General features: G+C 47.9%; 2 protein-coding genes across 2 annotated transcripts; both read left to right on the top strand.

The window, feature by feature from the left end:
• Window positions 1–7,169: 7,169 nt before the first annotated feature.
• On the top strand, window positions 7,170–19,567 carry LOC134994563 (dicarboxylate carrier SLC25A8-like). Its single transcript, XM_063950989.1, has 7 exons — window positions 7,170–7,257; window positions 13,597–13,773; window positions 14,034–14,241; window positions 14,478–14,675; window positions 15,177–15,278; window positions 16,694–16,874; window positions 18,268–19,567. The coding sequence occupies exons 2-7, from the start codon at window positions 13,648–13,650 to the stop codon at window positions 18,380–18,382; spliced, it is 930 nt and encodes a 309-aa protein (XP_063807059.1). The 5' UTR covers window positions 7,170–7,257; window positions 13,597–13,647; the 3' UTR covers window positions 18,383–19,567.
• Window positions 19,568–62,567: 43,000 nt separating this feature from the next.
• LOC134994579 (mitochondrial uncoupling protein 2) lies at window positions 62,568–70,873 on the top strand. The gene is made up of 8 exons (XM_063950990.1): window positions 62,568–62,713; window positions 64,351–64,507; window positions 66,502–66,728; window positions 67,221–67,428; window positions 68,491–68,685; window positions 69,070–69,171; window positions 69,288–69,468; window positions 69,627–70,873. Exons 3-8 carry the CDS (start codon window positions 66,603–66,605, stop codon window positions 69,739–69,741), a joined length of 927 nt encoding a protein of 308 aa, XP_063807060.1. The 5' UTR covers window positions 62,568–62,713; window positions 64,351–64,507; window positions 66,502–66,602; the 3' UTR covers window positions 69,742–70,873.
• Window positions 70,874–72,089: the final 1,216 nt, after the last annotated feature.

The raw sequence follows: 72,089 nt of genomic DNA on the forward strand, positions 1-72,089 counted from the left end.
TTTGCTTACACACATAAATCAGGCCGTTAGTGCAGCGCTAGTTATTGGTGCGGGGAATCGGATAATCGGGGTGTGAAATGCTCCTCTATGCGGAACAAACTTCATACAAACAACTTGTTCAGTCACTTTCATGGAAAACTGTAAGAGCTCAAGTGAAAATCCCACTGCGGTCACATGTGTCAGTCCTGCTACTTGTAGTACGTGGCGTAAAACAGTTATTTATGGAGCATTTCATTAGAATTGGGGGAAGAAATGTTATGGTGTAAATTACAATAATACATTATATCCACAAAGTAATGATGTGAGCAAACAGCGGATTATATGGCCAGGAGTTTCCGGTATTACACAGCGCCATTGTCCTAGTGTTGTCACACAAGAGATGCTCAGTGCTTAGGAAAGCTTGTGTATAGTAAGGAATAATGGGGGTCATTCAGAGTTGATCGCAGCAGCAAATTTGTTAGCAGTTGGGCAAAACCATGTGCACTGCAGTGGGGGGGCAGATGTAACATGTGCAGAGAGAGATTTGGGTGGGGTGTGTTCAAACTGAAATCTAAATTGCAGTGTAAAAATAAAGCAGCCAGTATTTACCCTGCACAGAAACAATATAACCCACCCAAATCGAACTCTCTCTGCACATGTTACATCTGCCACACCTGCAGTGCACATGGTTTTGCCCAACTGCTAACACATTTGCTGCTGCGATCAACTCAGAATTACCCCCAATGTGTCCTTTACCGGGCGTTATTATGTAGGCGCCTCAGAGATCCAAGACTGGTTATTTAGTCCCTGGTGACTTCTAATACCCAGAGAATTTGGCTCTGTTCTGTAAGATAATGTGCAATCCTCGCCCAGGACCAGGACTACACTACCGCTCAAAGATTTAGAACACCCCAATTTGACAGTTTCTTTAATAAAATTTAAGCAATTCAAATCCAGGGATTAAGCTGGAAAGGTACAAACGGAAATTGTAAAGAAAAAAAAAAGAAAAAAACTTTACGTTAGCAAAAACAAAAAGCATATTTTAGAGTTATAAAATAAAAGTAATGGGCTAAAAACGTACAGCTGCTCTGCAGCAATGGGAGTCGATGAAGCCTTGAAAGTTGATGCAAATAATTCCTGCAGGTGCCCCAACTTCCATAATCACTTACACCCCCCTGTCTGTATACGAGAAGCCGTGTTGGGACAGACTGTTACTATAACACCCTCCGGAACGCCACTGGGACAGGATCACACTGGCCATTATAAGACCACCATCCGTGGGTCTGTCCTGTAGAGAAAATGCAGAGAAAGCCGACGTGTGTCAGTGAGCGCAGAGGGTGCAGGGGAGAAGCGGCCGGACACTAGTGCACACGCGGGGGCAAACTTGGGGTCTGTAAGGGGGGGTCACTGGCGTATTTATAATGGGTGCAGTGCACACGGGCCCCCGGGGGGCCCACACCGCACACCCTGAACCATTATTTGTAATACTCACCCTTCGGAGTCCCGCGGCGCAGCAGCACACTGCAGAAATCACTGGGAAAATGGCCGCCACGCATGAGCTCAAAACTCTGGGACAACGTTAGGCCCAGAGTCACAGCACTGTCGGTTAGAGAAGAGGGGGCCCAGACAATGCCTGCACACTAGTGTGTTCAAACTGAAATCTAAATTGCAGTGTAAAAATAAAGCAGCCAGTATTTACCCTGCACAGAAACAAAATAACCCACCCAAATCTAACTCTCTCTGCACATGTTACATCTGCCCCCCCCCCCCCTGCAGTGCACGTGGTTTTGCCCAGTCACTTACTTATTTGGTTTACTGACAAACCTGAATCACCCCTTTTTATGTACGTACAGAGACTCTGTACGATTTTGTACGTGCGGTCCTTCACGCTGACTGGTAGGTAGCAGGGGGGGCAGCTACAAATAACGCACAGGGATGTTGCGTCTTATGGGAGTGTCAGAGGAGTGTCGCGGGTGCATCACTGACTGCGGTTACGTATGAAGACGCCAAAACCACTCACATGGGGCAGGTGCAAGTTTTCATGGTGCGACTGATGGTATAAAGTCTCACCAGGCGGTATTGCAGGTTGTACGGATGCTGAAATACAGGCGTGACCTCTGGATTCATTTTCTGGCGGCGTCCTACTCAGTCCTGTATTATAAAGGATCATCCGTTAGGCTGCAGGGTGTAGAAATTCCTATCTGCCTGTCAGCGTTGCAAGAAACAGACCATTTATCACCTATACACCAGTAACATGATGCTTATATATACTGTAGATATAAATAGTATTAGTAAATAGGATAAGTAGCTGTTTAGTGACAAATAAGGGGCAGTAAGAAGCTGCGGCCGGATGTATATATAGCAGGTCACCGCGGTCTGGTTATCAGTGTAATGCCACGTCAGCAGCCAGCTATCTGCGCATTGTGTACCAGCACCATCTGATGTCCCAGTAACGTGCTGTTTGTTGGGAGTGATACGCAGGACACCGCGCTGGGGAATATTGTGTTCTTCCTGAAGGAAGGGAAAAGTAGAATCAATTCCCGGGATCAGGTTCCCTCCCAGTAAACAACTTATATCTGGACACTGTGTTACCAGCACCAAGCCCAACACCAGCCTCCGCATCCCATTGGCTGAGATCCATGCCCGCTGACCAATCCTAATAACTAGTACTGTATGACGTGATATTCTAGGAATGAAGCATCCATGACGCAGCATTGCCATTAACCCCTGCAGTGCTGGAAGGACACGTTCCCCTGTTCAGCAGCTGAAAGGAACATGAATCTTAATTACAATTTGTTTCCAAAATGGAAATGTATCTTGTAGGTGACACTGTACGGGTATAACGTTGCAGAAGCCGGGATCATCATTTAGCATGTTAAGTACATTTACAATGTAGCAGCCTTCTAGCTGCTGGGAGGCTGGTGCTTGTAGTTCTACCCAGGGCCACCCATATCATCTATGGGCCCCCCTTCCTCACTGTAGTCTTTCTCGCTGTAGCATTATCCTACCTACCCCCAACTCTGTGTCCATAGGTCTCCTTTGTAGCATTAAACCTGACAAGCCAGACAGGGACCCCCAACCTGCTGGGCCCCCCCGATATGTGTCCTACCTGCCCCCCTATGGGCGGCCCTGGTTCTATGGAAGGAGTTAATTCCTGGGGCCTAGTTGTGCCCCACATTATAGAGCTATTTTTTATTATTATTTAATTATTGCCCCAATCTCCAAGTGACACTAGAGAGATTATAAAGAACCCTAAGGCGATATAATAAGGGGCAGACAAACAGTGGCAGTTGGTTTATCATTCCTGGAGATAATGATATATCAGGTGCTAGAAAGGGGGAGGGGTCACAGACAAACAGCAGACAGAGAGGGGGGATGCTTCCCCCCCGTATCCCCCCAGCACACTAAAAAATGACCTGTAACCATACCTGAACCTATCTGGTAATAGAATTTCAGAGAATTGGTCGCATGCAAAGACATGTTTAGATGCTGAGCCGCGTCAAGGCTTCTCCGATATCAGCAGTCCTAACACTACATAATAGCAGTGCCCACATAGGGCCATGTAATTTGTCTACAGTAAGGCCTCATGATAAAGGTTCATACTAAAACGCATCCAGACAGAGAGCTAACTTACACGGGAGCCACCCCCAGGATCTCCCATTAGCACTACAAGGAACAGCATGCCTTCCAAAACTACTCCCATTCAATGCCTTTCTCACACATACAGACAAACAGTGGCAGTTGCTCTATCATTCCTGGAGATAATTATATATCAGGTGCTAGAAAGGGGGCAGGGGTCACAGACAAACAGCAGACAGAGGGGGTGCTTCCTTCCCCTGGTATCCCCCCAGCACACTAAAAAATTACCTGTAACCATACCTGAACCTATCTGGTAATAGAATTTCAGAGAATTGGTCGCATGCAAAGACATGTTTAGATGCTGAGTCGCGTCAAGGCTTCGCCGATATCAGCAGACCCAACACTACATAATAGCAGTGCCCACATAGGGCCATGTAATTTGTCTACAGTAAGGCCTCATGATAAAGGCTCATGCTAAAACGCATCCAGACAGAGAGCTAACTTACCCGGGAGCCACCCCCAGGATCTCCCATTAGCACTACAAGGAACAGCATGCCTTCCAGATACTGCTCCCATTCAATGCCTTTTTCACATATGCAAACAGTGGCAGTTGCTCTATAATTCCTGGAGATAATTATATATCAGGTGCTAGAAAGGGGGAGGGGTCACAGAAAAACAGCAGACAGAGGGGGGGGGTGCTTCCCCCCCCCCCCCCCCCCCCCCCCCGTATCCCCCTCAGCACACTAAAAACTTACCTGTAACCATACCTAAACCTCTCTGGTAATAAAATTTCAGAGAATTGGTCGCATGCGTTTGCAAAGACATGTTTAACTGCTGAGCCACGTTAAGGCTTCTCCAATATCAGCAGTCCTAACACTACATAATAGCAATGCCCACATAGGGCCATGTGATTTGTATACAGTAAGGCCTCATGATAAAGGCTCATGCTAAAACGCATCTAGACAGAGAGCTAACTTACCCGGGAGCCACCCCCAGGATCTCCCATTAGCACTACACGGAACAGCATGCCTTCCAAATACTGCACCCATTCAATGCCTTTCTCACACATGCAGACAAACAGTGGCAGTTGCTCTATCATTCCTGGAGATAATTATATATCAGGTGCTAGAAAGGGGGCGGGGTCACAGATAAACAGCAGAGAGGGGTGAGTGCTCCTTTCCCCCCAGTATCCCCCCACCACACTAACAAATTACTTGTAACCATACCTGGAATTTCAGAGAATTGGTCCCATGCATTTGCAAAGACATGTTTAGCTGCTAAGCCGCATCAAGGCTTCTCCGATATCAGCAGTCCTAACACTACATAATAGCAGTGCCCACATAGGGCCATGTGATTTGTCTACAGTAAGGCCTTATGATAAAGGCTCATACTAAAACGCATCCAGACAGACAGCTAACTTACCGGGATCCACCCCCAGGATCTCCCAATAGCACTGCAAGGAACAGCATGCCTTCCAAATACTGCTCCCATTCAATGCCTTTCTCACACATACAGACAAACAGTGGCAGTTGCTCTTTTTTTTTGTTCCTTGAAAAAGCCCCATTAAAAGGGGAGAAACGCGTTGGATAGATCAGACAGGAGGATTCATATACATTTCTCCTCTTGAGGCTGGAATTGTGTTTTTCCATCTAGCTTGCAGTTGCCGTTTTCGGCCGACGGTCTTCCAGTTGTTACACATTCCACCCCTGAGTTGCATGTGGGGTCCCCTGTATGTATTTTAAATAAAGTGCTTTTATTTTAATTCATCACCACCAGTATATTCATTTGTGGAGCAGCGTGAAAAGAAACCGTTATATGAGGATCAGCGCCCTCTTTTGAGTGAGTAATGGTACGCATATATCGTCACGGCTCTTTTGTATGATAGAGGCAAAGATACCTTTACGTGCGGAGATAAACTATATCTTTTGTGAGTTGGGTACGCCATTTATCTCACAGTGGACCCATTGTTACTAGAAATGACATCACCTTTTATTATATAAGGACATACTGCACCATGATGTTTTATTTGTGTTTTCATTGTATAATGGTGGTCATTCCGAGTTGTTCGCTCGCAAGCTGCTTTTAGCAGATTTACTCACGCTAAGCTGCCGCCTACTGGGAGTGAATCTTAGATTCTTAAAATTGCGAACGACGTATTCGCAATATTGCGATTACACCTCTCTTAGCAGTTTCTGAGTAGCTCCAGACTTACTCGGCATCTGCGATCAGTTCAGAGCTTGTCGTTCCTGGTTTGACGTCACAAACTCTCCCAGCGTTCGCCCAGACACTCCTCCGTTTCTCCGGCCACTCCTGCGTTTTTCCCGGAAACGGTAGCGTTTTTTCCCACACACCCATAAAACGTCCAGTTTCCGCCCAGTAACACCCATTTCCTGTCAATCACATTACGATCACCAGAACGATGAAAAAGCCGTGAGTAAAAATACTAACTACAGAGCAAATTTACTTGGCGCAGTCGCACTGCAGACATTGCACATGCGCACTAAGCGGAAAATCGCTGCGATGCGAAAAAATTTACCGAGCGAACAACTCGGAATGACCCCCATTATCCTGAGTCAATTTGCGGAGCAGAAGTTTCCATTTGGATCCACAGTACAGAAGCAGGACCCATCTGTGAAGTTGAACTCAATCTACAGCCTTATATGGACATTAAGTATATAATTTGTATGGAACTACACTGAGCGCTTGCACTCGATCATTCTCTTGTCTACCTGTTTTTATATGAGGGTGAAGTGGCCCTCACATTTTCGTGTAGCTGCATAAGTGTTTTGCGCCTTGGGTCTCTGATTATTTTTTGTTTGACCCCTGCAGATGTTCCCCTCTCGCTGACACCGCTTCTCCATTGATGCTGAGCTTCGTCTTTGGCCGCCTACAACAGTGACAAAGCGGTGGCAGTACTCTGGCGCTGTCACATGGAAACTCAGGTGTCCAGTGCGGATGATGTAAGATTGTCTGTCAAAGTCGACAGTGCTTAAGGTCGACATGAAAATGGCCGACATATGATTTAAATGGTTTACACATGTTTTTTTTCAACATCTGCTTGATTTACTATCCACGTGAATATCTATTGGGAATAGTATGTGGCGACATTTTGTACCTGTCAACCTGCTGCCAGGACCATGTGACTGCTGGGACATTATGTTGACCTATCATATCGATATATCATCCGAGCATGTAAACAGTTCAACCATGTTGCATTCTCATGTCGACCTTATGTTGACCTAACAGACCACACCCATTTGCATATATAATGATCTCATCAGAACTGTAGATATTGCAGATAATCGGATACGTAGCGGTGGTTTTGTGTTAGGGCTCCCATGAGCTACATATATTGCATGGCTGCATTGCTCAGAAACATGCATGGTGGTACTAGCTGCAATGCCACCATGCCGCTGTGTAAACAACAGTGTAACTCCCCATGTGCCGGGAATGGGGTGTGTATCTTATATTAGGGTGACAGGGCCTGTGCCTGGTGATTTACACCACCTCTGAGTCTGACCTATACAGAGACATCATCGCTGCTCAGTGATCCCTGGGCTCTGTCCCTGTTCCAGGAGACTGGTAACCTGATGAGGGTCCTGTGACCAAGGTATAAATACAGAGGGTCCTGCACCATTCACTAACACTGCTCTCTGCTGCTGGATTCATAGAGACTCCCGGAGGATTACTGGGTATCAGGTAGGAGGCACGCTGCCTACAATTCCTCTTCTCTATACTCATTCCCTTGGCACAGAATGATCCGCTGCCGAAATGGTTATTTTGCAGTTTCTTTATCCAGTTTACATCAGTAATTCGCAGATAGTTGGCTTTTTGACAGTTAAATTATTTCTATGTCTCGCTAAATATGTTTTACGCTGGCTGTCCTGTGCGGTTCCACCTATCCCACCTGCACTGTTCTACCTATTCCACCTGCACTGTTCTACCTATCCCACCTGCACTGTTCTACCTATCCCACCTGCACTGTTCTACCTATCCCACCTGCACTGTTCTACCTATCCCACCTGCATGGTTCCACCTATCCCACCTGCACTGTTCTACCTATCCCACCTGCACTGTTCTACCTATCCCACCTGCACTGTTCTACCTATCCCACCTGCATGGTTCCACCTATCCCACCTGCACTGTTCTACCTATCCCACCTACACTGTTCTACCTATCCCACCTGCACTGTTCTACCTATCCCACCTGCATGGTTCCACCTATCCCACCTGCACTGTTCTACCTATCCCACCTGCACTGTTCTACCTATCCCACCTGCACTGTTCTACCTATCCCACCTGCATGGTTCCACCTATCCCACCTGCACTGTTCTACCTATCCCACCTGCACTGTTCTACCTATCTCACCTGCACTGTTCTACCTATCCCACCTGCACTGTTCTACCTATCCCACCTGCACTGTTCTACCTATCCCACCTGCATGGTTCCACCTATCCCACCTGCACTGTTCTACCTATCCCACCTGCACTGTTCTACCTATCCCACCTGCACTGTTCTACCTATCCCACCTGCACTGTTCTACCTATCCCACCTGCATGGTTCCACCTATCCCACCTGCACTGTTTTACCTATTCCACCTGCACTGTTCTACCTATCCCACCTGCACTGTTCTACCTATCTCACCTGCATGGTTCCATCTATCCCACCTACACTGTTCTACTTATCCCACCTGCACTGTTCTACCTTTCCCACCTGCACTGTTCTACCTATCCCACCTGCACTGTTCTACCTATCCCACCTGCACTGTTCTACCTTTCCCACCTGCACTGTTCTACCTATCCCACCTGCACTGTTCTACCTATCCCACCTGCATGGTTCCACCTATCCCACCTGCACGGTTCCACCTATCCCACCTGCACTGTTCTACCTATCCCACCTGCACTGTCTACCTATCCCACCTGCACTGTTCTACCTTTCCCACCTGCAGTTCTACCTATCCCACCTGCACTGTTCTACCTATCCCACCTGCATGGTTCCACCTATCCCACCTGCACTGTTCTACCTATCCCACCTGCACTGTTCTACCTATTCCACCTGCACTGTTTTACCTTTCCCACCTGCACTGTTCTACCTATCCCACCTGCACTGTTCTACCTATCCCACCTGCGTGGTTCCACCTATCCCACCTGCACTGTTCTACCTATCCCACCTGCACTGTTCTACCTATTCCACCTGCACGGTTCCACCTATCTAACCTGCATGGTTCCACCTATCCCACCTGCATGGTTCCACCTGTCCCACTAGCATGGTTCCACCTATCCCACCTGCATGGTTCCACCTATCCCACCTGCATGGTTCCACCAATCTGACCTGTATGTTTCCACCTATCCCACCTGTATGGTTCCATCTATCCCACCTGCATGGTTCCATCTATTCTGTCTGCGCAATTTTACCTATCCCACCTGCACGATTCCAACTATTCCGCCTGTGCAATTTCACCTATCCCGCCTGCGCTGTTCCACCAATCCCGCCTATGCAGTTCCAACTATCTTGCCTGCGTAGTGCCACGTATTCTGCCTGTACTGTTCCACCTATCCCACCTGCACGGTTCCACCCCCACAGCACATCCAAGTTCTCCAAACGTTTCTGTTTATCTCATTTCGCCAGACTCTCCGTTATTGTCTTTTCTTAACCCCATTGCTCTGGTGTGTAATTTGGATTTACTGTCGGATAAATTACAATCCTACTAATATTCTCTCCGCACAACTGTAAACTGATACTACATTCAGATCGCAAATGCCGGATCCTACCCGGTAAGACAAACGTGTACTTACCGGGTGGGATCTGGCATTTGCGCTCCATTGCTGGCTTTCCGACCCGGCAATATACCGGGTCGGTTGCCATAGCAGCGGAGGGCGCAGCAGGGGCGGGGGTGGAGGCGGCGCCGGGAGATGAGCTCATCTCCTGCGCCGCCTCTGCCTATGCTGTGAATGGGAGCCGATTCGCATCGGAACGGCTCCCGTTCACACTGCGCCTGACCCGGTAATCAACCCGGTAAGAACTAAGAACCCTTCTTTTTTACCGGGTTGAATTACCGGGTCAGGCGACCCGCTAATTCAGAATTGGACCTTTCACATCGCACACGGACCCGTTGCCGTGTCGGTACCCGGGTTTTCAGTGCGATGTGAAAGGGGTGTGAACCAGGGAATGTATGTGCGATATACAGTGTGTCATAAGTAAATGGGGTGTTTACAGCAAAGCTTAATAGAATTGTGAATGTTTGTCTATATGAGAAATATGAATCCGTGTGAATTGTGAGCTGTACGTCTGTCCTGTAATACGTTATGGTTTATTACGTGCTGACAGGATATATTTAGCATGAAGTTTCAGTCACACCCGGAGGGGGATTAGGAATTAAATGGAGGAGATGACTGCGATGTTTTATATGTTTTGTCCTCTCAGAAATGAATGAAAGAGATTCCTATGGAAGAATAGAATAGTGCGTGTGACTGTCTATAACACAGCATATGTGCACCAGCAGTGTCACTATGGGGGAGGTGTATCAAACCTTGGAGAGAGATAAAGTACCAGACAGTCGGCTCCTGTCATTTTTCAAACACAGCCTGTAACATGGCAGTTAGGAGCTGGTTGGACGGAACTTTATCTCTCTCCACTCGACATCTCTCTAAGGCTTAGTACATAGGCCCCTCAGTGCCGTTCCAGTCACCAACAACGTTGCCAGTCTTATTCCTCACAGCCTTTAGAGGTGCATAGCAACATAAGTAATGCTGAGCTGCCGCAATAGGCGGTAACATGCGCAGACATCGCCGCGATGGGTGGCGGCACATCGCCTACAACTGAATTGCTCCCTTAATCTAGAAGAAACTCACATTGTGCTAGAGAGTAAATAATAACATTTCCTCAGATGTCGGGATAAGAGCCCAAGAGGGAGATGTACTAAGCCTTAGGGGTACATTTACTAAAGGTTCTAAAAATTAAACGTGGTGAGGTTGCCCATAGCAACCAGTCAAATGCTATCATTTTCTAGGATGTAATAGAGAACTGATACACAGAGTCTGATTGGTTGCTAGGGGCAACATCACTTTTCATTTTTAGAACCTCTTTACCCCTTACAGAGAGATAAAGTAACAGCCAATCAGCTCCTGTCATGTTATAAGCTGTGATTGAAAAATGACAGTTAGGAGCTGATTGGTTGGTACTTTATCTCTCTCCACGTTATTACCCTCCAGGGCTTAGTACATCTGCCCCCAAATGAGGAATTGTGTGTATTGGGTATTAGTACCAAACATCTATATAATACTCAGCAGTGAACTGTCCCCTCTCCGTCATACGCAGTGGGAGTAGGGACAGGTGCCGCAGGCTCCCACCGCAGAGGCGTGATAGACCAGCAGGAGAGAAGTGCCGACACAGTATAGCGGGCGGTGTCGGTGTTAGGGCTGGGATGACATGGCGTATGCTGGTTACTAATTACCAGTAATAATAAGTAGATGATGACAGTAATGATGATGAATTATGAATGTTGGTCATAATTAATGAGTAGAAATATAACGTGTATGGCAGTATTAGTGTCACATATCAGTATAAGTGTCACATATCAGTATAAGTGTCACATATCAGTATAAGTGTCACATATCAGTATTAGTGTCACATATCAGTATTAGTGTTACGGTGGCCTCCAGGGACACAGGGTCAGCGCAGGACGTGACTCACACCTCACTTGGCAGGGCGGCAGGCGACGTATCCCGTTACTGGCTCGTGGGCCTTGTGATATGTACGTCTCCTCACAGCGTTCCTCGGTGGTCAGCATACCTGGGCGAGGTCACGTTTAATAGCACATCAACAAGTCTCACCCTTGCCCCATATCCCTGTCTGCGTGTACTCGGGGCACCTCCCAGCTGGCTGCGGGCACAGGCCATATAACCATATACAGGATTACGCGGCCCAATAAAGAAAAAACTTTGTTTAGTTGCCAAGGAGATTTGAACAGTATTTCAAGGTTGCGGAATTAAAAAATTCAAGTGATAATGGATTAATAGGAAACTTAGACATGACGCGTGCGTATGGGAATCTACCGGGACATTCTAGAACAGGCCTGGCCAACCTGTGGCTCTCCAGCTGTTGGGAAACTACAAATCCCAGCATGCCCTGCTACAGTATTACTTTTAGGTAATGCTAGAACTAGGGCAGGGAATGCTGGGATGTGTAGTTTCACAACAGCTGGAGAGCCACAGGTTGGCCAGGCCTGTTCTAGAAGGTGAGACATGCGGATATTCTCGGTGCTCACTCCGCGATCATTCTACAATATTCCCCTCCATATATATAAGTGATCGCCCGCTGTCAGGTGACAGGTTAGTGGTTCTTATTGTCCATTATGTGGCTACTAGATCAGAAGAGTCTTGCAGTCTCATAGGTAACATAACCGAAAGCTGCAGTTTGGTTGATTCAAACACAGGGTCAGTGCATATGATATTACAAGGAGGATAATGGTTGTGATTTACTGTCTTAAATTTGTCCAGCATCAGGATCACGACGAGCTGTGTCCACGTTACGGTGGTTTGTGATGCAGGAGGGAAGAAATGCTTCAATAAGGAGGTTTCTGTGCTGGGTAGATACTGTATATATTATTTTATATTACCACATAGCGATTGCTGGTCAGTAAGTGTACAGAGGAGAAACATTAAACTTTTCATAGTTGGAAACATTAAGTAATTTAAAGACACGTGATAGAGTTTAGTCAGCAGCAAGTTGCACAATGCAGAGATACATATGTGACCTGAATTATATATATTCCCCCAAGCTGTCACTTTTATTATATATGTTACAATGAAAACATCACATGACTTTCCAAGCTGAAACGAATCAAACCCTACAAGAAAAACAAATTGTGGGTGTGAGTTGTTTAATGCTTGTTGCCATATTTGCAGTAAATCTTTTTTGGGCTGTGTACATTACTTGCAGTATATTCAGCACTCTGAGCGAGGTCACTGTGTCAGGAAGGAGATGGTGGAACTGTGCTGTGTCTAAGACAGGATCAGAGTATATTACCCAGGTGACAGAGATGTCCGTATTACGCTGACGTAAGGTGTCCAATCCCACCGCTTGGCTTTGAGTGCAGGGCAGCAGGATAGTGGCGGCAGCTGGATGAGATCCGAATATTCAGCTCTTGTGTTCAACTTTGGAATCAGGACCATTACTGTTTATCTTTCAACCACATTTACCAATATTGCTGATAATAATGTTAGACTCCTAGTCTCCCGGATTAGGGTGACGTCACCCGGACTCCTGGGACAGCGAGTAATACTCCTGGGAGAGAGTTATTTATTTATTACCAGTTATTTATATAGCACACACATATTCTGCAGCGCTTTACAGAGAATACTTAGCCATTCACATGAGTCCCTGCCCCAGTGGAGCTTACAATCTATTCCCTACCACATGTACACACATTCACGCTAGGGTTAATTTTTGTTGGGATCCAATTAACCTAACAGTATATTTTTGGATTGTGGGAGGAAACCGGAGTACCCGGAGGAAACCCACGCAAGTACGGGGAGAATATACAAACTCCACACAGTTACAGCCATGGTGGGAATCGAACCCATGACCTCAGTGCTGTGAGGCAGTAATGCTAACCATTACACCATCCGTACTGCCCCAATTTATCTCCCTTGCAGGGTTATCAGGGATTTAAAGCAACGGTGCAGCTCGTTTCATCATGCCCAGCCCACTTTAGAAGGAAGGGGCACAATTATGCAATTAGTATCATCATATAATTGCCCCATACACTGGATGATGCCAATGGCCTCATCAAATCACACTCATCTCTTCTTTTCATGCATAAGCACCACCTCTCCCAGACACGAGGTCTAAAGTCTAGGCAAGTATCTCGAAAATTAGTCAAATGATTTTGGTGGGATTATGTTGGAGTATTATGCCCACACTGGGACCACATCAATGGTGGTGTCGGGGGAACTGAACATTCATGGAGAAGATAGTGCTTAATCAGGGCAGACAGGTTTGGTGAAGATTAATCTGGTATAATGTGCCATCTTTCTAGGTAACCAGCAACTCCTCGCTGACCCACGGCCTTGTCTGTCATTGAAGGAAGATGGTTGGACTGAAGCCCTCAGACGTTCCTCCTACATTCATGGTGAAATTTGTGGGAGCTGGAACAGCGGCTTGTATAGCTGACTTAGTCACCTTCCCACTGGACACCGCGAAAGTCCGATTGCAGGTACATTTAATGGAAACATCTACATATCAGATCATTTGGGGTCTACGTACTAAGCCTTGGAGAGAGATAAAGTGGATGGAGATAAAGTACCATCCAATCACCAGGAGCTGATTAGCTGGTACTTTACCTCCGTCCACTCTATCTCTTTCCAAGTTTAGTACATAGACCCCAAAGTCATCTAGGCCACAATCTAGGAAATAGGAATGAAACCTACATAGTCCAAGTTTTGTATTTATCTTTGGCCTTCGTCCCATCCGTAGATCCAAGGGGAGTGTTTGGCCGAGCCGAACATCAGAATTGTCCACTACAAGGGGGTGATGGGGACAATTTCCACCATGGTGAGGATGGAGGGAGCAGCCAGCCTCTACAATGGACTGGTGGCCGGTCTGCAGAGACAGATGACTTTTGCGTCTATCCGAATCGGCCTCTACGACTCAGTCAAGCAGTTCTACTGTCGCCATTCAGAGAGTGAGTAGAATCTTTGCTTCGTATTTCAAAAATTTTGGGCTTCAGCTTGTCCTAGATTATATCAACAGAGAACTTCAATAACAAGAGGTTACAAGCCTGGTGCTTTTCCATTGTTACTTCATGTCACGTGTGTGGTCTATGCACTGCAACGTCTATATATCATGTAGGGCACATATGAATTTTGTCTTGGTGCCAAGATGCAATATATTTTATTTTAAAGTGTTCTGTTCTCGCAGATTCCGGAGTCACCTGCCGGCTGCTGGCCGGTTCCACAACGGGGGCCCTGGCTGTGGCCTTTGCTCAGCCAACGGACGTGGTGAAAGTGAGATTCCAGGCCCATGTTAAATTCATTGATGGTAACCGGAGGTATAACGGGACGGTAGATGCCTATAAGACCATCGCCAGGGAGGAAGGAGTCCGGGGACTGTGGAAAGGTAGCAAAACGCCCAATAATTTCATGTAGAGTATGGGTCATGTATTGTGGCGGAACGAGGGCTTGTGACGGTACCTGTTCCTTTGCCTCAGGATGGCGTTAACTGAACAATTATTTAAAAACATGCTTGATTGAAACAGGATTTTTTTTAATCTCCATTATCTCCAAAATGGTTGCTTATAATGAACAGGGACAGTTTCCACCTTTTTTATATTCATTTGGGCACTGGCCCGCTGTATCCGTCATATGTTGGCAAATCGGATGTTTTCCACAGAAAGAGATCGTGGTTAAAAACTGCCGCACTATTCACGGCAAATTATAAGAATTCCATACTCGTAAAGCCAGTTCAGGTTAATTTATCTCCAATAAAATTGATAATGTCCACTTTAGCCACACTCAAGCCCAAATTAAATCATATTGTATATATACATGTTGATCATTTTTTATTGGTTTTGGCAAGCAAAATATTTAGTGACTGACCGATTCCTTCTCTCCTCCATAGGGACCCTGCCCAACATCACCCGCAATGCCATCGTAAACTGCGCAGAACTGGTCACCTATGACCTCATCAAGGAAGCCATACTAAACCATCAGCTACTGACAGGTAACTGTCATAGTGCAGGCAGGAAAACGTTCCAAGCCACGAGTCAGATTATAGGCAGATTATAGGAATTTATGTTATATAATGATGAAAGGTCTCAATAATGTCTCACCCAAACTTATAGCTTTTCTGTAAACCAGGAGAAACCATTGAGATAACAGAGTGAATACACCAGACACATTCCTCCCAAACTTTTTGCTTTTGGAAGGGCAGTCATAATTTTTTAGGACTGTCCCACCATCCCAAGCGTGGCCTCATCTACTAGGGGTATGGACACCTCCCCCTGTGTGTCTCAAGCACACGTTCATTCCGCTTTGGAGTCCTCCAGTGTTGGGAGGTATGACACAGGTCATCATGAATAGCCATTGAAAGTTTAACCACTGATGGTCCATCGGTGCTTAGCATCTGCAAACCGACCGTTGATGGATAGCTCTGCTTTGTGACAAGCCATGAAGCTGGGCCAATCAGGAGGATGATGGGTAGTTAGTGGTGCATGAGTTGGTGGGCTTTCTGTTTCCCCTGTCTCGGGGCAAGTAGAAAAATCATTGCTACACCTCTGCCATTGATGGCAGAGAACCATTGGATCTCCAATCACTATCGGTGGTAAATAATTAATGGCTGTTAACTATTGATGGTTGGTGGCCATCCCTAGAGGTCACTTATAAATCACAAATGGTCTGGTCCACAATGCAAAGTAACTTCCAATCTGATGTGACCCTTAATTTGCTCAAATGCACCTTTTCCTCCCTCATGGCACATAGGTTCAAGGAGCGAGACAGCATTTCTATAGAGGCAGCAGGAGCAGAGGGATATTGGGGTGGGGGAGTTGGGCGAAGTAAAGGGTTCCCGGGTCTGCCATTGGAAATTTTGGCCCAGCCTTGACCATAGACAGTAAATGTGCTTCATAAAGGACCTCTGGTGGGTCAATGGGTAATAGTGAAAGTGGCTGGATGAAATCATCAGATCCTCAGGGGCCCTCACCAGTTCCATGCTGGCCATTATAATTTTGAGACATCTTCAGATCATAGGGCAGAGAGAGTTTCCCCTCCCAAAGTGATGGTAGTTGTGAAACATATTGTTCTATTAAATTGATGGAAGGTGCAAATATATTTTGTTTTAACTATTATTTTAAGGTGAATATTTGCTGTCTACCTTGTAAACATAGAACAGTATCATCAGTCTAGATGTTACATACTGTATACCATTAATTTGTAGAAAACTGTATACAGCAAAGACTAACATATACTGTATATATTATTAACAGATGTGATTATTATAGTTATTGTGGCACTTAGCGCGCTGCAGCTGGTGTATTCACCACGGTATAACATTTATTAATACGTAAGGCTCTGATTTCCAATGAGCCACTTGCAGTAGGGACACAAGCGGGCTAACCCCAATGGTATTGGCTATTCCAGATAATCTGCCGTGTCATTTCGTGGCTGCATTTGGCGCTGGATTCTGTACCACAGTGGTGGCGTCTCCGGTGGACGTGGTGAAGACTCGGTACATGAACTCTACCGCTGGCCAGTACAAGAACGCATTAAACTGCGCCGTTACCATGGTGATAAACGAAGGCAACACGGCATTCTACAAAGGGTACGCCCTCAACCACAACCGGAAGCGTAAACTTGTGATAATACAGCAGCGCCTGATTCAGAATTGCATGCGACTCTGCCGGTATTACGTAACAGGCCATAAACACAGTTGACCTTTTGTACCTTTGACCTTGCCGACCTATTGCATGTCAGCCATATGGGTCTGACCTATGGACTGTCTTATTAGACACTGTCTATCAATACATTGGAACCCCTTGGAATCATAGTGATTAGAACTAAACAACACAGGGTTACAGTATATTATAATGGGAATGTGCTACCAACCGTAAAAAGGAGTCTATTCATGAAGCAATGAAAAGTGTGGAGAAGTGAGCCAGTGGATAATTTGCCCATGGCGACCAATCAGCATTGAAGTAACATATATAATTTGCATACTATACAATTGTACAGAGCAGCTGATTGGTTGCCATGGGCAACTTCTCCACAGGCTCACTTCTCCACACTTTTCACTGCTTTATGAATAGACCCCAAAAACGGTAAATGTTATCGGTGTTTCTGTGGCCTACAGGGGATCCGGTCTGAAGATCGACAGTGTCTAGGTCAACAATGTTTAGGTCGACCACTATAGGTCGACAGTCACTAGGTCGACATGGATGGAAGGTCGACAGGGTTTCTAGGTCGACATGTGCTAGGTCGACAGGTCTAAAGGTCGACATTAGTTTTTTTTTTTTAAATCTTTTTTTGAATTTTTTCATACTTAACGATCCATGTGGACTACGATTGGAACGGTAAAGTGTGCCGAGCGAAGCGGTAGCGGAGCGAAGGCACCATGCCGGAAGCATGGCAAGCGAAGCGAGCCATGCGAGGGGACACGGTGCGCTAATTTGGGATCCCGGTCACTTTACGAAGAAAACGACACCCAAAAAAAAAAAAAACTCATGTCGACCTTTAGACCTGTCGACCTAGCACATGTCGACCTAGAAACCATGTCGACCTTCCATCCATGTCGACCTAGTGACTGTCGACCTATAGTGGTCGACCTAGACACTGTCATAAAACGAACCACACCCGGCCTGCAGGCCTCATATCTTTATACGGGCCACAAATCTCCTCTACAATTATTCTCTCTTTTTTATTTGACAGAATCAGTTACATTATTCCTTTTAATACAATATAATGGAGCATAATAAGATAACTGTATGGGAGGACCTTCATGTCCTGGCTGACCTGGACTTACACCCTCTTCTCCCAGGACTGTTGGTCCTCCAGTACCCTGGGGTGAGTTTGCCTAAGAGTAGGTAACCCAACTGAATCATCTACCCTTGTGTACTGCTTGTCTTCATGGCTTGCTCGCTGTATAAAACTCTCACATTATGTATACTGCATAGTAACAAGGGTAATAAGTAGTAATCCATGGACTCTTTCCCCCACAGGTTCATGCCGGCGTTCCTGAGGCTGGGCTCCTGGAACATTGTCATGTTTGTCAGCTATGAGCAGCTGAAGAGAGCGATGATGATGGCTCATGGATCCTGGGAGAGTCCCCACTAGAGAGGACCTCATGCGCCAAGGTTTCGCTAACCCAGGGATCATAAGATGCCGACCTTTGGTGAGATACCCCTACTTCCAGGGGGAGAAGCCTCAGCACCGTGGGCTGTTGCTATCTAATTTCATGTTGGACACAAAGCATAAAGATGCCTACTGAAAAGTCCTCAAGACACAAAGAGAGGAGAGTGGAGACTGTTAGTCGTTCCTTGAGGACTGATAGAGAGCATGGAGGCATGACGTAACAGATGAATGATGAAACTTTTGTTTACACTGAGAAGTCTCAGACTCTACATCCTACAGTGCCATATGGAACAGCCATAATCAGCACCTTGCCCATGGGCACTTCTCCTGCCAGGACTCAGCCCAGGAGCACTACCTCCTACTGCCAGTGCTCAGCCCAAGGGCACTACCTCCTCCTGCCAGTGCTCAGCCCAAGGGCACTACCTCCTCCTGCCAGTGCTCAGCCCAAGGGCACTACCTCCTACTGCCAGTGCTCAGCCCAAGGGCACTACCTCCTCCTGCCAGTGCTCAACCCAAGGGCACTACCTCCTCCTGCCAGTGCTCAGCCCAAGGGCACTACCTCCTCCTGCCAGTGCTCAGCCCAAGGGCACTACCTCCTCCTGCCAGTGCTCAGCCCAAGGGCACTACCTCCTCCTGACAGTGCTCAGACCAAGGGTGCTACCTCCTGCTTCCATTGCCCAGCCCAAGGGCACTACCTTTCCTTCCAGGGCTCAGCCCAAGAGCACTACCTCCTCCTGCCAGTGCTCATCCCAGGGGCACTACATCCTCCTTCCAGTGCTCAGGCCAAGGGCACTACGTTCTCCTCCCGGGGCTCAGCCAAAGGGCCCTTCAATTGCCAGTGCTTAGCCAAACGGCACTATCTTCTCCTGACAGTCAGTGCTCAGCCCAAGAGCACTACCTCCTCCTAGCAGTGCTCAGCCCAATGGTACTAACTCCTTCTTGCAGTGCTCAGGCCAAGGCCACTGCCTCCTCCTGACAGTGCAAAGCTCAAGAACACTAGCTCCTCCTGACAGTGCTCAGTCCAAAGGCACTACCTTCTCCTGCCAGTGCTCAGCCCAAGGGCACTACCTCCTCCTTCCAGTGCTCAGCCTAAGGGCACTACCTCCTCTGGGTGTAGTATGGTATGCCGGCGGCCGGGCTCCCGGCGACCAGCATACCGGCGCCGGGAGCCCGACCGTCGGCATACCGACACTGTGGCGAGCGCAAAGGAGCCCCTTGCGGACTCGCTGCGCTCGCCAGGCTACGGGCACGGTGCGCTATTTTATTCTCCCTCCACGGGGGTCGTGGACCCCCACGAGGGAGAATAGATGTCGGTATGCCGGGTGTCGGGATTCCGGCGCTGGTATACTGTGCGCCGGGATCCCGACATTCGGCTTACTGAAGACCACCCCCTGATCCTTGCAGTGCTCAGCCCAAGGGCACAACCTCTTTTTGCCAGTGCTAAACCCGTGGGCACTACCTCCTCCTGCCAGTGCCCAGCCCAAAGGCACAACCTCTTCCTGCCAGTGCTAAACCCGTGGGCACTACCTCCTCCTGCCAGTGCCCAGCCTGAGTGCACTACCTTCTCCTGCCAAACTAACTAAAGATCTGGCTATGGGCCTAATTCAGATCTGATCGCAGCAGCAAAATAGTTTTCCAATGGACAAAACCATGTACACTGCAGGGGAGGGGGGGCAGATGTAACATGTGCAGAGAGAGTTAGATTTGGGTGGGGTGTGTTCAAACTGAAATCTAAATTGCAGTGTAAAAATAAAGCAGCCAGTATTTACCCTGCACAGAAACAAAATAACCCCCCCCCCCCAAATCTACATCTCTCTGCACATGTTACGTCTGCCCCCCCTGCAGTGCACATGGGGGGTCATTCCGAGATGTTTGCTAGCTGCATTCGTTCGCTGTGCAGCGATGAGGCAAAAAAATGGCACTTCTGCACATGCGTATGCGGCGCAATGCGCACGCGCGACGTATTATTACAACGAATTATGTAGTTTCACACAGGGTCTAGCGAAGCTTTTCAGTCGCACTGCTGACCGCAGAGTGATTGACATGAAGTGGGCATTTCTGGGTGTCAACTGACCGTTTTCAGGGAGTGTTTGAAAAAACACAGGCGTGCCAGGAAAAACGCAGGCGTGGCTGGGAGAACGCAGGGCGTGTTTGTGACGTCAAAACAGGAACTGAATAGTCTGAAGTGATCGGAAGCGCTGAGTAGGTTTTGAGCTACTCTAAAACTGCACAAAAAATTGTTGTAGCCGCTCTGCGATCCTTCCGTTCGCACTTCTGCTAAGCTAAAATACACTCCCAGTGGGAGGCGGCATAGCGTTTCACGGCTGCTAAAACTGCTAGCGAGCGAACAACTCAGAATGACCCCATGGTTTTGCCCATTAGCTAACAAATGTGCTGCTGCGATTAGATCTGAATTACCCCCTATGTTTTATGCCCAACATTAACTTTTCAGGTGCTAAATCTCATTTGCTGTGTGTACGAGAAAGGAAAAGAACCGTTATCAATGCAAGAGTAATATAGAATATCAGGGCAGAGAACAGCTTCCAGACACTTGGCAAAGAGAAGGATCTTTTTATAAATGAATGCAGAGTACACGCAGCCTTCCCAGCTCCTGACAGCGATAACAGAATAAAGTGCATGTGAGCATTATATCAGATATACCGTTATCACTAATACCCCTTTTACACTCGCAGAAAAATCCCGGGATATTGCACGTGAACGCGCATCATCCTGGGATTTTTGTGAGTGTGAAAGGGTACGGGGACAATTTCCTGGGACGAGTATCCCGGGATTTCAACCCAGGTCTCGACCTGGGTTGAATTCGGGACCGTCCCGGGAAGCTGGCAGTGTAAACGGGTATACCGGGTCAAAGCGACTCTGCGTAGGAGGAGGCGGTGCTCGGAGAAGATTATCTCCAAGCACCGCCTTCGGGAGACTCAGCGGTGATGTCACCGACCCGGCAATATGCCGGGTCAGCCCGCTAATGTGAAAGGGTCATTCCCGGGAATGTGTCCCGGCAAATATACCGGGACACATTCCCGGGAATGACTTTTCCTGCGAGTGTAAAAGGGGCTTAACAGATATTGGACAAATAGAGTTAAAAACAGAATTTCTTAATTAAAAAAAAAAATTTTTTTTTTTTACAGAGTTATACCGAACAGCGGATTTTAAATGCAGTGAGAGTTATTAGCTTCAGCTTTTAGCTTTTCTGGACTACGTCTTGTACGTGTAAAATTGGCTTAATATGTCAGTGAGAAGGCTGGCCTCAGAGGCGTGACTCTGGATGAACGCTTGAATCTGGTCATTTGGGAACTGAGTTCCTCCAAGAAATTTTCCGTAGGAACGGCGTTGCTTTAGGGGTCCATTATATGAGTATAGTCTGGGGAGTATCTGACTGCTGTGAGATTGGCGTCGCTGCTGGCGGTACCTGCACACATCATTGCTGCTCAGATGAGTAACAGCCGAGACCTCAGATGACGGCACTTGCTGGGAGGGTTGCACTGCTCGTCGGAGTGACAAAGGGGGCAGGCCCAGAGATCAGCAGAGTATCACCTGATGGAGGATTAGCGTCACAGTAATGAGCAGCACCCAGCGTGGGGGAGCCGTTACTATGTGTACGATGTGTGGTGCTCAGTGTACATTCCGTGCTGTGACTTAAATACTGTCACTTGTTTCTTCATTTAAGCTGAAGTATTAAACTTGAAATCTCATTCGCGTTTACAAATAAACCAATAAAAGTATTATATTACTCCTGCTGTTACAGCCAGCATCATTGTCTGTGTACCGCACACTATTTATACGTTACCAGTAATTTTTATAGCGCACACATATTCCACTGCGCTGTACAGAGAATATATATGGTCACCAATATCAGTCCCTGCACCAGTGGAGCTTACAATCTCTATTCCCTATCAAATGGACATCTACACAGTATGTTTGTGGACTGGATGAGGAAACCGGAGCACCTGGAGGAAATCCACACAATCACCTGAGAACATACAAACTCCACACAGATAAGGCCATGGTGGGAATCTAACGCAAGACCTTAGTGCTGTGCTGTATAGAGAATATTTGTTCATCCATATCTGTCCCTGCACCAGTGGAGCCTACAATTTCTATTCCCTCTCAAATGAAATCAGGGCAGAGGGGGGAAATCCACGCAAGCATGTGAGAACATACAAACTCCACACATATAGGGTAATTGTGGGAATCTAACCCAAGGCCTCAGTGCTTGGAAGCAGCATGCTAACCTTTGTGCTACTGTGCTGTCCCACTATTATTCACAATACATCACTATGTGAGAGTGGTGTGGCTTTGTACCTCTGGTTCTGCTGCAGCTGCCCCATTCCTCACTTCCCCTCTCCCAGGCTTTATGTGGGGTTTAGCATTCTCCCACTGACTCTCACCCTCTCTCCCTGTAACCTGCTCTCTCTCTGGGGTACATTTACTAAGGTGGGAGATTTTTAGAACTGGTGATGTTGCCCATAGCAACCAATCAGATTATATCTATTATCTGCTAGAAGCAGCTAGAAAAATGGTAAGTAGAATCTGATTGGTTGCCATGGGCAACATCACCAGTTCTAACAATCTCCCACCTTAGTAAATTTACCCCTCTGTGTCCACGAGGCAACACAATCCACAGCTACCTCAGTGACCGGCCAACCAAGTGGCTCTTCCCAGGCATCGGAGCAGCTGTTTCCATCAGCCAGTCCATGTGTACACGTGTGCCCTCCTGTGTGTGTCTGGTGTATGTCTCTTTCCTCTCTGTTTCATTTCTGTATGACTTACCGGTGCCTGGGCATATGCAGAGCTGGTTGGAAATGCCGCTGCTTACTTGGAGGCAGCAGCGATTACTGATGCGCTGACTCCCGTGCTTTGGTTCTAATTTCATCCTCATGTTTTCATTTTGCAAACAGGTGTTTTTGGGTCGGATGCAGTTTTTGGTTCAGTAAAAACAAAATTGATAAATTATTGTTAATAATAATAATAATAATCATAATAATACAAAAAGTCGATAATCATTATAATAATCGGTAAAACAGCTACAATCGTGTCATTTTTGCAATCCAAAACCCCAAATTAGGTTTTAAAATCTGAATTCGGAAGATGCGAACCAGGACTCGCTTTGGACCGGATCTCCTCAATCACTTGACGTCTGCAGCCGCAGTGCGTCTGACAATGCAGGACCCGTATTGAACATGCGCAGTGCGGGTCTGACGCACGCGCAAGGTACCAAACACTGGTACATTGCGCCTGCTGACACAACAGCGCCGGGTCCTGAATCAGGGCCTATAACTGTATATTCGCCTGTATGCAGAATTCATGCGGTGTGCCTATCCGCGTGCCTGTATTGTTACCGGTCACCATTTTGCATCATGTGAAACTGTAAGCCTGCCCCCTGTCTGTCGGGTTCTGTACTGCAGTCCCTGCGACAGTCGACAATTGCAGCCAGTGTGATAATAGTGTTACAGAGAACATGACTGGATGAGGCCGGTCCCTGATACCAGACACCTCATGCAGCGGCCACACTTCTGAGGCGTCCCATGGGTAAGCATAGCTACTTGAACTTGAGAAGCAGCTCGGGACATCTACAGTACCACAGCTAAATATACCGGCCCTTCCAGGAAATATAAAGGCGTTGTTCTACGTCACACATGCTTCTCGTGTGCTGGGACCTCACGTACACTGTGGAGGCGGCCATTTTGTTGGCCAAGATCCACATGGCCTATCAGCTCATTAGGATATAGCTGTTTCCTATTAGTATGTATTATTATTATTATTATTATTATTATCAGTATTATTATAGTTTATTGAACATATGTGCGTATTTGGACTTTACTGACCATATGGGTGGTCATTCCGAGTTGTTCGCTCGTTGCCGTTTTTCGCAACGCAGCGATTAGGTGGAAATTGCGCGTGCACATGGTACGCAGCGCGCATGCGCTTAGTTATTTAACACAAAACTTAGTAGATTTGCTGCGGCTCGAGCGGCGCTTTTCAGTCGCTCTGCTGATCGGTGAGTGATTGACAGGAAAGGGGCGTTTCTGGGCGGCAACTCAGCGTTTTCCGGGAGTGTGCTAAAAAACGCAGGCGTGCCAGGTAAAAACGCGGGAATGTATGGAGAAACGGGGGAGTGGCTGGCCGAACGCAGGGCGTGTTTGTGACGTCAAACCAGGAACTAAACGGACTGAGCTGATAGCAGTGTAGGAGTAGGTCTGGAGCTACTCAGAAACTGCAAGGAATTATTTAGTAGCAGTTCTGCTAATCTTTCGTTCGCTATTCTGCTAAACTAAGATACACTCCCAGAGGGCGGCGGCCTAGCGTGTGCAATGCTGCTAAAAGCAGCTAGCGAGCGAACACCATTGTACAAGCAACAGGCAAACAGCATGCAAGATGGTGTGTAGTATATACAAAGCATACTTGCCTAGTCCTCCAGAACAGCCAGGATGCTCCCGAAAATAGCGTGGCACTCCCGGCCGCCCCAGAAGAGTAGGCAAGCATCAGATCACTGGCGACACCGTCGGCCGGCTGAGTGACCCAAGATGTTAAGCAGAACGGCCGTCGCAGCTCCATCACTAAAGCCGCGAGATCTCTGTTGGAAGATGGGGACCCTGGCCTCGCCACTCCCACAAAATGGAGGCGGCACACTTCTGTATTGGGAAATGGAGGCCATCGCCGCCCCCTCCCCACCGCCAAATGGCTGCAGACTGTCAACTAATTGATGTCCGCAGCTGTACTATGTCCAACAACGCACAACATGTACTACACATGAGCAGTACGGGTCTGGTGCATGTGCAATGTACAGAACATCGGTACATGGCGTCCAATTGTACCTTCAACTCTAGAAGTTAGGCCGACCCCTGATCCAGAGACCACCCCCGTTACAAGGACGCCTGCACTTCCCAATAAACCACATACGCTGCTGACCACCTCTGTGCTGGTCCCATAACAACCTGGATCCGTTTATCCTGGAAAACGTTGCAATGCATGCTTTTCTTTCAACTATGGCTCTCCAGCAGTTGTGGAACTACAAGTGCCAACATGACCATTCGGTTTAATAGACTAAGTAGCCTCTGCCACTGGTGAATAAAGTTATATTTATTACCTATAAGAGGCATAGGAGAATATTTACTAAAGTGAGGGTTTATAGAAGTGGAGATGTTGCCTATAGCAACCAATCAGATTCTTCTTATCATTTATCTAGAATGCAGAAGGTAATAGCTAGAATCCGTTGGTTGCTACGGGCAACATCTCCACTTTTATAAACCCACACTTTAGTCCAGCTGAGTATTGCAGTTCAAGAGGCTGTCATGGCCTGCTGAGACTTGTAGTTCCACAAGTGGTGGTAGCCAGCCGTGGCAAGGTCTGAGCACTGTTGCTGAAGAGGCTGTCTGTCAGGGCATGCTTGGACTTGTAGTTACACAGCAGCTGGAAAGCCACATCTCTTAGTGAATAACCAAATGCAACCAGTACAGTAATTGTTCCCAGCAGCAGAACGAAGTTGCTTGGAATTTACAAAGCCCAGATTGAGCGTGTTAATTAAAACCTGAATGTAATCACATTTATTATGGCTGGTGGAAGTTCTCTATAACGTTACATGTAGTTGTTTCACAGAGCACAGACATTGTTACGCCATACTTGCCTACCTGACCCTCTCCATGAGGGAGAAAATGCTCTGTTCCTGGACTTTCCTGGTAATGTATGATTGCCATCACCTGTGGTGAGCTATTTAATTGATAAGAAAGGTGTTTCACCACAGGTGATGGCAATCATACATTACCAGGAAAGTCCAGGAACAGAGCATTTTCTCCCTCATGGAGAGGGTCAGGTAGGCAAGTATGTGTTACGCTAATAGTCCTGTTACAGGTCCTGCTGTGTTCAATCATAGATGCTGATGGGTGTTTATCTGTTTACATCAGCCCCCAGGGGAGTGAGACCTCTAAGAACAGCCATTCTCACAGTGATTACTGTAGTGGATGCAGGGAATAGACTCCCTGCGGAGATGGTGATGCAGAGAGGAAAAGACTTTGCAATTAAGTCTTTTTTTGTAAGTATGACATAAAGTAATAGCCTAAAGGTGTCAGGACAAGTCGCTCACCTCACGTATAGCATGCTGGGGCTGCAGGTGTGCTCGTATACTGTGCACCGAAATAGATGCATATATTCCCCCATATACATAGTTACTGCAATAACGTTGCACAAGGTGTGATACACTAACACTGCAATAACGCTGCACAAGGGGGGTCATTCCGAGTTGTTCGCTCGTTGCCGATTTTCGCTAAGCTGCGATTTTCTGCTAACTGCGCATGCGCATGGTACGCACAGCGCATGTGCTTAGTAATTTAACTAAGAACTTAGTAGATTTACACAAGCTCGAGCAAAGTTTTTTCAATGCTCCAGTGATCGTAGTGTGATTGACAGGAAGTAGGTGTTTCTGGGCGGCAACTCAGCGTTTTCACGGCGTTTGCAAAAAAACGCAGGCGTGCCAGGGAAAAACGCGGGAGTGGCAGGATGAAACGGGGGAGTGGCTGGCCGAACGCAGGGCGTGTTTGTGACGTCAAACCAGGAACTAAACGGACTGAGCTGATCGCAATCTGTGAGTAGGTCTGGAGCTACTCAGAAACTGCTAAGAAATACAGTATGTAATATATGTACGTAATGTACGTAAATACGGAATGAGGGCCTAGGTGTGATACACTAACACTGCAATAACACAGTACAAGGGCCCTCATTCCGAGTTGTTCGCTCGCTAGCCGCTTTTCGCAGCAGTGCACACGCTAAGCCGCCGCCCTCTGGGAGTGAATCTTAGCTTAGCAGAATTGCGAACGAAGTATTCGCAATATTGCGAAAAGATTTTTCTTTGCAGTTTCTGAGTAGCTCCAGACTTACTCTGCCACTGCGATCAGTTCAGAGCTTGTCGTTCCTGGTTTGACGTCACAAACACACCCAGCGTTCGCCCAGACACTCCCCCGTTTCTCCAGCCACTCCCGCGTTTTTCCCAGAAACGGCAGCGTTTTTTCACACACTCCCATAAAACGGCCAGTTTCCGCCCAGAAACACCCACTTCCTGTCAATCACACTTCGATCACCAGAACGAAGAAAAAACCTCGTAATGCCGTGAGTAAAATACCAAACTTCTTAGCAAATTTACTTGGCGCAGCCGCAGTGCGAACATTGCGCATGCGCAGTTAGCGGAAAATCGCACCGATGCGAAGGAAAAGAACGAGCGAACAACTCGGAGGGCCAAGGTGTGATACACTAACACTGCAATAACGCTGCACAAGTTGTGATACACTAACGCTGCAATAACTGCACAAGGGGGGTGATTCCGAGTTGTTCGCTCGTTATTTTTTTTCGCTACGGAGCGATTAGTCGCAAACTGCGCATGCGCAATGTACACAGCGCGCCTGTGCCAAGTAAATTAGCACAAAAGTTTGGTATTTTACTCACGGCGTAACAAAGTTTTTTCATCGTTCTGCTGATCGTAGTGTGATTGACAGGAAGTGGGTGTTTCTGGGCGGAAACTGGCCGTTTTATGGGAGTGTGCGGAAAAACGCAGGCGTTTCAGGGAAAAACGCGGGAGTGGCTGGAGAAACGGGGGAGTGTCTGGGCGAACGCTGGGTGTGTTTGTGACGTCAAACCAGGAATGAAAAGGACTGAGCTGGTCGCAATGACAGAGTAAGTCTGGAGCTACTCAGAAACTGCGGGGTAATTGTTACGAGAAAATTAGCGAATCTTTCGTTCGCAATTCTGCTATGCTAAGATACACTCCCATAGGGGCGGCGGCTTAGCGTGTGCAATGCTGCTAAAAGCAGCTAACGAGCGAACAACTCGGAATCACCCCCAAGGTGTGATACACTAACGCTTCAATAACGCTGCACAAGATGTGATACACTAACGCTGCAATAACGCTGCACAAGGAGTGATACACTAAAGCTGCAATAATGTTGCACAAGGTGTGATACACTAACGCTGCAATAACGCTGCACAAGATGTGATACACTAACGCTGCAATAACGCTGCACAAGGAGTGATACACTAAAGCTGCAATAATGTTGCACAAGGTGTGATACACTAAAGCTGCAATAATGTTGCACAAGGTGTGATACACTAAAGCTGCAATAATGTTGCACAAGGTGTGATACACTAAAGCTGCAATAACGCTGCACAAGGTGTGATACACTAACGCTACAATAACACTGCACAAGGTGTGATACACTAACGCTACAATAACACTGCACAAGGTGTGATACACTAACGCTACAATAACACTGCACAAGGAGTGATACACTAAAGCTGCAATAATGTTGCACAAGGTGTGATACACTAAAGCTGCAATAATGTTGCACAAGGAGTGATACACTAAAGCTGCAATAATGTTGCACAAGGTGTGATACACTAAAGCTGCAATAATGTTGCACAATGTGTGATACACTAAAGCTGCAATAATGTTGCACAAGGTGTGATACACTAAAGCTGCTATAATGTTGCACAAGGTGTGATACACTAAAGCTGCAATAATGTTGCACAAGGTGTGATACACTAAAGCTGCAATAACGCTGCACAAGGTGTGATACACTAACGCTACAATAACACTGCACAAGGCGTGATACACTAACACTGCACAAAGTGTGACATTCTAATCAGGGCCGGCAACAAGGGGGTCAAAGGGGACACCTGTACCTGGCCCCAAGGATCTTAGGGGCCCCAAGGATGTCACGTAGTTCCTGGCAGGGATGTGAGTCGTTTTGTCCAAATAGGGCAGCGAGCTGCATCCGGTGTGGGCGCAGCCTCAGAGTGACAGGAGCCTCTCACACACAGTGACTGTGCGGCAAGGGTGTTCACCCACTCTTCCGGGTCCAGCTCTGTTGCAGGCAGTTACAGGACATGGCAGCAGCTCCACTGGCTGGGATTCCCATGTCCTGCGCCAGCCTCTTCTGGTGGGGTGTGAGGGCCACATGGTGCCTGCTGTGCGGTGTTCAGTCAGGATACTGGGAAGTGCAGCGTTGGTGAGTCTTTCCCTTGGGTAAGAGTAGCTTGGTGAGGGGATTCAGGGCTCTGAGATGGGCTGGGGGAGCTGGGAATTCAGCATGGAGTCATTGGGGAGAGTCAGACTATGGTGTGTGTTTGGGAGGAAGGAGAGATATACTTATTTATTACCTGCCACTCCCCCCCCCCCGTGTCAACCCCGCTTCTCCCCCACCCGCTCCGCCTCCCGACCCCCTACCCCACTCGCAGCACCTCCGCACCCACCCCTTCCCCACCCCCAATGACTCCGTAACTCCTCCCCCATCTGCAACAGCCACACCCCCTGCCCCTCCACCACCCGCTGTGCCTCCGGAACCCATAGACCCCACTTCTCCGTTCCTCCCCCACCACCTCCCGACTACCTCCCAGATCCGCAGTATCCCCTCAGCAACCCCCACTCCTCCACCCGCCCCTCCCCCACCCACAGCACCTCCTGCCCCCATCCGCGGTCCACCCGCAGCCACCCTCCCCCACCCGCAGCATCTACAGACCCCATCCGCGGCACCACGCAACCACCCCTCCCCCACCCGCAGCACCTCTGGAACCTCTCCACCAAACCCATCCCACCCTGCCTCTCCCCAAACGCACCCACCGCTCCCCCACGGACAGCACCTCCAGATCACCTCTGTCAAAGTCGAAAAATATTGCAGTACACACATCACGTACAAACTACACACAGATGGCCTCCGTGTGCGTACTTGCTCTGCCGTGCGTGCGCATATCCGCAATTTGCGTATGGTCGCTCCCACGGTCCTGCGCATTAGCGCGTGGTATGAGTATTTACGGTAGAGTTTGTGAACGCATGGAAAAGCCATCAAAACACATTACATATTTAATCCAAATAGTGCACAATGTACACATAGTCTCCCGGCACCACATCAGTAAGTTACAGCAGTTTAAATGGTATCAGAACAAAGGGATTCACCTTTACAGGATAGGAGGGGACAGAACAATGTTATAAGGTGGTCTTTGGTATCCAGCTGTAGGGTATTTTAAGGGTAATATTCCGGTGTTGGTTTGAAGAAGATCGCATGTTCCTGCGAATAGTTATGTGCAGTAGCAGAATATAGAGATAAACTGTATTTACTGTACATTAAGTATGCGGCGGGAACCCAGAGGAGACCACCCACAAGTGCATCTTGAACAGACATCGCCCACCTATTCAAACTGACCTATGACCTCTCCTGTATTGTAAATCACCATCCCTGTGTCCAATGGACAAAGAGATTACAGTGTCCATTGTGTTAAGTTTTGGAAGATTGTATAAAGAGAGCCTACTGCAGGCCTGGTCAGACACAAGACTCACAAAGTTATCTATCAGATGACCGAGGACCAGACTGGGTAGCGCGGCAAAAACCAATCACGTATGTACCATTGACTGTAGCCATTATTCTGTTATATTGTATTGTATTGTAATATATATATATATTGTAACCCCCTTTTAGTAATAATATGCTGTGGTGTCGGAACCCAGCATTTTAAATAGCAAACCGGTGTCGTGTTTTCCTTTCCCTGCTAAGGTTTAGAGTGTAATACTATCGCTTGCATTTGCTGTTTAGGGTTAGCGGTGTATCTCTGGGTGTGTACGCGCTGTGTGTACTTTGTACCGTCAGTGCGGTGTTTGTACGCAAAGCCCGTACACTGTACGGGACTCTGTACGCAAACGGTGTAAAAAGTACGTAGGTGGTGTACTAAGTATAGCGGGCGCAGCGGCTCCATGTTAAAGTGCATTTAAGGTGTGTTTAAGGTATAGCTCTTCATTCCTGTATATAAATCAGCATTATCAATTGGGGGCTCCGTCAGGGATTCCACATACCCACAGCCTAACAGGTCACAGCAGACTTAATATATCAGCAAAAGGGAGGTCAGAAAGTATCCTACGTAACCTTTTCCTGGTCGATGGATGCACTGAAAACCCTACTTGTTTGCTGATTAGATGACGTCTGCTCTGTATGGTTTGTGGGGATGCTGGTAGAACCCGTAAAGTAAACAGGGAAAAGGCTATTTAAAAAATCTGTGAATTTTTTGGGCGCCAAAAGCGTACACAAAAGGCACCCATACTCTTTGTATACCCTCTCACATTGTTGCCATAACACTCAGATTGCTAGATTCATTTAGATCTGTGTGAAACCGGATACATTTGTTGCTATAGTTAAAACTAAAATAAATGTTTAAGGAAGTAAGTGTAAAGCCCAAACGCAGTCTGGCCTGGTTGTAAAGGTTTATACAGAAAGAAACTGTGTGTTGTGTTAAGTGAGCGATTATAGTTAATATTGCTCACATTTATAGAAGTTGTGGGATTTGTTTAATTGCGGACGTACGGTTTTGTACACGTGTCTCGGACAAAGTACAGGACTGCGCACGCAGCGTAAAAGACACGCACGGTCGCGTGTTTACACAAAGTGCGTAAGAGTACGGGCGCTAAGTACAAATTACACAATAGTATCGTTTAGTTAAAAGATGGGACAGTAGCAACGCTACAATAGCACAAAACTGCCCGGTTTCTAAAGCAGATTAGTATAAAACTTTTTGTTTAAACTGTATTGCCTCTGGGGGTAAAGCTGCTTATCTGAATGAATCAAAATTTTCTGTACAGAAAAGACAAAGTGTACTTGAGCGTGTGAACGTAGGAGTGAGTGGAACTGAACCCCGGAAGTCGGGTCCCGTGGTACACCAAGTAAGCGGAGGCTTGGTGGCGTGAAGTGGCTGGTTCACGTTAATATAGATTGAAATACGCAAATCGTGGGGAGATTTGCAGATGAGCGTAATAGGGAATTGTGAAAAGGGTTTTTTGTTACGCTCCGGCTGAGGTTTCGCAGCTTGTGATTCGATTCCAGTGGTTGTACGGCAGATAAGTAACAAGTACCTATATGCTGTGCGATTGGAACGCGCGTTTGTGGGGGCGATAGATAGCGCAACGTGATATCGTTTTTACAAGCTTTTGCGTAAAATCGCGGTATCAATAGCGCTGTATAGAGCATACGCAAGCGTGATTTGTCTATAATAAAGTGCATAGGGAGTTTTCGCTGGTCTCTCTCTGGAAAATCTCCAACGACCGATACTTTACTGGAAAGGGTAAGTCATTCCTAAAAACTTCCAGTAAATATAGGTCAGATAGGGCCCTAGGTTGGGTACATTGCCTTTGCTATCGACAGTGTATGGTAGTACTGGCCAACGTGGGTGTGAGCGAGTGAAAGCGCTAGGTGTCTTTCACCGTCTATCTGCGGTGTGCATTGGGGATTGCGTTTATTGGCAAAAAGTCCGCGATGGGATCCAATTGCACAAGCAGTGGGCGTTTGGTAACTGGGGTTCAGGTTGAGGTGCCGCAGCCCAGGGAGTCAGCGAGGTTTATTATGTGTGAAAAATATGGGTCACACATGGAGGCTTTTTGCAATGAATGGGTATGTATGACTGACAAAGATATGGTACCATTCCCTAAAGTGGGCAGCTTTGAACCAGAGGTACTGCAGAATGTAAGCACTAAAATATGTCCCAGAGGTACTGCAGAATGTAAGCACTAAAATATGTCTTCTTAAATCCAGAAAACAAAGGATTAGACATAACGATTGTTTAAATTTATGGCAACAAGAGGGGGATATGCAAAGGGAACAAATTCGCAAAGCAGGTTCAAAACCTAGCAGGAATGAGAACACAAACACACCATTGTCGACTCAGGTCGAAAGGGAAGAGATGGCTACAGTCAATGGTATATCTGTAAATGATAGTAGTATACAAAAACATTGTATTAACCATAATTTTTGCAAGATGTATCCTGTTTTGAAGTCTTTTCAAGGTTATAGGTCACAAGAAGATGAAGGATCCAGCCAAATCGCAGCTGTCCTCCAAACAGTCACCTTGCAGGAAACTCAGGTGGGGCCTGTCCAACCAGGCACGGATACAGAGGGGGGCGGTGGGGGCGATCGCCCCCCCTAGCACACTTCTGCCTACAGACAATCTGTCTGTGAAGTCCTGCTCCTTAACCCCTTCCTATCTCAGCTGGCCGTCAGCTATAGTCAGTCAGCTATAGTCAGTGGTGTGAGTCGCAGCAGCTCACAGCGGGTGCCCCTTCCTCCTCACTCACCCTTTTGGCCTGCACGGCAGTTAATCAATCAACATAGTTTGTTGATTGAGACTGCTTTCATCTCCCCAGCGTCTCCTTGCTGATAACAGATCCAGGAAGTGTGGCTGTGTGTTGGGGGCGTGGCTTCACTTATAAGACAGGCTAGTGGGCTAATACAAACAGTATACTATAGTGTGTTTACTTTTTTCCACACTGAGAGCATGCTGCATTCCTGCACCCAGAGACCAGCCAGAGGGACTTTCCTGCCAATCTGTGCCATTGACCAGCCTGTGGAAAAGGGACCATCTTACCAGCCTGTTGCAGAGGAACCAGCCAGTAAGAGATCTTCTTGCCATATTCCCTAGGCAGGGTATTACAGGTTGAGTCTCACATATGTGCGATACAGTAGAACAGAGGATGTCTGTAGTAGATGCACTTATAGGTTTTAAAATATTCCTTGTATTTCATAATATTAAACATTACATATCATGTCCTGTCAGTGAAATACTAAAATAATAGAGAGATGCGTGTAAAAGTACAGAAAATGTGTATAAAAATGCTATACAAGAAATATGGTGTATGCTAATCTGTCCTCTATTTGGTTACTTTCTCATAACACCATACTCCTTCTACAAGGTATCAACTCGGAATTGTCCTCACCGTGTAATTCCCCTACAAGGTGCCCTCACTATAGCCTCACAAATGAGTATTAAGTTTAACGTCTTCAAGTTCCTGTATAGCATTGGTCCTATAATGTGCATCAGTTTATATATCAGTGGGAGAGATCCCTTGATTATAAATGGCACCCTAATAGCTGGTAGGGATATATTGCAAGATAAGCAGGTAAAGGATTTGTTAGTGGGTGTTTGGTATAATAATCACTTCTACAACACATCAAATCAAAGTCCCCCAATATAACATCTATCCAAATCCCTAGAAATATTTCAATTGCTTGATATGGTGCGTCCTCGGGAGCCTCACTCTCTTATAACTGATGTCATTACAGACAAGGGGCCTAATTCACACCTGATCACTGCTGTGCATTTTCTCACAGCAGCCGTTCAGGTTTGAACTGCACATATACGCTGGTGCATGCCAGACAGCCGACGGCCATCTCAGCCCTGCCAGGCAGAGGCGGACGCTGGGCAGGAGGGTGCGGGCCGGTGGCGTTTTGCTGCCTTTTTAGGGGTGCGGTCCAGGCAACGCAGGTGTGCCCGGACCGTGCGGGGGGCAGGCTGCTGCGTGACGTCACACGCAGCTGCTGTGACCCGGTCAGTGACTAGTAGCTCCCTGCCTGTGCGCAGGAGCTGCGCTGGTAGGGAGCTACTCATCAAGTACAAAAGCATTGCCGCTGTGCGATGGTTTTGAACTTGTACGGTGGGGAGTCAGACATGCGGGGCGGACTAGCCTTGTGCTGGGTCCCCCCCCCCCCCCCCCCCCCGCATGTCTGAGTAACTGATCGTAGCTGCACGGCTACGATCAAGTTTGAATTATGCCAAATGTCTTGTCACTACTGTTGCCACAAATGCCGTATTTTGATGGCCCTCTATTATGCCATCCATATGTTCATCATAATTTATGACACGTCCTGTACAGTTGTGATACCTACAGTATACAAAGTTGTAATTCCCTAATATTGGGGTATAACAAAAAAATATTAAATTAAAGCAGAATGTCTGGATTAATTATGATTGACTTATTCTATATCAGCACCTCATATTAACATGAGAAACATTAACAATCTGATAATAGATTTATAAAATAGACAATCCTAGCAGTGCGCACAAGCAGAAAAAAAGCAGCTCGGTGAGCTCAATATTTTACTTAAAGGTATCCTCACATCTTCACCAAATATGTGCCAAAAAAGGTTGAATAGAAGTTATCCAGCGCTACTGCATACAGTATGTAGGTCATTCATAAATATACCACTTCAGATACAGCAGATGTCATATCTCACAGTATACTTCTTATTAGGCTCATTCAGATATACCCAAAATGTAAGAGATAAGCAATTATAGTGAAACACTGTTTAATAATTGTAAGATTTAATATGAGAAAAACGAAAACATATAAACTCCACACAGATCACATGTATTTCCAAGTGGCCAAATTTTGACAATTCCAGCTAGACATGAACTGTTATTTAAGCAGTTCAGAATGCACTTGAAACAGTGCAAGTCCTGGGTTCTCCCACTGGTGCAGGCTCAGGTTTGGCTGAAATTTACAATTATTAAACAGTACTTCACTATATTTGCTTATCCCTTTCATTGGAGATAGCTGAATGAGCCTAATAAGAAGTATGACATCTGCTGTATCTGAAGTGGTATATTTATGAACAACCTACATATGCAGTAGCACTGGCTAAATTCTATACAACAATGTGATAATACCTATAATTCCTTAAATTAATTGTATCAATCAGATAACTATGGTATACTTGCAACATTTTTCTGGAAAAAAAAGGGTGGTGGGGGGATTTCCCAAACCTATGTGGCACATAGATGCAAAAGGGATTTTAATCTACAGGTGAACTCCTGCGAGTATTACGTACTCTCACTTAATCCTGGTTAGTCTCAAACTCCATTATTGGACAATTACAAATGTGGAATTCATCTATTAGGGTTGGCAAGTGTTGAGTACTGTGTGGGATTATCAAATAATTGGTCTAACCCCCCCAAGACTCTGTGCCTAAAATCCCCTTGGTACTATTCAGCAGTTCCCCTTATTATAATAATATAACAGGGTATTATAATGTGTCTTCCCTTCCTGGTTCAGTAACACATAAAATGCCAGTTGTTACCATTTGTATCCATAAAAGTTGCTAGTATCCCAAAGAAAGGAATTATAGGTATTATCACATTGTTACTGTTTCTCATTTTAATATAATGCGCTTATATAGATTCAGTCAATCATCAAGGTTTATGATAATACTGTATTTCATAACGACGTTGACATATAAACCTTGATGATTGACTGTCTCTATATCAGTACCTCATATTAAGATGAGAAATAGCTGCAAATAATTACTCCAGACATTTTGTTTATATTTAATTTTCTTTTGCTATACCCCAATATTAGGGGATTATAACTTTTTATACTGTAGGTATCACAATTGTACATGACGTGTCATACATTATGATGAACATAAGGAGGGATTTGGATAGATGTCATATTGGGCAACTTTGCTTTGATGTGTTGTAGAAGTGATTATTATACCTAACATCCACTAACAAATCCTTTACCTGCAATTATACCTATTTGTGTGATGGATGAATTTGGACGGGAGAGGGGAGGAGTCAAGATGGGAGGGGTCAAGATGAGAGGGGTGGAGTCAAGACGAGAGAGGGGAGGAGTCGGGACTGGAGAGGGGAGGGGTCAAGATTAAACCGTAAACCGCCCCCCCTAAAAGAAAAGTCTAGATCCGACCCTGTGTCCAACCAGGTAGAGCAGTAACAATATTCCCCAATGAAAGAACTGGTGAGGTCACAGCTACCGGTAAGTATGAGACAGTTCATTGCACAGAGACAACAACACTTCACAGTAAACAGATTAGGAACGGAATGGTAGAATTACACCCTGTCTTGGGAACAGTAACTCCCAATGGGGGAACCCATAGCTAGGGAGTAATCCTCACCAGGAATAATGCAATGTATTGCCCGTGGCCCAGAGATGAGCTGCGATCAATCATTTCAGAATTCCCGACCCTCGGAAGCATTTAGCCAGATGTCAGAAGTTTATCAGAGATCTGGGTAATGCGTATGAACCGACAAACAAACATTGGCGGATATTTTTGAAAGCGTGCCTACCCCCTAATATTGACACCCAAAAATGTATCACTGATTGTAGATTAGAGTTGCATAGTCTTATGACTGACAAACACAATCAGGAGAACTTAGAGCAAATTAACATGCAACTAGAGTTGTATTTACCCACAACTGTTAAGTGGAGAAGAATTTTCTCCATAAAACAGAGGGAAAATGAAATGACATCTGAATATTTCCATCGGGCCCTGCAAATAATGGATAGATACATTGGGGTATCAGATACAGGGAACGATGCGAATTACAGGGAGGTGGCTGTCTCTGTGCTAATGGACGGACTCAATAAGACAGTAAGGGACAGGGTACAAACATCTTTGCCTAATTGGAGAGGGGTCACAGTAGCTTGTCTTAGAGAGTGCGCAATTGAACACCACAAGAATATTGTTAGGCGTAGAAAACAACAGGAGGAGAGGCTGAGGATTGAAAGTATACAGGCTCTTACACCAAAGTCTCATCAGCCTAAACCCCAGACCCCTGCTGTTTGGAAAAGACCGAGAATATGTTACAGTTGTAAAAAGGAAGGGCATTTTGCCAGAGATTGTAGGTGTAGTAGAACACATAGTCAAAAAAGACCCCTAGACAGAGAAAACAAGCCACGTTATTAAACACATAGACGGGATCAAGGAACATATAGTAAGGAATCACGAGCCATATAGAAAACACAGATTCGGTTAATGGGAAGAGCAGAATAAATGCAACTTTACCCTTTTGACAGAACTTGCTGGGGTTAGGAGGAGGCCTCTAAACTTTTGCTTCTTTCTCTAGCAGAAGTGACCTCTAATTAACTTAACAGGAGTTTTGTTAGAGATGGTACACATATTGAGTGCTCCCACCCAGGAAGCACAAAGTATGTTGGATACCCACGAAGATTAATGTTGCATTTCACTGTTTTAGATGCATGTCCATCACAGGTAGAGGAAATTATCTCAAAGATGCCGGGTTCCCTATCACTGACCTGGTTTGGGAGTGTTGTGGACTCAGGGTTTCTTCCGGTGACCGGGAAGAGGAACCGCAACTGGGTCGCAGCAGAGATGGCCGAATGTAGGTTTTCCTCATGCAGGATTTGGACGGCAGGCAGGAGGCACGTGTGGACGCTGGAGGTCTCCTGAAAGACAAGACTTGAAAAGGCACTGATGAATTAGTGAAGAGTACCGTAAGCTCACTGAGAGCGATACTGAGGTGCTGGAGGCACCGGGGTGCTTGGAGGCACTGAGGTGCTTGGAGGCACTGAGGTGCTTTGAGATGCTGAGGTGCTTGGAGGCACTGAGGTGCTCGGAGACGCTGAGGTGCTTGGAGGCACCGAGTTGCTCGGAGACGCTGAGGTGCTCGGAGGCACTGAGGTGCTCGGAGACGCTGAGGTGCTTGGAGGCACTGAGGTGCTTGGAGACGCTGAGGTTCTTGGAGGCACTGAGGTGCTTGGAGGCGCTGAGGTGCTCGGAGACGCTGAGGTGCTTGGAGACGCTGAGGTGCTTGGAGGCACTGAGGTGCTCGGAGACGCTGAGGTGCTTGGAGGAACTGAGGTGCTTGGAGACACTGAGGTGCTTGGAGGCACTGAGGAGGCTGGAGACCACAGGAATACGGGAGCACTGGAGATCACAACTCTTGGCAGAATAGATGATACTCAGGCGCTGGAGCTCTGCCCGGCGTCTGAATTTGAACTTCCCGCCAGTGCCTGATTGGTGGGAAGTACTGATGACGTCACCCGCACCTTCAGTGGACGCCGGGCGTACCCGCGACGTCCACACTCATGCTTGCCGGATGGAGCGCCGGGAGCCAGAGACCGCCAGCGAGGACGGACGCACGGAGACCCAGCGCGCCCGGAGGGGTATATACGGTGGCCGCGGCGGCATGACAGTACCCCCTCCTGTAGGAGTGGACCCTGGACACTTTCCTGGTTTCGTAGGGTGTCTAGAATGGAAAATCCGGATTAGTCGAGGAGCTGTGACCTCAGAAGCCTTTATCCTTTTCTCCTCAGGATCATAACCTTTCCACTCTACCAGATATTGCAGATTCTTATGATGGTAACGAGAGTCCAGAATAGTTTTGATCTCGAAGTCTGTTCCGGTTTCAGTTTCTACTGAGGTGGGGCTAGAAGACTTTGAATGAAAATGATTAGGGACGAGAGGACGAAGAAGAGAAACATGGAAGGCATTTGGTATACGCAGGTGAGAAGGTAAACCCAACTTACAGACCACAGGATTCAGGACTTGTAGCACAGGATAAGGACCGATGAACCTTGGAGCAAACTTCATAGTGGGTACCTTTAACCGGAGATTACGTGTGGAAAGCCATACCCTATCACCAACCTTGTATTGAGGAGCGGCTCGCCGTTTCTTATCCGCGAAGAACTTGTATCGGACAGAAACCTTTTTAAGACTAGCATGAATCTTACTCCAAATTTGTCTGAAGTGTAGTAAAGTGGAAGTCACAGCTGGTACCTCTTCTGTCGGAAGAATTGGCAATTCCAGATCTCGTGGGTGGAACCCATAGTTGATGAAGAACGGAGACTCGCCAGTGGAAGAATGAAATGAATGGTTATGGGCAAACTCCGCCCAAGGTAACAACTCCACCCAGTTGTCCTGTGAAGGGGAGAGATAAAGGCGGAGGAAAGTCTCCAAATCTTGGTTGACTCGTTCCGTTTGTCCATTCGTTTGGGGATGATAGGCAGACGAAAATTTAAGTTTAATTTGTAAGGCTGAGCAGAGGGCTCTCTAAAACCTTGCCGTGAACTGTACCCCTCGATCAGAGACTATTTCATGAGGTAAACCATGCAACCTAAAGTGTTCCCAGACGAATAATAGAGCCAATTTGGGAGCTGTCGGCAGACCTGTCAATGGAACGAAGTGCGCCATCTTTGAAAAACGGTTGACAATCACCCAGATGGTATTGTAACCCTTGGAACAGGGCAACTCGATATTGAAGTCCATGGAAATATGAGTCCAGGGTTTCATAGGAATTGACAGAGGACGAAGCAACCCGGCAGGAGGCAGACGAGGAGATTTATGCTGCGTACACTGTGGGCAAGAATTAACGTAATCCTGTACATCCTTCCTCATGGTGTCCCACCAGTAAGATCTTTGCAGAAACTTGAACATCTTCTGGACGCCGGGATGACCAGAGAACTTGGAGATATGGGCCCACTGCAGTATTTTCGGCCGGAATTTAGTTGGTACAGACATTCTTCCAGGGGGAGGACCCGGAGTAGCGGAAGCAGCGGAAACAGAAATTGGATTCAGAATTAAACTCCGCTCAAAAGAATCCTCTTCATCTGTGGGAGTTTGTGAACGAGAGAGCGCATCAGCTTTAGTATTGAAAGTCCCGGCCCGGTACTTGATAACAAAAGAAAATCGAGTGAAGAAAAGCGCCCATCTAGCTTGGCGAGGATTCAAACACTGTGCGGTTTTGATGTACAACAAATTTTTGTGATCGGTGTAAATAGTAATCACATGTTTGGCCCCTTCTAAAAGATACCTCCACTCCTCCAAAGCAGATTTTATTGCCAAAAGTTCTTGATCACCAATAGTATAATTCCGTTCGGCCGGAGAGAACTTACGAGAGTGGAAGCCACACGGATGCAATTTCTTATCCGAAGAGTACTGGGAGAGAACGGCTCCGACTCCGACCGAGGACGCATCAACCTCCAGGAAAAAAGGTTCTTCGAAATTTGGTTGTTGTAGGACCGGGGCTGACATAAAAGCTGATTTCAAGTAGGTGAAGGCTTCCATGGCTTCGGGAGACCACAAACCCGGGTTGGAGCCCTTCCTGGTCAAGGCGGTAATGGGTGCAACTATGGTGGAGAAACCCCTAATGAATTTCCTGTAATAATTCGCAAAGCCCAGGAATCTTTGTACTGCTTTCAAAGAGAGAGGTTGAGTCCAGTCACGAATGGCGGAGAGTTTCTCCGGGTCCATGCGAAGCTCCGTCCCCGAGATGATATAACCGAGGAACGGAATTGATGTTACTTCGAAAGTACATTTGGAGATCTTAGCATAGAGATGATTCTTTTCGTAAACGGTGGAGAACTTCTTTGACCTGTGTCCTGTGTTCAGCAAGATCTTTGGAAAAAATCAGTATGTCGTCTAAATATACCACAAAACTTCGATATAACATGTCTCGGAAGATTTCGTTGACGAATCCCTGGAAGACGGCAGGGGCATTACTAAGGCCGAACGGCATCACCAGATATTCATAATGCCCATCCCTGGTATTGAAGGCGGTCTTCCATTCATCCCTTTCTCGATGCGTATAAGATTATAGGCTCCCCTCAAATCGAGCTTGGAGAAAACGTGGGCGCCACGAACCCTATCAAATAACTCTGTGATTAGTGGCAAGGGGTATTTATTCTTGATGGTGATATCGTTTAGGCCGCGGTAATCGATACATGGTCTTAACCCACCGTCCTTCGTCTTCACGAAAAAGAAGCCTGTTCCAGCCGGGGAGATAGAGGGGCGAATGAATCCCTTGAGAAGATTGGACTTAATATAGTCCGACATAGCTTGAGTCTCAGGAAGTGACAGAGGATATGTGCGGCCACGGGGCGGCATTTTCCCCGGGACAAGGTCAATGGGGCAGTCCCAAGGCCTATGGGGTGGTAACTGGTCAGCCGCCTGTTCCGAAAACACATCCTTGAACTCTTGATACGCCTCCGGAATAAGCTCTTCATCCGACTTAGAAGAGGCACGGAGCAGACAGACAGGAGTGAGACAGTTAGCCTGACAAAAAGAACTCCAAGACAGAATTTAAGAAGACTTCCAATCGATGTGGGGATTATGAATTTTGAGCCAAGGCATTCCGAGGACCAGATCGTGATGCATTTCCGGAATCACCAAGAATTCCAGACATTCCTGATGTAGAGCTCCGACCTGCAACTTAACTGGCTCCGTGCGCCACGTTATGAGACCCTTGGATATTCTTGTACCATTGATAGCCGTCAAAGAAATAGGCCGCTCGATAGGCCGTACCTTTAAATCCATGCTTTGGACACAGGAAGAAGAAACAAAGTTCCCCGCAGCCCCAGAATCCAACAGGGCCTCACAAGACTTGGAGATTGACTTGGTGATTAAAGACACAGGAAGCAAACAATCCAAAGTCGGAGAAGATTTGGTCGTGACCCCCAACTTGACTCCTCCGGAACAAGCTAGGCCTGCCCGTTTCCCGGACGGGATTTGCAGGATTTAATGAAGTGATCTGCGGCTCCGCAGTACAGACTGAGTTTGCCCTCACGACGACGCTGTCGTTCTTCCGGAGACAATCGGGACCGGTTAATCTGCATGGGTTCGTCCGGACTTGGTACCACCGCTTGCCTAGAGGGAGGAAGCCGAAACCTGGAACGATCCGATCGACTACGTTCACCTCCACGTTCCTGCATCCGGAGATCCACCTTGACGCAGAGAGAGGTCAGTTCCTCCAATGAATCCGGGAGTTCCCTAGTGACCAACTCATCCTTCAGGCGATCAGAGAGACCGTTCCAGAAAGCAGCTCTCAGGGCGTCATTATTCCAGTGAAGTTCAGAGGCAATGGTCTGAAAATGAACCACGTACTGACCCACGGATCGGGAGCCCTGACGGATGCGCAGCAAGTCAGAAGAGGCCGTGGTCATCCTGCCGGGCTCGTCGAAAATTCTTCGAAAAGACGTGATGAATTCAGTGTAATTGGAAACCAATGGATCAGATCGTTCCCATAGTGGAGACACCCAATCCAATGCAGATCCTTCAAGCAAAGAAATAATATATGCCACCTTGGACCGGTCTGTGGGAAAATTATGTGCGAGTAGCTCAAAATGAACTTCGCATTGGTTTAAGAAACCTCGACAATTTTTTGGATTCCCATTATAACGGGAAGGAGTAGGAAGTTGAAGGCGCGGACTGATACCAGCCGATGGTTGAACATTGCTGTGGGCAGCAACTGGTACGGCTACGGGAACTGGGGCCGGAATTACAGAAGCTAAGGATGCTTGAATCTGATCCAAACGACCGGACAACTCCTGGAGGTACTGCATCACCTGGCCCTGTGCTGCTTCCTGACTTTGCACTCGGGAAGCCAAATTCTGATGGCACTTGAGTCCGTGTTCCGATCCCCTGGGTTCATGTGTCCTGAGTATACCATAACTGACCTGGTTTGGGAGTGTTGTGGACTTGGGGTTTCTTCCAGTGACCGGGAAGAGGAACCGCAACTGGGTCGCAGCAGAAATGGCCAAATGTAGGTTTTCCTCATGCAGGATTTGGACGGCAGGCAGGAGGCACGTGTGGACGCTGGAGGTCTCCTGATAGACAAGACTTGAAAAGGCGCTGATGAATTAGTGAAGAGTACCGTAAGCTCACTGAGAGCGATATTGAGGTGCTGGAGGCACTGAGGTGCTTGGAGGCGCTGAGGTGCTTGGAGGCGCTGAGGTGCTTGGAGACGCTGAGGTGCTTGGAGGCGCTGAGGTGCTCGGAGACGCTGAGGTGCTGAGGTGCTGGAGGCGCTGAGGTGCTTGGAGACGCTGAGGTGCTCGGAGACGCTGAGGTGCTCGGAGACGCTGAGGTGCTCGGAGACGCTGAGGTGCTTGGAGGCGCTGAGGTGCTTGGAGACGCTGAGGTGCTTGGAGGCACTGAGGTGCTTGGAGACGCTGAGGTGCTTGGAGGCACTGAGTTGCTCGGAGACGCTGAGCACTGGAGATCACAACTCTTGGCAGAATAAAAAAACACAAACTGAGAATGCGCTTTTCAAATCCAATGTAGATTTTATTAATTATCTATATATTATAAAAATATGCATTTAACTATAACAATTGTATATATTGCCGGCTGGCCGGCCACATAAAAAGCCTTTTTTAAATGAATAAAAATTGTATTTATATATAATTAAAACTTGACTACAATAGACAGATCTTATATACTTATATATATTGCGTTGGGATCTATTACTAACAAATCCCACATATACTGTATCTAATCACTTTTTCAGGTGATAAACGATCTGCTCAAGTCCATGTATTCATGAATCAATTTAGCAACTTATTGCACAGGATGTAATTAGTAGCAATCTGTTGAATAAAGCCATGCATCCATAGTCAGATTAGTAACTGTAGCAAAGCAAGTAGTTAATAGCAATCTGTTGAACACAGCCTTCCTCACAGCTGAGCAGTTCCGTTCAAACAATTCACAAAGTTAGTTTAGTTACAACAGTAACTGATTAGAACTACTGTGTAGCAAAATAGGATTTGTATACCGTACAGAATGCCTCTGTTGTCCACAGTACATGCGGTGTCCCTCCTGGTTAGTGTTTTTCTCACCATCCGCTTTCTCTGGAGGAGAACCTGTTTGTGCTAAGTCCTCACCGCTCTTATCCTCCTGACTCTTAACCTCCCGGCTGGTATTTCTCCTCGTCAGCCTTAACAGGAGTTCGTGGACTGGTGTCAGGCAAATACTGCACACGCTTCCCCTGGCCTTAGGGGTGTTGTAATAGCCGACCAGCTGGTGTAACAAATGCTGCAGTCTGTATGAAAGAACGTGACAGACGCGTTTCCCCGCCTACTCACGAGCATCGGCGGCTTCCTCAGTGTCTTCCTCTTGGCAGAATAGATGATACTCAGGCACCGGAGCTCTGCCCGGCGTCTGAATTTGTACTTCCCGCCAGTGCCTGATTGGTGGGAAGTACTGATGACGTCACCCGCACCTTCAGCGGACGCCAGGCGTACCCGCGACGTCCACACTCATGCTTGCCGGACAGAGAGCCGGGAGCCCGCCAGCGAGGACGGCCGCACGGAGACCCAGCGCGCCCGGAGGGGTAAGTACGGTGGCCGCGGCGGTGGCATGACAGTTCCCTATGAACTTAGAATAGACAGGACACTGGATTGATGGCTGGGATAGTCCCAGTAGAGATATAACACACATAGAATTTTTTTTTAGGGGAGCAGACCGAGTAGAGAATCATTCCCCCGTAGTGTCCAATCCAGATGTCAAATTTTGTAAAATCTTCTTTGCCTCTATAAACTTACCTGTTACTAATTTCTATGTGATCTTTCTTCAAAGTTTCCTCCTCATCTCTTACGTTCACCGACAGGAGGGTACAACACATGGACCCGATTACAATTCAAGCGCCACATGCCTACTCGGTCTTTCAGAGCTCTGCCCAAAACCAGTATATTTCACCAGCATAAGGACACCAGTATTTATGCAGTGTGCCTGGTCATGCACAAAGGGTGGAGAATGAGGATACTGGTGAAGGGAGACTGTGCACAGACACTGATATGCAGGATGGTGTGACAGCCTGTTGGTGAATGCCAAACCTGACATTTCCAAATCTGACATTTTTCTTTTCTTTATTTACTATATCCCCCTCTCTTCTCTCATCCAGAGACGATTTACTTCACACAACTGATAACACACGATAGTAAATTAAAATGAAAAAGATTTGTGTTCTTACAGGAAAGGGCGATCTGGAGGTCAAAGGGGTATGGCCAGGAATCCTCAGGACTGTGGACAGGTGGACAAGGTAAGCCGGTGGCCCCCAGAGCATATCTTCCAAGCTTAGCTGAGGCGGCACACGGTCTGACTCATCTGGGTAAAGAGGGTATGTGTAAGCTGGTGAGAGCCTACTGGTGTGCGCCAGGATTCTCTTCTCATGCAGGTAAGAGAGCAATGACATGTTTTACTTGCTTGAGGAAGAATATTGGTAAGTCAATACCAACAGAGCCATCCCATATCCCTCCGACAGATGGAACTTTTCAGGTAATACAAATCGATTTCATACAGTTACCACCCTATAGGAATTTAAAATATGTGTTAGTCTTTATTGATGTTTTTTCCAACTGGGTAGAAGCAATCCCTGCTGCCACAAATACTGCTACGTTCACTGCAAAGAAAATTGTGCAGGAGTTTGTGTGTAGATATGGTATCCCTAGAATAATTGAAAGTGATAGGGGTACCCATTTTACAGGTGAAGTCTTTCAGGTCATGTGCAAACTGATGGGAATTAATAGTAAGCTGCATACTCCGTACCGACCACAGGCGAGTGCGAAGGTGGAGAGAATGAACAGCACTATTAAGAACAAGCTGAGCAAATTAATGACTGAAACTGGATTATCGTGGCCAGAAGCTTTGCCACTAGTGTTGTACAGCATCAGAACCACTCCCAGGTCTCCCCTTAACCTATCACCCTTTGAGATTCTTTTTGGTCGACAACCTCATGTAATGATAGACCCCCAGGATGATTTGAAATGTAATAACGAAGTAACTGTGAAATATTTGGTTGGGATGAGCCAGCAGCTGAGAAATCAACAAAGAAATTTAAAGCTGGTGATTCCTGACCTACCGAACAGTAATTGTCATGACATTGAGCCTGGGGATTATGTGATGATTCGAAATTTCTTACGCTCAGGTTGCTTCATAGACAGGTGGGAAGGACCGTATCAAGTCTTGTTAACCAGCACGACAGCATTGAAGGTCGCCGAAAGAGAGACTTGGGTCCATTCCTCCCACTGCAAGAAGGTCGCTGACCCGGAGAGAACTCGTGCAGTTTCATCAAGTTTGTGTAGTTTGGTAACTGTGTGTTCAAAGTGAACTGTGTGTCCAAAGAGCAAGGCAAAGAGACACTAGAGTGTTTGTCTCTGGAAAGTTGAGAGGCAGGACTGTTGAAGGGCATCTGAGCACAGAGAGTAACAAGATCTAGAACGGTTGTCGCACCATTTTCTTTTTTCACCTCCCCCTGCATTTTCCTTTCTTTTCTCCTTATTTTCCTCCTTTCCCCTAACGAAATGGATCGATCACAAGAGACTGCGTTTCGGGTTCTGTTAGTAATTCTGGTTTTGATCAGGACAGTTTGTTTTGGTGAGGGTCCCAGAGAGGTCGAGCAGGGATCTGGAATGGGTTCTGATGGCGAGTATGAATTTGTAGGATCTCAGGATCAGCACATCACTTCAGTAAAGGCTGGCATCAGTAAGCGCTCTGGTAGTCAGGGAGCTCGGAGGCACCGTGAAGGGTTATTGTCTGAGGAAAATTGTATTTGTAGGAATTGTGAGAATATAGTCGAGGATGTGTGCATCCAGAGATGTCAGTCCAACCTTAATATCGACATGGACCGTCATCCGTTGAGTGATTACCACTCACTAGTGGGTAAGGTCTTAAACCAGACAGAATGCTGGGTGTGCTCACAGGTACCTCAAGGTCAGAGCAAGTCAGGATTAGTACCGTACCCTTTAGCAATAGATGAGGTACTCGAATTGCAGGGTGGGAGACCGGTGGACAAGAAATTCAATATTTCTAGGCCCCCTAGTTTGAAGCTCCACCAGTATCATGTAGACAGGTCCTTATTGTGCTTAAATATTTCCAATTACCGAAAACCAGGAAATTGGGAAGTGACGTGGAATAACCAGACAATGACCTTTTCACACAGAGCTGATAGGATACCCATAGACTCTGAACTTGTACGCCAAATAGCCAACAGTGGAAGGTATTTTCGGTATAGGTATACTCGTGGAAGCAAGACCATGTGGGTTGCCAGGGTATTGTGCCCATATCATCCAGCCCAATACTTGTACTGAGCAGATGGGAGAACTAGGGATTGGTTTCTTTACTTGGAAAATTTGTAATATGGTGATGTTATATTTTGTCCCCTATGTTCTCCCAGATGATGCCTATTTTATATGTGGGAGGAAGGCGTACAAGTGGCTTGCCCCGAGCTCAGAGGGATTGTGTTACATTGGGAGAGTACTGCCAGAGGTCATGACCATAACCCATGATAAGATGAAGGACGTTCACCGCAGTGCTCAGGCTCCTTATACTCATACGCACTATGAACACATCATCTCATCAAGAGACACCTCTTAGGACAGAGCACGCAGCCTCTGATTTGATCATTAGACATCACCCGTACTGCCAGAGGAACTATAAATTATAGGTATATCCACGCGCTAGCGAACTTGATAGATAATATCACTGAGATGTATGACGACACCTTCAAGTATACGGGAAGGGAGTTTCAAGCCTACAAGAAGGAACTGATCCAGCACAGGATGGTCCTTAATAATGTCACAGCCGTGACAGGTGGGTACTGTGTTACTCTGGCAACTCAATATGGTGTGAAGTGCTGTACATATATCACGAACAGCACTGACGACCCCACGGAGATCATCGATCAAAAGATGGACGATATCTTGCAGTTGAAGTGGGAGTTCAGGAGGAAGCACAACCTTACCTTAGCGACTGTGAGTAATGAACTGACCGGCTGGGTCTCATGTTGAACCCACGCAATTGGTTCTCAGGTTTAGGAGAGTGGGCTCAAAATGTCATCATGAGTGTAGGGAAGTTTCTCCTTTGTATCCTGGGAGTCGTCATAATTATTGGTTCGATATTTAGGTGTGTTCGAATTCTGACGCGGCGCAAGCACGGCACAAATTTGATGAGTATAAGGAGCGAGGGCGCTGTTATGGCAGCAGATTTAATTTATGACCCATCCATAGAGACAGTGTTATGATAAGGATTGCAAATGAATTTCATGGCCTGTTTCTTTCACCCGTTTTTCTTTTGTCTCCCCCCTCTGCCCAGATACAGCCATCTGGAAAAAGACATCAGCCTTACCCAAAATGTTTATGTGAATGTATTTTTATATATGTGTCTTATCTTCATCGCTGCAACCTTCAGTTAATGGCACACATAGTCGACAGGTGATATCCACATATACTAGCACTCACATATATTCCCCTCTCCGTGTATCATCAACTAAATGTGCACCCCATTTGTTGGAACAAGAAGCCGAAAAGAGCTCGGTAGTGTTTGTTGGCCCATTTACAGACCCTTAGTACGGGATAAGAAGGATTGAATGTATACTTCGCAATACCTCAAAGCTTATTTAGAACATATACGGCACGATGATACATGCCCCTCAGACATGGATTCATACATACATGCTTTTTACTATCCCACTAAGTCATACATTTCCCACCTACAACTCTCCCCGATCATCCAAGCCTTTGTAGATATTGTATTGATATTTTTCTGTTTAGTGATTAGATAGTGGCAGTTATTGGTGACTGCCAAAGGGTGGACTGTCAAAGTCGAAAAATATTGCTGTACACACAGATGGCCTCCGTGTGCGTACTTGCTCTGCCGTGCGTGCGCATATCCGCAATTTGCGTATGGTCGCTCCCAAGGTTATAAGGTGGTGTTTGGTATCCAGCTGTAGGGTATTTTAAGGGTAATATTCCGGTGTTGGTTTGAAGAAGATCGCTTGTTCCTGCGAATAGTTATGTGCAGTAGCAGAATATAGAGATAAACTGTATTTACTGTACATTAAGTATGCGGCGGGAACCCAGAGGAGACCACCCACAAGTGCATCTTGAACAGACATCGCCCACCTATTCAAACCGACCTATGACCTCTCCTGTACTGTAAATGACCATCCCTGTGTCCAATGGACAAAGAGATTACAGTGTCCATTGTGTTAAGTTTTGGAAGATTGTATAAAGAGAGCCTGCTGCAGGCCTGGTCAGACACAAGACTCACAAAGTTATCTATCAGATGACCGAGGACCAGACTGGGTAGCGCGGCGAATCCAATCACGTATGTACCATTGACTGTAGCCATTATTCTGTTATATTGTATTGTATTGTAATATATATATATTGTAACCCCTTTTAGTAATAATACGCTGTGGTGTCGGAAACCAGCATTTTAAATAGCAAACCGGTGTCGTGTTTTCCTTTCCCTGCTAAGGTTTAGAGTGTAATACTATCGCTTGCATTTGCTGTTTAGGGTTAGCGGTGTATCTCTGGGTGTGTACGCGCTGTGTGTCAGCGCGGCGTTTGTACGCAAAGCCCGTACACTGTACGGGACTCTGTACGCAAACGGTGTAAAAAGTACGTAGGTGGTGTACTGAGGGGTGGTCTTCAGTTTGCCGAATGTCGGGATCCCGGCGCACAGTATACCGGCGCCGGAATCCCGACACCCGGCATACCGGCACATATTCTCCCTCGTGGGGGTCCACGACCCCCCTGGAGGGAGAATAAAATAGCGTGGCGCGCCACCGTAGCGCGCCACCGTGCCCGTAGCGTGGCGAGCCCGTAGCCCGGCGAGCGCAGCGAGGGCCTCCTTTGCGCTCGCCACGGTGTCGGTATGCCGGCGGTCGGGCTCCCGGCGCCGGTATGCTGGTCGCCGGGAGCCCGACCGCCGGCATACCATACTACACCCGTACTAAGTATAGCAACCGCAGCGGCTCCATGTTAAAGTGCATTTAAGGTGTGTTTAAGGTATAGCTCTTCATTCCTGTATCTAAATCAGCATTATCACCTCCTTCATCAATTTGGCTTGATAAAAGCGCAGTCAAGCGCTGAAACGTTGCCTACCAAGCTGTTGGTCTGAGTCGTTAATTATTAATCCTGAGTGCCGCCATGGGAGTCTCTCTCTCTCTCTCTCTCTCTCTCTCTCTCTATATATATATACACACACATATATATATATATATATTTAAAATCTGAGGGGTGCCCAGAGACATCACTGTACCGGGCCCCAAGATTTCTGTTGCTGGCCCTGACTCTAATGCTGCAATAACGCTGCACAAGGTGTGACACACTAACATAGCAATACAGACTCTGCTAGCTGCCCGGCTCACAGTCACCTGGCGCTCTGCTCAGCTGCCCCACTCACAGTCTCCCGGCGCTCTGCTCAGCTGTCCGGCTTACAGTCTCCCGGCGCTCTGCTCAGCTGCCCCGTTCACAGTCTCCTGGCGCTCTGCTCAGCTGCCCGGCTCACAGTCTCCTTGCACTCTGCTCAGCTGCCCGGCTTACAGTCTCTTCGCGCTCTGCTCAGCTGCCCCACTCACAGTCTCCTGGTGCTCTGCTCAGCTGCCCGGCTCACAGTCTCCCGGCGCTCTGCTCAGCTGCCCGGCTCACAGTCTCCTCGCGCTCTGCTCAGCTGCCCGGCTCACAGTCTCCCGGCGCTCTGCTCAGCTGCCCCGTTCACAGTCTCCTGGCGCTCTGCTCAGCTGCCCGGCTCACAGTCTCCTGGCGCTCTGCTAGCTGCCCGGCTCACAGTCTCCTTGCGCTCTGCTCAGCTGCCCAGCTTACAGTCTCTTCGCGCTCTGCTCAGCTGCCCCACTCACAGTCTCCTGGCGCTCTGCTCAGCTGCCCGGCTCACAGTCTCCTGGCGCTCTGCTCAGCTGCCCGGCTCACAGTCTCCTCGCGCTCTGCTCAGCTGCCCGGCTCACAGTCTCCTGGCGCTCTGCTCAGCTGCCCGGCTCACAGTCTCCTGGCGCTCTGCTCAGCTGCCCGGCTCACAGTCTCCCGGCGCTCTGCTCAGCTGCCCGGCTCACAGTCTCCTGGCGCTCTGCTAGCTGCCCGGCTCACAGTCTCCTCGCGCTCTGCTCAGCTGCCCGGCTCACAGTCTCCCGGCGCTCTGCTCAGCTGCCCGGCTCACAGTCTCCTGGCGCTCTGCTCAGCTGCCCGGCTCACAGTCTCCCGGCGCTCTGCTCAGCTGCCCAGCTCACAGTCTCCCGGCGCTCTGCTCAGCTGTCCGGCTCACAGTCTCCCGGCGCACCCCGCTCCCAGTCTCCTGGCGCTCTGCTCAGCTGCCCGGCTCACAGCCTCCTGGCGCTCTGCTCAGCTGCCCGGCTCACAGTCTCCCGGCCCTCTGCTGAGCTGCCCGGCTCACAGTCTCCCGGCGCTCTGCTCAGCTGCCCGGCTCACAGTCTCCCGGCGCTCTGCTCAGCTGCCCGGCTCACAGTCTCCTGGCGCTCTGCTCAGCTGCCCGGCTCACAGTCTCCCGGCGCTCTGCTCAGCTGCCCGGCTCACAGTCTCCCGGCGCTCTGCTCAGCTGCCCAGCTCACAGTCTCCCGGCGCTCTGCTCAGCTGTCCGGCTCACAGTCTCCCGGCGCACCCCGCTCCCAGTCTCCTGGCGCTCTGCTCAGCTGCCCGGCTCACAGCCTCCTGGCGCTCTGCTCAGCTGCCCGGCTCACAGTCTCCCGGCCCTCTGCTGAGCTGCCCGGCTCACAGTCTCCCGGCGCTCTGCTCAGCTGCCCGGCTCACAGTCTCCCGGCGCTCTGCTCAGCTGCCCGGCTCACAGTCTCCTGGCGGTCTGCTTGGACACCAGACATAGGGCCTAATTTAGACCTGATCGCCGTTGTACGAATTATCAAACGACTGCGCATGCGTATGCACCGCAATGGGCAGCCGCTTTGCCAAACAGCAAAAAAATCTTGCGTTGTTCTTTTTTAGCGCTAGGCGAACGCAGGTTGATTGACAGGAAGCGGGCGTTTGGGGGTGGTAATTGGTGTCAGGGAAAAACGCAGACGTTCCTAAGCGTTTTCAGGGCGGGTGTGTGGCGTCAGCTCCGGCCCCGATCAGCCTGATTCTATCACACTGTAGGAGTAAGTCCTGGGCTGCGCACAGACTGGAAAAATCATTTGATGGTGAGTGCACGGCGAATGGATTTGCAGATGTCCGCTGTCGGGTGAGGTTTTTGCACGGCGTACGCATGCATTCGCACACTTGCACGGGGCAGATTTTCACTCTCTCTGGGCGACGGCTATCTGATCGCAGACCTCTGCAGAAACTCACAGCAGCGATCAGGTCTGAATTACCCCGATAGAGAGGCCAGGCCCCAGTGACATGCGGCACGCCCCTGTGACCACGCCCCCTTTTCATGCTCATGCACAAAATAAAGTGCCAGGGCTGTTATAAGGTTCCAGTCTGTTCCCGGGCAAGTTTGTTGGTGAAAGTGGCTACACAGATGCTCACATTAGAGGTCACACAGATGCTCACATTAGAGGTCACACAGATGCTCACATTAGAGGTCACACAGATGCTCACATTAGAGGTCACACAGATGCTCACATTAGAGGCCACACTTAGGGGGGTATTTAATTACCTGCAGTAAATTACTGTGGGTAACTGTCTTGTCGGGGGCTATCCAATTATCCCCAATAGACCGGTGCTTATACCCCATGCCGGCACGCAAAGCATAATCTGCGATAAGTGCCCCTTTTACCCGCGATAAGTGCTGTAAAAATAATTAGGTCTGCAGCTTTTCGCGGGACCTAAGTATTTTCACACGAAAAATTGGAGTTTTCTGCGAGAGCCAATTGGATAGGGGTGAATAGGAAAATCACGAAAAACGCCCGTTAATCGCTGCTACGGCTAATTGGATACCGCCATAAGACAGACAATCAGTACCTGCCATGGGGCCGGGGCAAGTGCAGATGGTGCAACGGATGGTGGCATCTAAAGACGCACCAAGTGGTATTTCTGCGGAACGCTAACAGTGGGTGTCTCGTACTTATGGATGTACACTGGCGAGGACTCTGTAGCGCCATTTGCATAAAGCCACTGTCATGCATCCACAAACAGACAGTCGCCTCTGAATCCCCTATGCCTTGTAAATAATGGGGGTGATTCCGAGTTGTTCGCTCGCTAGCTGCTTTTAGCAGCATTGCACACGCTAGGCCGCCGCCCTCTGGGAGTGTATCTTAGCATAGCAGAATTGCGAACGAAAAATTAGCAGAATTGCGAATAGAAATTTCTTTGCAGTTTCCGAGTAGCTCGATACTTACTCCTCCAGTGCGATCAGTTCAGTCAGTTTCGTTCCTGGTTTGACGTCACAAACACGCCCAGCGTTCGGCCAGCCACTCCCCCGTTTCTCCAGACACTCCCGCGTTTTTCCCTGAAACACCAGCGTTTTTCTGCACACTCCCAGAAAACGGTCAGTTTCCGCCCAGAAACACCCACATTCCTGTCAATCACACTACGATCAGCAGAACGATGAAAAAACCTTGTTACGCCGTGAGTAAAATACCAAACTTTTGTGCTAATTTACTTGGCGCAGGCGCGCTGCGTACATTACGCATGCGCAGTTTGCGACTAGTCGCTCCGTAGCAAAAAAAAATGATGAGCGAACAACTCGGAATGACCCCCAATATGGAGAGACAGTAGACACAGCGTCTCTGCTCACAAGAGCTTACACTCTAACGCAATGCTCTGTGATCATGTAGTGTGTGGTCATGCAATGAGGGGACATTAGTCTGCAATTCACCATAATAACTTTACTTTAAAGAGAAATGAGTCCTCACACAGGGATAACTGGATATCTGTGTGCATATATAGCTGCCCTAGACTTTGTATCTATGCACCAGGCACAGGTGTACAGTGATGTATACAGATCACCTATGGGCTGCAGGAGAGGTGATGCAAATATAACACGTCCACCCACCCTTGGAGGGGGGCAAGTCTCTTCTCCTGCTCTGCTATTGGCTGCCTGGATGGGGGCGCTGTCCTTCTCCTGCAATGGTAGACAGCCTGCTGATCCAGCAGAGAGAGGACAGTAGGGCAGGAGGCAGAGTCATGTTTACAGGATGTATAGTAATGTCCCACATTGCATCACACGGCGACATTAACCCTGTAACTGCCAGAGACTACTAGTGTGTTATAAGAAAGTGACACCGATGTGTGAATATATATATATATATATATATATATATATGTATATGCATACAGAGCACTTCTCTAGCTATTGCTCTAGACCAGTGGTCTCCAACCTTAATTGGGGCGTGAGCTCGGAAAATAAAACCTCTGAAGGAGCTACCCCCTCCCCCCCAATGCGCGGGCGTTACTGTGAAAGTGGGTGTGGCCTCACAAAAGTGGGTGTGGCCTCACAACTACACGTAATGCTTCCCGCGTAGTGCCAGATATACAAATAATGCCCCCCAGCAGTACCAGATACACAAATAATGCCCCCCAGCAGTGCCAGATATTCAAATAATGCCCCCAGTAGTGCCAGATACACAAATAATGCCCCCCAGCAGTGCCAGCAGTGCCAGATACATAAATAATGCCCCCCAGCAGTGCCAGATACATAAATAATGCCCCTCAGCAGTGCCAGATACATAAATAATGCCCCCAGCAGTGCCAGATACATAAATAATGCCCCCAGCAGTGCCAGATACACAAATAATGCCCCCCAGCAGTGCCAGATACACAAATAATGCCCCCAGCAGTGCCAGATATTCAAATAATGCCCCCAGTAGTGCCAGATACACAAATAATGCCCCCCAGCAGTGCCAGATACATAAATAATGCCCCCAGCAGTGCCAGATACATAAATAATGCCCCCAGTAGTGCCAGATACACAAATAATGCCCCCCAGCAGTGCCAGATACACAAATAATGCCCCCCAGCAGTGCCAGATATTCAAATAATGCCCCCAGTAGTGCCAGATACACAAATAATGCCCCCCTGCAGTGCCAGATACATAAATAATGCCCCCAGCAGTGCCAGATACACAAATAATGCCCCCCAGCAGTGCCAGATACATAAATAATGCCCCTCAGCAGTGCCATATACATAAATAATGCCCCCCAGCAATGCCAGATACATAAATAATGCCCCTCAGCAGTGCCAGATACATAAATAATGCCCCCAGCAGTGCCAGATACATAAATAATGCCCCCAACAGTGCCAGATACACAAATAATGCCCCCCAGCAGTGCCAGATACATAAATAATGCCCCTCAGCAGTGCCAGATACACAAATAATGCCCCTCAGCAGTGCCAGATACACAAATAATGCCCCCCAGCAGTGCCAGATACATAAATAATGCCCCTCAGCAGTGCCAGATACATAAATAATGCCCCTCAGCAGTGCCAGATACACAAATAATGCCCCACAGCAGTGCCAGATACATAAATAATGCCCCCATCAGTGCCAGATATTCAAATAATGCCCCCAGTAGTGCCAGATACACAAATAATGCCCCCCAGCAGTGCCAGATACAATTCCCCCCCGCGGCGCCAGATAAAATGCCCCCCCCCCCCCCCCCGCAATGTCCGATACAGTGCCCCGCACAGTGCTAACCCTTGCTGGCTTCTTCTACTGCCGCCGGTGCTGCTCCTCCTGTATGAGGGACGGAAGGGGAGGAGAGCGCAGCGCGCGCATCTCCTGTGAAGTCCGGAGAGCGGCTGCGGTGAGGGTGACAGAGTCTCCGGCAGCGGCGGGCATTTAAAATATGGTGCCGGTAAGTGAGCCAATCAAAACTCGCGGTCCGGCAGCCAATCAGGTGCCGCCACTGCTGGTCCACGAGCTCTGATTGGCTGACGGCCGGCACCATATTAAAAATGAAGGGAAGAGGGGTGCCAGTGACTGCCCAAGCCCGTGCGCTCTGTGAGCTACCGAAAATACTACGGCAAGCTACCGGTAGTTCGCGAGCTACGGGTTGGAGATCACTGCTCTAGCCAATATACAGATTCACACCGGCGTGATATATAGCTATGGAGTTCCCATCACTACCCTTGCCACTGGGGCCTGTTAGTAAGCACAGGAGATGCTGATACACATAGGGGGGAGATTTATCAAAGCTTGGAGAGAGATAAGGTGGAGAGAGATAAAGGGTCTATTCATGAAGCAGTGAAAAGTGTGGAGAAGTGAGCCTGTGGAGAAGTTGCCCATGGCAACCAATCAGCTGCTCCGTATAGTCTGAAAATGATCAATGTTACTTCAAGAACTGCCAAGAGGCCAGGAAATCTCCGTCCTTGGCTGGAGACCCTGGCTTCGTCCCTTTTGAGAAACAGAAGCCGTCGCCACCCCCAAACGCCATCAGAAGACCAATCACTGATAATCTGATGCCGCCTTGCGTCCACCGTCGCGCATGTGCTGTACGGCTCCGGTGCATGCACAAAGCACTGAACGTCGGTACTTTGCGCCATGTGCCGCTTGTGCGTCTGGACCAGAATATGGCCCCTAGTTTAACCTTGGCCACCAACACGGCTGATCAGGATCCCGTCATCATAGGGATTCTTACACTTATTAGGTGTTGTACAGTTGTAAAACGACGGAGAAGTCTCGGCCATCTCGGGTGTTTCCATATCACAGGAATGCTGCTGTAACCTTTATGCAGGAAGATGCTGACGTAGGGGAAGGTGCATCAAGCCTTGGATTCCGATAAAGTGAAGTGGTTACCTACACTTTATCTCCCTCCAAGGTTTGATACATCTCCTCCATAATCTGAAAGCCGATAGATTTTATATCACAGCTCCTTTGAATATTGGTAATAATGGCGGAAGGAGGCGGGGAGAGGAGGCTCCCTATATAGTGCGATTGTTCGTCTGGGGGCGACTGGCCAGCTAGAAATCTGTAACTGATGCGGATAATGATGTAAGAGACCCAGCTGCGGAGAGGAGAGGACTTTAATCTGAACAACTGTCTAGATGAGGGCAATAACCTTGTTTCCCAGAGTAATAGGGGGCGTAATAACAGTACTCACTCTCTCTGGCATGGATTCCATACTTCCTTACTGCCTGAGCAACAGTGGCGTAAGTTTATCCCAGTTGCCCGGAGGCAAGAAAAATATTGGTCCCCCCCCATATATCATCCGTGAGCCAACAAGATGCCGTTTTGAGATCCGAGTAACACCGAGTAAAACCGAACCCGCTCATCTCTAATTCTAACTATATGAAGCTACTACAAAACCGTTGCAACTAGGCAGATTTATGTAGGGGTCCAACCACACACTACATAGATCTGCTCAGTCCCTCACAATGCTGATTATTTATCTGACAATTAATTTGCAAGTGTCATATCCAAGATTAGAACCCACAACCTATTACACTGGAAGCATGCACTTTACTGATGGAGATATCTGCTCTTGCATAGGAAGTATGAGAATTCTAACTATATGAAGTTATGTATAATTGTCAGAGAAATAGCTTCATATAGTTAGAATTCTCATGTTTCCTTTATAGGAGCAAATAGCTTCATCAGTAAGGTGTCTGCTTCCAGTGTATCTATAATAAAGAGGGTGTGATGTGTAAGGTGGAGTGACTAGTGGGGAAGTCGGCTACGGAAGGGATACCGGCTGCTGTCAATTAACTTAATTGATTAATGTAGCTGAACACATAGAACAGGAGGAGAGGTGCCCCCCTTCAGAGCAGGAGCCCGGCGGCAGCTGACTCCGTTGCCTCCCAGAGTTCTGCCTCTGCTGAGCAATAACTGCACCTTACCAACTTCTGCGTCTTCCTAAGGATAAGTCACAGATGTTCTCACATCCACAGCTGCTTACATTGGTGTGCAATATACTTACAGAGTAATATAAGGCCTGATTCAGGTTTGTTAGCACCTGGGCAAAACCATGGGGGTCATTCAGATCTGATCGCTGGGCTGCGTTTTTTGCTGCCCTGCGATCAGATAGTCGCCACCTACAGGGGGAGGGGAAATCGCTGTGCAAGTGTGCGACCGCTTCGTTAGCAGAGCTGCACAAAAATAATTTTGTGCAGTCTCTGTGCAGCCGCTGCGACTGAATCCTCCTGAGCCCGTCTGCGTTTTTCCGGACACTCACAGAAAATGGTCAGTTACCACCCACAAACGGCCTCTTCCTGTCAATCTCCTTGCGAACGCCCGTGCGACTAGTTCCTTCGCACCATTCCGTCGCAGGGCGCCGATCCCCGTAGCAGCCGTCCGTTGCGCCGGCGCAGTGCGGCTCAGATGCATGCACAGCTCGGATCTGATCGCACACTGTGCAAAAACGCACATCAAGAATCAGATCTGAATGACCCCCCATGTGCACTGCAGGGGGGGGGTAGATGTAACATGTGCAGAGAGAGTCAGATTTGGGTGGGGGGTGTTCAAACTGAAATCTAAATTGCAGTGTATAAATAAAGCAGCCAGTATTTACCCTGCACAGAAACAATATAACCCCCCCAAATCTAACTCTCTCTGCATGTTACATCTGCCCCCCCCTGCACTGCACATGGTTTTGCCCAGTTGCTTACTTTTTTGGTTTGCTAAAAAACCTGAATAGTCCCCATATGGTGGGATGTAATGAAGTCCGGTTTTGTGGGATGCCGGCCACTCAGATCCGGCACCATCGATCACACAACAGTTGCACCACGGGATCTCTGAGCAACCCTCAGAATGTCCGTCGCAAGTAGCTGCTGTAGCTTTTACGTTCGACGATGCAGCTGCAGGCTCAGGAACGCCCCTGAAATGGTCGCAACATGCCTGCGTTTTAGTAGTCACCCCGTTACCCCCAAAGACGCTAACTGCCTATCACTGACTTTACGCTGTGTCCGCCATCACATTCACCACACGTGCGCAGTACAGGAGAAATCACTCAACTGCGCAAACACTGGCATTGCGTCCACCTTTAAATCAGGCCCTAAGCCACCTGTGCTCGTGCACGGCTATCCTTAAAACCTGGACTGTTAGTGAGCCTCGAGGACGGATTTTGAGAAGCCCTTGGTATAACGAATCCTTTTGCTATTCGATGTTGCCTACAAATGTCACCTTTGACCCCACTGTGGTGCAGATCACCCCATTGTTAAGCACCGCTGGAAATCTGGTGACGGCACGATGAGGTGCAAACTGCTGATTGGCCTGAAATAAAATATCGGACTTGGTATCACACCCAAATTCTTCAAATGTAAGAAAAGCTGTCTCACTGCCGCGGCTGCGTAACGTATAAATCCGTGTATTACTGTGAAGGCTGTGACATCTCTGTCTCACCACACCACCCATAGGTTGTACCAATCAGAGCAGTATATAGCCAGGTATCTGCCGTCATTACTGTATGTGCACATATGCATTAGACAGGGGTAAGTAACCTTTTCCTTAAGGTGCATTTAGGCCATAGTACGTGGGGGTAATATAGCAAGTCCATATGTGATAAATAAATCCCTTAGGGCAGAGGTTCCCAAACTGTGTTCCGTGGCTCCCTGGGGTGCCTCGGGACACTTGCAGGGATGCCCTGGGTTGGTGGTCCAGAACCAATTCAAATTATTCATGGTCAATATAATAGGCAAAACCAGTGCTGGTGGCTGCCAGTCATAAAATATGTGGCCAAACAGAAGCAAATCTTGTCCCTCACCACACAACTGACCCTATGGATGACATATAAACGCCATCTACTTAATGTAATATTTCTAAATTTCTCAATAAGAAATTTTTGGCCTAGGGGTGCCGTGAAAAAAATTCTGATGTTCTAGGGCGCCGTGATTCAAAAAAGTTTGGAAACCACTGCCTTAGGGGGACATGTACTAAGCAGTGATAAAAGTGGAGAAGTGAGCCAGTGGAGAAGTTGCCCATGGCAACCAATTCCTGCATTGCATGGAGGCTATACACGGTGATGCTGTTCCTGTGACTATGGGGGAGGGGGGGGGGGGGCACTACTATAAAGCATCGTGTGTGGATTTACCTTACACCCAGAAACTTTTGAGAACAACTTGTGAATGTCCGGATCCTGGGCTGCGTTTCACATTCATATACAGTATAATATCGAAGTGAATAAAAATGCACAATATTGACTTCTCTTATCTATAATCTTAGCTATAATCACTTCACTTATCTCAAAATATCTCCCAACCCGACCTCTCCGCTCTACACAAGATCTATGTCTCTCATCTACACTCATTACTCGCTCCCACTCACGATTGCAGGACTTTCTTCGGGCTGCACTTACTCTGTGGAATGCCCTACCACGTACAATAAGACTCTCCTCTAGTCTCCAAACCTTCAAGCGTTCCCTGAAAACTCACCTCTTCAGACAAGCCAATCAAATTCCAGAACCGCCCACATAACCTTTCCTATCAAATTGCATCCACTCTGCACAGTCCACACATATCCTCACACGTCTTCTCATTCTTCCTCTCGACCCCGGTTCATCATTGCTGTATGACCATATCATACAGCCCAGCAAGAACCTTTGGAATCTGGTGGACAACTCTGCAATAGATAGCACCTATCCTTGTATATCCATGTCTATTTCCCTATAGATTGTAAGCTTGCGAGCAGGGCCCTCCTACCTCTATGACTGTTTGTTATTACCCAGTTTTGTTATATCATTGTTATTTCCAGTTGTAAAGCGCAACGGAATTTGCTGCGCTATATAAGAAACTGTTAATAAATAAAAAAAATATTGAGATGATCACAGTAACTTCCATTATGCCACCTGGTGTCCATACTGTGGTACTGCAAGTCACCCACATTAGCTGTGGCCCTGTACAAACACATACAATCCCACACAAGCATTCCCGCCGCTGCGCAGGTCACACACCCTCATTCACGGTCGGGCGGTCTACCTAGCCGGTTCTTTGAGTGCTGTGTGAGTGGTGCGCTGTTATGGATGGTTCTGGCGATGTGCGTTGCTAAAACTAACCCTACGATACAAAACCTCTCCGACTGTGACATGAGGAGTCTAATACCCAGATTTATCAAGCCTTGGAGAGTGATAAATTGCACGGTGATAAAGCCCCAACCAATCAGCTCCCAACTGTCATTTTTCAAACACAACCTGTGATATGACAGTTAGGAGCTGATTGGTTGGGGCTTTATCACCGTGCAATTTATCACTCTCCAAGGCTTGATAAATCTGGGCATTATTGGGTTCCTGAGTGCGCAGACAGTGAGGCCTGCTGACACTTATCACCAATGATAGCCGGTGGATGGGGATGTGAGGAAGTGGCGTGAAATGTCCAATAATGGACCAAGAAATGTGCATGACAAAGATCGCCCGGGGGCTGGGACGCCCGTCACTTGTCACAGTTTGGGCGTGAGGTTTTCGGTCATCAGCCCCATACTCTGCTCCAAGCAATTTTCCCATTTTCCCAAAGCTCAGAGCTCCCGGGCGGAAAACGTTTTGGAAGCGATGATGGACGTCATCAACTGGTGCAACAAGGGGGGGTCTAACGCTGGTGGGCAGATATGATGGGTGATTATGTGGAGTAACAGAATAAGGTACTCTGGGGGAGATGTGCCAAAGGTTGGAGAGATATAAAGTATAGAGGGAGAAAGTGGAGAGAGGTAAAGTATAGAGAGATAAAGTGGAGAGAGATAAAGTGGAGAGAGAGGTAAAGTGGAGAGAGGTGAAGTATAGAGAGATAAAGTGGAGAGAGGTAAAGTACCAACCAGCTCCTAGCTGTCATTTTTCAAACACAGCCTTTAACATGACAGTTAGGAGCTGATTGGCTGGTACTTTATCTCCAAGCTTTGATGCATCTCCCCCTATACGGTCCTTACTTCCTGGCTGCCCCCCCGCATTATTACAACCTGTGGGACTAGACCGTCCCCATGCCAATCACATATTGTCTACATTACCACCGGCTGGCTGGACATGCTGGGACTGGTAGTCCCTCTGCACTATACCCCAGCCCCCGCAGCCCCGGACAGCATGGTGTCGTAGAGGAGAAGACCGGTAGCCACCTGCAGCAGCTGCTGGGGCGGGGTCTGGGCGTGGCCTGTGCGGGGGTGTGGGTGTGGCGAGCACAGGAACCCGCCCCTCCCCGGCGTGCAGTATATATAAGCCGCTGAGCCGGTTCTCTGCTTCCTCCATCCTCACCCGCCTCTTCTGCATCCCCGGCACCGGCCCCTCCTCCTCCCGTCTCCGCTCCTGCTCTCCCCGCACAGGGTCTCACCCCTTCCCGCCGGACTGATTCACCTTCTTCCCCCCCCACCGGTAAGTGGCCGCACGTGTCCCATCCACCGCCCGGGTGCCGCTGCTCTGCCTCCTGTTGCCGGGTCCCGGGATGGAAAGTGACCTGAGGGGGGCAGTGTAAGTTGGAGTGTAAGGTATATGGCGGGGGGTGCACTGTGTGTAGCAGTGGTAGTGTATATAGGGGGTGTAGAGGATGGGGTGCAGTGTGTATATAAGGGTGTTGGTAGCTGAGGGGTGCAGTGTGTGTATATAAAGGCTGCAGTACATTTAAGATGATTGGGGTGCAGTGTGTCTAGAGGGCAGTATATGGAGGAGGAAGGGGTGTATTATATGAAGGGCAGGGGTACAGTATATGGTGATGGGGGGGTACAATAGAGGACATGCAGTATGTGTGTATGTATGTATGTTATTTTAGTGGTGGGCTGCCCTGCATTTAGAAGGGACTGTATATTATATGGAGAGGGGGGGGGGGGGCTGCAGTGTATATAGTTGGGGGGATGGATATGGAGGGGGGGGCTGCAGTGTATATAGTTGGGGGGATGGATATGGAGGGGGGGGGCTGCAGTGTATATAGTTGGGGGGATGGATATGGAGGGGGGGGGGCTGCAGTGTATATAGTTGGGGGGATGGATATGGAGGGGGGGGGGCTGCAGTGTATATAGTTGGGGGGATGGATATGGAGGGGGGGGGGCTGCAGTGTATATAGTTGGGGGGATGGATATGGAGGGGGGGGGGGGGGGGGGGGCTGCAGTGTATATAGTTGGGGAATGGGGCTCTGCTTTCCCGGTAACAGGTGGCAGACGAGTCTGTGTTGGGTGACTGTTGTGCTGCTAACCTCTGATCTTGCCCTGCACTGCAGCCTCACTCTCTGCTCCTTTGTCTCCTGTCTGTGCTGTGAGTGACCCTTGGTGTAAGTGGGGGTGCTCTCATATACCCCCTACCCTCCCTGTCTTGTGGTCACCCTGAGATCCGCTCTCCTATGTCTGTGTAACTTGTATTATTTCTGTGTTCGGACCTTGGTGTGATGTTTATGCAGCCTGGGCAGCGCCTGGGGCTGTGTCTCCTGCTATAGAGCCCTATATTGGGGGAGGGTAGTATAGGAGCGGAGTCCTTTATCTTTATGGTAATGGCACATCTGCTGGGACCCTCTGCTGTTAGGGAATGTCACACAACCTCTGCCTTCCCCTATTATACAGGAGCATCTGCTGCTGGTCTCCGTTCCTATCCTGTTCAGTCTATTTTCAGCTTTATTGGAGAATATTAAATGTCTAACTTGGTAAATATTGTATGATGGGAGTTGTAGTGCTTCAGCGTCATGTGATGTACTCGGACGCTTTGTGCCCCTGGATAGGGTATATTATGCGATAGTCAGCTGGGGACATCCCTGTATTGTGCTCTCTCCTAATCCTCCCCTGAGTCCTGGGCACAAGATAATGGGATCGCATATAACCTGCTCCCTGCTGTGACATATAAGGATATTAGCAGTCACCCAGGGGTTGAGCTCCCAGGCTGTGCTCTATACATGGACTCTGCAGGGACAAGTCCCAGCGTGAATGGTCTGAGATGCTGGGAGTTGTAGTGCTACAGCAGCTCTCTTCGCTACTGTCATGTCTTATGTTCCCATTGCTGTTCCTGACCGGTGTCTCTTGTTCTTTCAGGATAAGTATTATGTTCATACAGCGTCTTCATTACCAACAATTTTCTATGGAAAGTAAGGGGTACCGTATCTCTATGGCCAGTGGTAAATGTGACGGCCGGGACGCCTTCAGAGAAGCCTGATCCATCATCCCACTCCAACTGGAATACTTGAATAAGGTGAATACGATGTGCAGTCCTCCGTACGGGTTCTGTGCGACTATTAGAGATCGCTTTCTGCCGTGCAAGTGACGCTTCCGCTACAGAGTGACATCCGGTGTGGTGTCCCATATGTGGAAATACAGGCGTAGAATATACTGAAAAGCGTATTAATATAATGTGTAGCCACTGCGTTTGTTTCATAGACATTACAATAGTCTCTCACTTTACATAACAGAGGCCATTGTCTTGTAACCGGATCCTTGAGGATGGTCTGTAATACACCCCGTGTTATCACTGGGCTCATGCACTATGTAGGTGAAAGGTCCCGGGGAGGGGGGGGGGTATATCCGGCTGCCTTGTTGTTCCGCACTTTGTGCTGGGTTCCCCATTGTCTGTTGTATAGTGAGGCTGAGGAATAGCAGACAATGTCACTGTATAGGAGTGCTGGTTTCTGTAGGACTTGTACAATTCACATGGTGGAGTCGCATTATTTTAACCACCCGCTAATAGCCACAGTAACCGCTTCGGAGCACCATAAGCAGCAGGGTTCACCGAACTGTCATGTTAGACACACGTCTGGTACCCCCAGGGTCTAGTGTTCACTCTAGGAGCGAAAAGGGGCAGGGCGCCGGACTCTGGGGGCGCATTTTTGCGTGCGCTGCGAAGCCGCGTGTGTGCCTGAAACAGGGGCGTGTCCACACAAATTAGGGGGCGTGGCCACACCTACGTCATTTTAGGGGGCGGTGCAGCCCACAGACGCTACTATAGAGAGCGTCTGTGGCCGGCGACGTCACTGTTGGGGGCGTGCCCAGCACCTCTGTCGGTGCTGGGCTTCCCCAGCTCTCTCCAAATGCGTGAATGGATGCCGCGCGCATGGCATCTATACACGCCGGGAGGGCAGGAAGCGGGCGGCTGTTCTAGCAGGGCGCTGCAGAAGGGGCAGGGCGGGTTTTGCCTGCTAAAAAATGGGCAGGGCGCGGCGCCCCCTGCTAAAACAGCCTAGAGTGAACACTAAGGGTCATTGTGACGGAGAGCTGCTCCGCTGTAGTGTCTGTCAGCCCTCGCGCACCTTAGTAGGCACTTTTCACCTATTGCATCAATGCACGTGGGGCTCTGAGGTTTCCACGTGTTATTCACAATGGTGCCATTTGTCCAGTCATGATGCACCTTCACCGCAGCAGCACGCCGACAAGTCACACACTGTGCTGTCGGAAATACCGCCACCCCTGGCCCGAAAGCTGATAATCATCCCTTTTGGCAACTGATAAATTGCACCTTTTACCCATGACACCGAGTGATAAGTGTGCAGACGGCCTATCACACCCCTTATATACCCACCCAACCAGCGCACCTCACGTGACGTACTTCATGGGCTACGTGCTGCCGACGTCCCATGTAGGAGGCGGTCATAATAATGTGACTCCACCGTTTAGAAGTCTGCAATAACTTCTATAGAGCAATGATATTATCCTTCTGACCATTTGTCCCTAATTGTCACTTTCTTAGTCGCCATGCCAACAGAACACATCCAGCCTAATGTGTACAGGCCTACAGAGGCTTCCTGGGAGAATAATGTACCCCCCAGATTCTCCTGAACAGTACAATGCCCCTTTACATTATAGTATAGAATAGGGTGCACCCCCAACTAGAAGAACTACTTGTATTAGTAAAAGTGTAACGTACAGGCTGGTAGGCCAGGGAACATTGGCAGCTGGACGGAGTTTCTATGCTGCAATAAAATATTTTGTGACCTCACCCTGCCTCCCACAATCTGTGGCCTCAGTGACTGCACGCACTCTATTTTGCCCCCTGATATCTTAGTCGGTGGTGGGGCCCGTCAGATAATCATTGGTTGCATTAACGTAGTGCTGTTCATTTATGGCACTATGCGGTATTGTACCTGTGTTCAGCAACCCCCCCATATTAATCCTTCTTGTAGCACCGTGTTAGATGTTTATAGATATGGCAATGTTCTGTACACTGACCAATGTGTTTTTGCTGTTCCTGTTTAGGCGCCGGCAGAGTTTATTTGCCTTGTCTTATAACTACAACACATCCCGGACACACTCTAGCTTTTTTATCTTCTGGCCTTTACACCACTCAAAGCCTCAAGATGGTTGGATTCAAACCCACAGATGTGCCCCCTACTGCTGCGGTGAAGTTCATTGGCGCCGGTACAGCCGCTTGTATAGCGGACCTGTTCACCTTCCCTCTGGACACCGCCAAAGTCAGGCTTCAGGTGGGTTTTGATTCATCTGCAGAAATCTTCAACATGCACTTTGAGTCTTTCGGATGTTCTTTGAAGGCCGTAAAACAGAATACAATAAGCCTTTCCGTCATAGCGTTTGTATGACTATAGGGCTGGATTCAGGTGTGGTTGGAGGTTCTGTCACTGCTGCTTACGTGGGACTAGTATGGTAATCCAGGAGTAGATGCCTCCTGCATGTATGTGATCCGTGCAGCTGTAGTGCATCCACCGATGCAGAACCCGTACTGCACATGCATGGAGAGAGGGCAAAAATGATTGGTCGGAATCAGAGGGGAAACGGCCCGCAATAGAATAGTGTTGGTGAGGATCCTACACTAATCTGATCCGTCCTGCAGCCTGGCAGCGGTGTTTAAACGCTTCCTTCACTAGTCTGTGCCCCCCTCAGCCTACAGACTCCTAAGTGACTTATTGTCCTTGTTTACATGATATTAAATGTGAATTTTCTTGACCTCTTCCCTGCAGATCCAAGGAGAGACCAAGATGCCCGTCGGTACGAAGGCTGCCCAGTATAAGGGAGTCTTCGGGACCATCTCCACCATGGTCAAAACAGAAGGGCCACGGAGCCTCTACAACGGGCTGGTGGCCGGTCTCCAGCGACAGATGAGCTTCGCCTCCGTCCGCATCGGACTGTATGACTCCGTCAAGCAATTCTACACCAAAGGGTCTGAGCGTAAGTAAATTCCCCCCCTTAGGGCATTGTCTCAGTGACAAGAGGAAGTAACCACTTCCTAGGCCTGACTCTGATTTAGAAACAGGATTTTCAGGGTTGGATTTACATTTAGGGTGGCTTCTGGGAATGTCCCAACAGATAAGAGAATGTTTTGTCTGGAAGGTTCTAAGAACAAGTGGCTCTGGCCTGCAGGCTGCCATGGTTACGGTGACCTTAACAGGAAGTTTAGTCATGGCTTCCAGTAAGGGCTGACCACTGGAAATACAGGAACTCTTAAAGCCATGGCTGCTCTAGTTTCTCTAGGGTGTGACAGGACTTAAAATGTAGTATTTCAGCCGGTATATTGCAACTTGTGAATTTACAGGCAGCATTCTGCTACATAGTCAATCTGGGCAATGTATGAAACCTTGGAGAAAGAAGCAATCAACACCTACCTTTTATTTTTATTTAATTTTTTCTCTTCCAAACATGGTTAGGTGCTGGTTGGTACTTTCTCTCTCCACTTTATCACTCAAAGGTTTGACAAGTCACCCCCCTATGTCTACAAGCAGTGCCACCACAATGAGCAGCAGCACAGACAGTGTAATGGTTAGCATTACTGCCTCACAGCACTGAGGTCATAGGTTCGATTCCCACCTTGGCCCTTACTGTGTGGAGTTTGTATGTTCTCCCTGTGCTTGCGTGGGTTTCCTCCCACAAATATACAGGTAGGTTAATTGGCTCCAACAAAAATTAACCTTAGCGTGACTGTGGTGCACATGTCATAGGGAATATAGATTGTAAGCTCCACTGGGGCAGGGACTGATGTAAATGGCCAAATATTCTCTGTAAAGTGCTGCGGAATATGTGTGCGCTATACAAATAACTGGTAATATATAATAAAAAATAAATGAGGCCTATTGGATCTTCCTATGACAGTTCAGGGTCTTCATTAATCCCAGGAATGTTGTGTGGGTTTTTATTGGTAGAGCAGATCTATGTAGGGTTCATCTAGCCATGTACAATGATGGATTTAGAATTTTTTTTTTTTTTTTCTTTTCTTTTTTTTTGTCTTCCTCAAAGATGTGGGAATTGGCAGCAGGCTGCTAGCTGGATGTACCACAGGAGCCATGGCTGTGGCGATTGCCCAGCCCACAGATGTGGTGAAGGTGCGTTTCCAGGCTCAGGTGAACGTCTCCAGCTCTAGAAGGTACAAAGGGACCATGGACGCCTACAAAACGATCGCCCGAGAGGAAGGAATGCGCGGCCTCTGGAAAGGTTTGTTGCTAGGGGAAGCTGCAGAGAAATCTGGCCCGACGGGAGCTTGGGGAAGGAGATGAGGGGCCGCCATCTAGTCATGAAATGTTCAGTTTAATTCATTCGGAACTAGTGATCATTGCATGTCTGATCTAACAAATGCTCAAGAGGACGAGCACTTTCTATAAAATGTTAGCTGAATTCTGATTGGTCCTCTTCAAAAGGTTTATACCTCCCCCCCACAGTGAGGTCAGTAGATCCTATGTATCAGACGATGGATTCGGCCCACAATGGCTGCTGTAACGGTGCACAGTGGTCTGGGTTCTGGGAAGTATTAAAAGAAATGGGTTGTATTGCCAGTGTTATTGGTGACAGGATGTTTAATACCCATCTCTATGTACCCAGGTACTGCCCCCAACATCACCCGTAACGCCATCGTCAACTGCACAGAGCTGGTGACCTATGACCTCATCAAGGACGCTCTCCTGAAATCCAACCTTATGAGTGGTGAGTCTGCTTTGTGTTTCCCCATCTGTTCTGCTATTATCTGGCTCTGGTGTATAATGCAGAAGCAGTGTGACCGGCAGGTCAGCAGAAATAACCGATGACTTGTGCTCTTACAGACACCCTCCCCTGTCACTTCACCTCTGCGTTCGGAGCTGGTTTCTGCACCACTGTGATCGCCTCCCCCGTCGATGTAGTGAAGACAAGATACATGAACTCTGCCAAGGGCCAGTACCAAAGTGCCCTGAAGTGCGCCCTCTCCATGCTCCGGAAGGAGGGGCCCAAGGCTTTCTACAAAGGGTAAGTGCTGTCTCTAGAGGGCTCGATGCATGGAATGGTCTATGTGTAACATGGGATATAATAGATCTGTCAGCATGTCATGTAGACACTTCATGTCGGGAAGAGAATATGGTAAGTGTGGGTAATTCTCAGCACTGACTGCTCCTTTCTCTGTGCAGATTCATGCCCTCCTTCCTGAGGCTGGGGTCCTGGAATGTGGTCATGTTTGTGACCTATGAACAGCTGAAGAGAGCCATGATGTCGGCCCGCACCTCCTGGGAGGCCCCGGTCTGACCGCAACAAAGCACCCATCCGGCAGGTGGTGTGCGTGTTTAGAATTAGCTGTGTCTCTACCTCTTGTATTGCTTGCACTGGGTGTTACCTCCCCAGGTAGTCCTGTAAAACAAAGTATGGATCTCTTTATTCTGAACTCTTCTCCTCCTCCCCCCCCCCCCCCCCCCCCCCCTCCCCTTTCTGATCGGAGTGGATTATGCTGCCGTACCCCAGAAGTAGTTCTGAGATGGCCTGCAAGGCTGTCAGGTGGCATCTGGCAGTATCACATCCGGCAGCCAGTTGGTGCCTGCAGATATTGAAGTAGCTGTGGTGCCAAATGTTACCAACTCCTGCAACTTTTATTCTACTAAAACTAAGAAAACAGGGTTTTGCTAGATCCTATCTATTAAACCGTAACTTACACCGGCTTTTAGCTCTGTATTTCTGACTTATTTTAAAGTAACACTTTTTTAAAATTGGAATAAATAGCCCTCTTATCCTATAGAAGTGAGAATTGCTGCTGTGGTCTTGGATGTGATAATTTTTAATCTAACTTTCAGTTCACCGGGAGCTAGACCCATGGAAGTGCCTTGGTAAGGTCACTGGTGAATGGATAGTTGGGTATCAGTGTGTGCCACAAAACGTCTGTCTCCAGTAACTTAATTACCATGGGCACCCTGTGCCTCGGACCCGACACATACAGAAAGTGTCAACCTATCCCTCAGACGGAGGAGATGACACCACTGCCTCGTCTGCTGGTTACGTTTAACAAATGATGACTTTTATTTTCACATCCGTTCTTGCAAATTGTGTGGTGCCTCAATGCACATTTTGTCCTATCTGTCTCCTAATCTGGTCTGTGTGGACAAAGCATGCCATCAGCAAACGGCAGCTTCTGCTTTTTACTAGTTTCATGTGAGGTGACAGTCACATTCCTTCCTCTGACGTGCTCCTTACTCATCCCCACTTCCTGCCCTGTAGGTGTACAGTGGGAGACTGGTAACTCCTGCCCCAGTCATCACTCTGCTCGCCCACTTCCACACCCTCTTTTTACTGTAATATGACCAAATAAGCTGTTTACTGGTTATTTTATCTTGTCTGTCTTCTGTGTGGATGACTCTGCAGAACTTCAAATAAAGTCAATGAACAAGAACAGCCTCGCAGCTTGTTTACATAGATGTACTGTGTATGGGGGAGGGGGACCTCAGACTGCACACTTTAATTACAAACATAATGGGAGCTGCTATCATGCTGAGACTTGTAGTTCCACGCAAAGAAAAAAAAAATAATGCTGATAAACACTACCAAGCACTGATTATCAGAATAATTATAGTGAATGCTGCAATCTAATGGCAAAATAGAGGTGCTTGGCATGTTTTTGGCCAAAAAAGTATGGTCCCGTCAACCAAGTTAATGCTAGTGACCTACCAGATGAAGTCACCTTGGGTGTTGGTTGGGGTGACCATATTTTTGGCCAGAGTATGCCAAGCAGCTCAATTTTTGCTGTGTTGAGTTGCAGTGTTAATTCAAATTCTGATTTGCGGTGCTTGGTTTTATAGGTGTACTGTAATCCAGTCCTGTTGTGGGCTGATGAACACTGAAACTATAGAATATACTCTACAGTTATAAATGATCACACACTGATAGAATTATCGGTAAGTAAATTCTTATTTTTCTATTTCTCGTAGTCTGTAGTGGATGCTGGGAACTCCGTAAGGACCATGGGGAATAGCGGCTCCGCAGGAGACTGGGCACAAAAGTAAAGCTTTAGGACTACCTGGTGTGCACTGGCTCCTCCCCCCTATGACCCTCCTCCAAGCCTCAGTTAGGATACTGTGCCCGGACGAGCGTACACAATAAGGAAGGATTTTGAATCCCAGGTAAGACTCATACCAGCCACACCAATCACACCGTACAACCTGTGATCTGAACCCAGTTAACAGCATGATAACAGAGGAGCCTCTGAAAAGATGGCTCACAACAATAATAACCCAATTTTTGTAACAATAACTATGTACAAGTATTGCAGATAATCCGCACTTGGGATGGGCGCCCAGCATCCACTACGGACTACGAGAAATAGAATTATCGGTAAGTAAATTCTTATTTTCTCTGACGTCCTAGTGGATGCTGGGAACTCCGTAAGGACCATGGGGATTATACCAAAGCTCCCAAACGGGTGGGAGAGTGCGGATGACTCTGCAGCACCGAATGAGAGAACTCCAGGTCCTCCTCAGCCAGGGTATCAAATTTGTAGAATTTAGCAAACGTGTTTGCCCCTGACCAAGTAGCTGCTCGGCAAAGTTGTAAAGCCGAGACCCCTCGGGCAGCCGCCCAAGATGAGCCCACCTTCCTTGTGGAATGGGCTT

This window comes from Pseudophryne corroboree, chromosome 2, assembly GCF_028390025.1.
Source record: "Pseudophryne corroboree isolate aPseCor3 chromosome 2, aPseCor3.hap2, whole genome shotgun sequence".
NCBI lineage: Eukaryota > Metazoa > Chordata > Amphibia > Anura > Myobatrachidae > Pseudophryne > Pseudophryne corroboree.

Excerpts from the sequence above, each read along its gene's own strand:
- LOC134994563 (XM_063950989.1), top strand. The coding sequence starts at position 13,648 with ATGGTTGGACTGAAGCCCTCAGACGTTCCTCCTACATTCATGGTGAAA. Across the intron at positions 15,279-16,693 it reads AAACCATCAGCTACTGACAG|ATAATCTGCCGTGTCATTTC; the intron begins GTAACTGTCATA and ends TGGCTATTCCAG. Across the intron at positions 16,875-18,267 it reads AACACGGCATTCTACAAAGG|GTTCATGCCGGCGTTCCTGA; the intron begins GTACGCCCTCAA and ends TTTCCCCCACAG.
- LOC134994579 (XM_063950990.1), top strand. The coding sequence starts at position 66,603 with ATGGTTGGATTCAAACCCACAGATGTGCCCCCTACTGCTGCGGTGAAG. Across the intron at positions 66,729-67,220 it reads CCGCCAAAGTCAGGCTTCAG|ATCCAAGGAGAGACCAAGAT; the intron begins GTGGGTTTTGAT and ends TCTTCCCTGCAG. Across the intron at positions 69,172-69,287 it reads GAAATCCAACCTTATGAGTG|ACACCCTCCCCTGTCACTTC; the intron begins GTGAGTCTGCTT and ends GTGCTCTTACAG.